The following is a 72,089-nucleotide window of genomic DNA, read 5'->3' as shown; positions in this document are numbered from 1 at the left end:
TTTTTATGAAAGAGGCTGCTTATACCTCTAGCTATTCTAAAAGTTGGCAGTTCTGTACTGATTTGTATGCAGCTTGGTATATACAAATAGTCTTATATTTACTTGTATATATATAACATGTTATAAAGCAAATTTAAGTGTACTGTCTTTCATGTACATGTGCCACTTAGTACATAAAAATAACATTTTAAGAACTATTAAATGCATGTAAAATAATGCAATATGTTTGTGAAATACTGATTGATTATAATATTGATTTTTGTAATTTTTTTATGTTCTAGGTACCGGTTTTCTAAGCAACAATGTTGGTAGGCGACAGTGGCCCACTGTCTCAGTTTTGCCACAGTCCAGGGTCAGCACCAAGCTACATGTATAGGACTCCTACCTAATTACTAAAATTATCTTTATGAAGAAAATTTACAAGACTTCTTGATGACTGGGAAGACATATTAAATCTGATTGAATTTACACACTTGATTGATTAGCTTTGTCAACACAATAGCCAAATATAAACTAGTATACTATTTTAGCATTATTTAACAAGTATAAGTCAGACAGTTTAGAATTTTATGATCCTATAGTAAAGGAAAAATTACAGTGTTTAGATATATTCAATTCATCTCAGTTGTTCTTAATGCATATGCATGTACATGTATAAATACATGTATATGACTTTTTTTAATAAAGTATACATATATAGCTGATGTAATGACATTGATATAATCAGAATTGATATGTGTATAGGTATTCTGTATTGCTTTATCTAGGTTGGATCTTGAAAGCATGTGTATGGTACACTGTATCATAAAGATGATTTTTTCATTCTTTGTTTACAGTTATTGTCATAAAGGGCATATGAACAGATTTTTTTTCTTTGACTCCTTTTACTTATATATATATATATATATATATATATATATATATATATATATATATATATATATATATATATATATATATATATATATATATATATATATATAACACTGTGCCGGATAATTATGCCAGTGCCAAGGTGGCATTTTTGCACCCGCTTAAGCTGCATATATCGAAAAATTCAAATATGCCATATGATAGACCATTGCTTAAAGAGTTAACAACCACCTTTGTTATCATTGTATCTCACCTGTCAGGTGAGATATTTACCTTTCAAAAATAAATTCCTATAGGAAAATAATTTTTCCTGTAGGAAAAACAACATTCCTATAGGTAATTTGAAATTTCCTATCGGAATACAAGAACTTCCTATAGGAATTTCAATTCCGATAGGATTTGATAAAATCCGATAGGAAAACTTAATATCCTATAGGAAAACTACATGTCTGAATGAAATTCCTACAGGAAATACCATTCTCCTACAGGAAATATAATTCCTATAGGACTTTTAAAAAATCCTATAGGATTGTCAATATTTCCTGTAGGAGAATCAATTCTACTATGGGAATTATCATTTTTCGATGGGATATTAATTTTTAAAGGTAAATATCTCACCTGTCAGGTGAAACACATTAAAAACAAAAGTGGTTATATACTCTCTAGACAATGGTGTATCATTTGGTATACATGGATTTTTCCGAAACTGCATCTTAAGCGGGTGCAAAAATGCCACCTTGGCACTGGCATAATTATCCGGCACAGTGTTATATATATATATATATATATATATATATATATATATATATATATATATATATTGTAGTCTCCTGGGGCCATAATACAAACACCTAGTAACAATATTGTTTGAATTATATATACCGTAGATGGGTTTTTGTGTGCACTGATTTACTTGTACTCATCCATGTACATGTACAAATACAATTGCATTTTGTATATGTTTGTGCATTTGCTGATAATTTCAAGCACCATAAAATCTGTTGTATTAATTCATTTTGTAAACTGCAGCATATTTTGACAGGTGGGGTATCGTTACATAATTATGTACTAGAAAAATGTATACGGTATATCCCATTTCATTTTCTTGAGCGGAAGGGGGGGGGGGGGGTCAGTGCCTATATGCACATAACTATTCTACGTTAATAAGTTTGCATTTTACACTTACCCTACAGACTACCACCCCTCTGTAATTATTTTTGTTCATGATCGAATATTAATTCATATACATGTACCAATTGATTCAATAAATGTAAATGATACTTGCTATCTTTGTTATTGCTATACATGTGTATATATAGGAGGTAGTTTGCTCTGTGGTCCTGGATACAAAGCAAAGGTTGAGAGGTGTACATGGAAGCATTTGAAAAAAAGAAGGAGGCACTAATCAAATAGTTTACAATGTTTTGCAAAAAGATACTAGTGGATTAACGATAAACTCTCTGAGTTTACATGGACTATAGTATAGGACAGATTTGATGTGAGAGACTGAGAGATGACACGAAGCAAATTTATAAAAAATTCAAGCTTCCTTTTATCGCAAAAAAACCCAGAACGGAATAGAGGGGGTGAAAATACTTAATATCGTAGACTCTTTTCGTTAAGAATTAAAAATCAAAGGGGATTCAACATTTCGCATTGAAAAATAGTTTGTATCTCCTCTCTTATAGGATATAAAAAATAGAAGGTTCTCGATATATCGCAAACATAATTTTTTCAAAAGACATTCTACAGCAGGAATTGAATCCTACATGTAAAACGGACATTTTTTTTAAATCTCAAAATTCAATATTTGATTTGATGGTTCAATATTTGAAGCGATATTACTGTTGGATTCATATGCAATGTATATGCCACTAGCATTGCGTTCCTTATGTGTAGGTCTCAAACGTACATGTACATATCCAGTGAAGGGGGCACATGTAGCGGTAAATATCACAACCTCTGAAACAAATCGGCAGTACATGTATCAAGGTTGCATATTGTTTGGAGCATTATCCTGTCTGAATATGTCCTGTTAAATATTAAGTAGGTGTATATGTTTCAGCTCTTGTATGTTGATGGAATTTCATAATGAGGACGGACTATTTTTAAAATTAAATTGAACTAGGAATTTTAATAAGCAATATTAATGGGCCCTTACATGTACATGTTTATCGGTTCCAAGAGGTATCAATTATCTTCCACATGATCTTTTTATAAAAGTAAAGATTACATGCAATTTTTTTTTTAGTTTTCTAGGTTTTCAAGGTATATCATACATACATACATACATACATACATACATACATACATACATACATACATACATACATACATACATACATACATACATGTACATGTATATACAATGTATCCTGGTGGTGTACTCTGTCAAATGACCAGACGAGACATCAAACACAACCGCATTAACACTGGTATGATTTCATCAAAAGACGGATTTAATTCCTCTGTATAACTTATCTGACCAAATTTGGAATGCGTATGCATCTTTGCGATTTTCTTTCGACGTGTTAATCTAGCGTTCAACAGTTATTTTACGAGTGGGGATCGCATCAGCTTTTTATTTTGCTTATGCAAATTAGTGTGTGGTTGAGAGAATGTATAGATGATCAGTTGAACGTGTGTAAAAGACTAGCATATTTGGGGTGTTTATGTAGCCGTTGAAGTCAAATTGAAAACAATAACAACATGATTTAACGGGTTTTACTCTTACGATGTTTTTTTAAAGGCTGAGTATCACATTTAATTTGAAATAAAATAACGATACTTCATGATATTTTGAAACAAGATATCGATGATCATGATATACATGATATACATGTATCAAGTTCTTATTACACTGTGTGTTAAGTTTCCCGTAACTTTCTTTTCATTTAAAAGGAGAAAATGTTTACTATAACAATAATATCCTTTGTAACATATCTAACTGTCTAGCTCATAGGAAAGCAAAAGCGTCGGAACCGAGGGGAGCCCCCCCCCCCCCCCCCACACACACTTTTTTTGCCAAGTTTGACATAACTATCAGGCACGTAGCATCAGGGAGGTGCTAAAGTATCACAAATCTGCTCTCCTCCCCCACAGTTTTGGTAGCATGTAAGGAATAGAGGTGAAAATAAGGAAATTAAGAGTGATATTGAAAATGGCTGTGATAGTTGAACTACCTCCCCCCCCCCCCCCCCATCCCCACATACACGGATTAGAAATTTAATGATTTGGGGATACTTTTAAATTTAACGTGTTAAAATATTTTTGCTTCTGATGAAAAGTAAAGTCCCCCTTTCAATTTGTTTCCGACGCCACTGGAAAATTGAAGCAAATCTAATTTATTTGTGTTATTTCTTATAAACGTTGTTGTTCAATGCTTTAAATATTCTGCTTAATCCTTATAACACTCGTGCTTAATACATACGGAAAATATCGAAGAAATCAAATAATAAATGTATCAATGTAAATAATCAACTCTGTTTGAATTACAATCCTTAAAACGCAATTACTCTCATATGTTTGATTTAGCTCACAATTCGCTCATCGTGCGAATTATTTGCCGTGCGCTCAAGCGCGTTCAACTTCCGCTTTTTGTGCTCTTTGCTTTAATTGCGCTCACATACACCTGGTGTTGAAATACATGTATATTTTAATAAGTAAAATGTCGTTAATGTACTACAAAAATAACATCGTCGTGGATTGAATAAAAAAGCTGGTAGCCCGTACAAGTCATTTCCTCATGCTTTTGTAAAGGTACCGACTGTCAACCACGCCTGTGAACACAGGTACACAGAACTGGACTATTGTATTTTTACCAAAAAAATTGGGAATTTTTTTCGTTGTTACATGTTACATTAAATTGTTTCTAATATATTTACATATACTTCATTGTTTATTCTAACCTATGAAACTTACATTGGACATAAAAAGCGATAATTGCATGCACTGGTGGAAATTGACCCCGACCAATACATGTATTACATCTGCGGCCCTATGCTCCCCAAGGAGCGAACAGGAATAAGTCAATAAGTCAAGTCAGTCAATACATGTATTTTGCATAATTAAGAATTACAATAAGGAAAATTATTTAGACCAGGAAAGCGTGTAATTTTATTAACTCTGTTTTAATTTTTATGCCTATATTTGCGGCTAATTTCCCCGACGCTATGGTATTTATTGTAATAATGATAGCACGTTTCTTAATCAATATAAAAAGGTTTGATATCTTAAGAAGGTATGGAAATAAGGCGAACACATTACCTACAGTGAATAAGATACTGTAAAACAAGAATATCAACGAACTGATAATTCTTTCAAATATTCGCATTTAAGTTTGCGCTTGCGTTTGCGCTCAGTTCGCCCTTCACCGTATTCCAACAATGTTTCAAGAGGTCTTTAACGGTATGGAAAATTATCAAATCTTTGAGTTGTTCATAAATCAGAGATCGTTAAACGATTTGTTATTGAAGTTTTAAGTTGTGTGTGGGTTTGAGAAATTGAATTGATGGTTGTGTTAATGGTGTTTAATTGAACGTGTGTAAAAGAAGGCTCATTTGAAAGTGTAACTTTATTTTCGAAATTTGCGCAGTCAGATGGATGTTCATGTACCTGACAATAGTATGACCGAAATTTTATTCATTAAATCTAAAGCTCATATTTTTGCTAAAATATGCAAATGAATGAAGACAACCCCAAAAGCTTTAACATGTATTATTGTCAATATACAAGATGGGGATAACTTCCGATTCCGAAATAGTCGGTACAAACCTGTCATCTTCAATTCAATATGCGTTCACGGTTCACTTTGCACTTGCGATTGCGCTCCATGCGCGGATCTAGAGGGGGCCGGGGGGGGGGGGGGGGTGTCTAGGTATACTACGCCTCCACCCCTCCTACAGATTAGGAATTTCATGATTTTGGGAATAAGTTTCTTTTTAGTTTTTTTTTTTTTGGCTTGATGAGTAGTGTAGCTCCCAAGTTTCAATTCGGACCCCCCCCTACCTGGAAAAAATTTCTGGATCCGCGCATGCGCTCAGTTCAGAGTCTGCATTCAATCGCCATTCATTATCAACGCTTTTCATATTCTGTTCAGTCATCGGTCACCGATCGCTCTGCATTCGCTCATCGATACTCACCGTTTGCTCAAAGTGCAAGTGGGAACGTGGAACATTTCACGGGATGTATACGGTACATAGGCGTCAGGACACCGAGGGAGGGGCTGGGGAGAGGGCTCCCCCCAACCATATTTTTGCAAGGTTATACCTAACCAGAACCAAAGACCATTTTGTTTGCTTGTCAAGATTTTTGTATAGGTCTATCCTCCTTTCAATTTGCTTACGACGCCACCGTGGTAGATGCATTGCTCTTTGGTTCGTAACACAAAGTGGATTCAAACAATTGTTTAGGTTAATCATCGATATTGTTTTTTAGCGTGAGATATTTCAAAATATGTCTTGTACTGGAATTGTGGGTTATTAGTGTTTAGTTGAAAGTGTGTAAAAGAGGTGCTCATTTGGAAGTGGTAATTTGTCTCATAATTTACCCAAAACAACTTGGAATATTTAGATTTTGCATGTACCGGTAAACAATTCACAGTCTGGTATAGACAATGAAATAGATAATCCAGATTATTACTTAAATTAAAGGCTTTTTAATAAGATTGCATGCATTTAAACGATGTTTGGCTGAACGTGTGTAAACGTGGTGCTTTTTTCATAATTTACCCAAGTCAAAGTCAAAATAGAAACATTTTGTATTTGCATTATATTCATATGTCTTAGATATGCTTTTTATAACGTGAGAAAATCTGAAAACGACTCACAGTCTAAAATGAGCAATCGATTGGATAAACCTGGATATGGCCGATTTTTTTTCATTAAAATCCAAAACCCATATTCTTGTTTAATTCCGTAAATAAAACAAAACACAACACAATGTTTTATCTCTTTTCTTGTTTTATTGCAGTCTTATAATAATACCGGAATTATTTAGAACAATTTCGCTTATCTTGCATTCTCTGTGCAATAAAGGATTACTTTGCCGTGCGTTTGCGCTTAGTTCACGGTCTGCCTTCGTTACCGTTTACCAACCGCTCATTAAATTCAGTTAAGCGTTTAAACATTGTGTGCTCACTGTAAGTTTAAAGTTTGTTCAATACTGCTTACAGCTCAAATGGGCAAGTACAAGCTCATTAAATGTTTATTTACGGAACGGCCTTCGATATTTGGTTCAAAACTGAGCATCTATCGTTTCATATTTGATTGATACATTTGTTTAATAAAATATCATCGATATTTAAAATGAAATATTATAATGGTAGGGAAATATTTTGGAACGTTAATTCGTTCAATTAAAGTAGCGAGTTTAGTTTTGCTCCCCAATATCTTCAAATCCCATGTATCTATCATCTATTAGTAATCAATAATTGCTTCATTTTTTCTTAAAGCAACAAACATCATTTGATAAAAGTAGCAAGTAGCGAAATGTTCTTATTATTTTGTTTTAAAGATATTCAATATTGGATGATACATCTATCAAATGAAAAGCAAGTGTGGCAAACAAAAATTGTCAATGATTTATTGGAGAGAATACTGACGCATTCTCATATGTAATATATGTAATGAGGCAGCGATATTTATCTGTTCACATGGTTACATGTGTTTGCATATAAAACGAATATTTTCAGGCATCTAATGAGTTTGTGTGGAGCTTAAAGCAGTGGATTATTTAGCTATATAATTTCTGTCATGCAATTTCAATGATTTCATTGATGATGAATAGGTTTGATGTTGAAGTGTTCAGTTGTGAGCGTGTACCTGAGGACTGTGTGTGAGGTGATCAGTTGAACGTGTGTAAAAGAGGTGCTCATTTGGAAGTGTAAATTTATTTTGTCATTTTCCCAAAGTTAATTGGGAACTTTGCATTATATTCACATGCAATGAGTATGGTTAAGTCGGTACACGATACCCAGTCTAATTTGAACAATTAATCCTGATTAATATTGAAGTCAGAAGTATTTTTATTACACTGCAAATGAATGGTGTTCAGTTGAACGTGCATAAAAGTGATGCCCATTTGAAAGTGTAACTTTGTTCACAATTCACTCAAGTCTGAGTCAAAATAGACACAGTTTGTATTAAATTTTGCATTACATCAATATGCCTCGAATATCCTTTTCCAACTTAAGAAAATCAATCTGCGAACGACGCAGTCTATATGAACATTCGAATGGATAAATTTGGGTTAGCCGAATTTCATTTATTAACTCAAAAACACACTTTCTCGTTTAATTCCGTAAATAAAACAAAACGAAACTTAAGTTTTATCTGTTTTCTTGATAAATAATTGTAATCTGGAAATAATTCCCGAATTATTATGAACAAATCACTCATCTTGTTTTATTCACTGTGCGTTAGAGGTTCACTTTGCGCTTACATGTACATTTGCGCTTAGTTCACAGTCTGCCTTCGGTCACCGTTTACCAACCGCTCATCAAATTCCGTTCATCGTTTAAGAATTGTGTGCTCATCGTAAGTTTAAAGTTTGCTCACTGCTGCTCACAGCTCAAATGGGCAAGTAAAATGTTTTAGGGACTGCACATGTCTACGACACGGCCATCGATGATTGGTTTTATACATCTTTAGTTTTATATTTGATTGATACAATTGTTTAGTAATATCATCGATATTTAAAATGAAATATTATAATGGTAGGAAAATGTTTTGTTACGTTAATTCGTTCAATTAAAGTAGCGAGTTTAGTATCTCTCCCCAGTATCTTTAAATTCTATCTGAATCAACTAATCAGGATTTGCTTTATCTTTTTCAAGGCAACAAACTTCATTTGATAAAAGTAGCGAAATGTTCTTAATATTTTGTTTTAAAGATATTCAATATTGGATGATACATCTATCAAATGAAAAAAACACCATACATGACAAAAACAAACATATGTCAATAATCTTTTTGAGGAATAACTCATTCCCATATGTAATGAGGCAGCGATATTAATCTGTTCACATGTTTACATGTGTTTGCATATAAAACGAATATTTTCGGGCATCTTATGAGTTTGTGTGGAGCTTAAAGCAGTGGATTATTTAGCTATATAATATATGTCATGCAATTTCAATGATTTCATTGATGATGAATAGGTTTGATGTTGAAGTGTTCAGTTGTGAGCGTGTACCTGAGGACTGTGTGTGAGGTGATCAGTTGAACGTGTGTAAAAGAGGTGCTCATTTGGAAGTGTAAATTTATTTTGTCATTTTCCCAAAGTTAATTGGGAATTTTGCATTATATTCACATGCAATGAGTATGGTTAAGTCGGTACACGATTCCTAGTCTAATTTGAAAATCTGAATGGATTATCCTTATAATCATAATAGTCAGAAGCATTTTAATTACACTGCAAATGAATAGTGTTCAGTTGAACGTGTGTAAAAGTGATGCCCATTTGAAAGTGTAACTTTGTTCACAATTCACTCAAGTCAAAGTCAACATAGGAATATTTTGTATTTGCATTACATCAATATATCATTACTGTAATGAAAAAACCCTGAGACTATAAAAAAAAACCTGAGGAAACCCTGAGTGGCACTGAGAAAACCCTGAGAGACCCTGAGGTCGGCACTGAGAATACTGCTGTAACCCTGAGAGACCCTGAGGTAGGCACTGAGGGTACTGAGGAAGAGCTGAGAGACCCTGAGGTCGGCACTGAGGGTACTGAGAAAACCCTGAGAAACCCTGAGGTCGGCACTTAATACGAAAATTTAAAAAATCCTTCATTATTCAACAATTGGCGTAATCATAGTTAAAAATAAATATAAACATTAGTAACATTGCATTCGTTTGGTATAATTTTTTTTTAAATGATGCAATTGCATATGATCAGACTTTCTCATTTAAAAAGCATCTTTAATTAATTGTAAACAGAAAGGATGAGTATGTATTCTGTACTAATTCTATGTACATTGTATACTGGTTAACATGCCAAAAGCAAGGGACCTCATGTTTTAATTAAATACTAGTAAATTTATCCTTTAAAAATTTAAAAAAGCCGCTTACATTTAAAGTATTCTTCCGAAATGAAATAGTAGTCGGCCGTAAAATGTAATGTTTTTAAAATAAAAAATCGTGTCCATTTTTATTCATTTTATTAACTATTTTAGTCGCCCTAACAGAACATAATTGACTAAAGAGCATTCATAGGTTCAATTACCGGTATTTCTAATTTGAAACAAGACAGCGTAGATGTATTTTGATATATATCATATTTAACATATTCTTGTACAGTATGGGGGAAAAATAGATCGGTAAACTATTTTAATGCTTAGACAGTAAAATGGTGTGAGGTGTTAAAAATAACTCTCTCTCTCTCTCTCTCTCTCTCTCTCTCTCTCTCTCTCTCTCTCTCTCTCTCTCTCTCTCTCTCGTAGGTAGGGAAAACGAAATAGAACTTCATTTACAAACCCGAATAAAATATGGAATGAACTGATTTTGATCGCTATTACAATACATATTTCCTAAATCCCGATTTTGAGCGATCACTTTATAAATGTAGTCCTTGTTCAAAATTCATATCCTTTACTATGATTTGATTTCCATGTAGACCCGGGCGAAATCACTTTTTATATTTACATAAAATCTCAAACTCCTTTGTTTTACGGTGTAATTCCGGTGAACCGTAATTCCCCGCCGTTTGCAGCTGTTTATTTTGATACTACAAGACATATACACAGGTGGCCAATATTCACACCTCGCCGCGGTCACTCTGTCGCGTGTATTGTCTAAGCCTTGTCTGTTATTTCCGAGGTTTTGTGTACTTATACACAAAGGAGACAATACATCGTATATCATACACAGTACTTTATATCATGGACTTCGTATCAGAGACAAGACAATCAATGATCAATAAAAATTGAAATACACGATTTTAAACACTGGCAATATTACCGCATGCTACATTTAGAAGTACTTAACATATATAAAGTATTTGTACAAGAGAGAGAGAGAGAGAGAGAGAGAGAGAGAGAGAGAGAGAGAGAGAGAGAGAGAGAGAGAGAGAGAGAGAGAGAGCGTTGTAAGGTACTTCGTATTGGGGCGGCGAATTATTTAGTCGAAGACCTGGGGGGGGGGGGGGGGGGGGGGGGCTTGGGTTAACCGGATTTGACTTGAAATGAAGAATTTTTACGATGTGTCTAATTTACTAATTCTTACAACACTCCCTTTCATTGTACAACACTTGCATATAGACGCAAGATATATCGCAAGATTCGATGCATTTATATCGCTCAACGGTCGCTCCGAATCGTTCGTATTTCATAGAGTACTTTTTCATATGCGATTAGTTTGGCTAACTATATCTATTTTTTGGGTCGCTTGAATATTTTGTCGCTTCAGCTCGTGCGCCAACTGTGAAAGGGGCTTTAATTTTGAAGGTTTAATTTTTTAGGGGCTTTACAGGTATACGGAATGGCCATCAATGTTCTATTCATTTTCTTTATTTTTCCATATTAGGTTGATACATTTGTTTAATGTTATCATTGATATTTAAATTGAGATATTAATTTGCAAATGTTTTTAAAAAGTTACATAATATAGTAAATGAAAGTGAATTCTATCATGTATCAAATTCTTTGTGAAAAGAGACAAATGTTTATATACAGATGTTGCTAATGAAAAACAAATACATTTTCTAAGACTACATGTATGTAGGGAGCATGAACGAGTACACATACATATAGTCAGCTCTTAATGTTGTTAATGCAATATTTGACTTTCCAAGAAGCGCAGTTGACAATGCACTTGCTTATCACCGCTGCGACCTGAGTTCGATCCCCATGATCGACAGTGTTTGGACGTGAAAGGGTATGGCGGTCGCCCGCTTGGACATGTGGGTTTTCTCTGGGCACTCCGGCTTCCTCCCACGTCAATTATCCACTCATGCTTACATCCGTGCCAACAGATAATGATATAAATTGTTTATCAATTGTTGTAAAATAAATAAAGTTCATTTTAATGCAATACTCTGGAATATATGTGATATAGAGATTTTGGACGAGTTTTAATGGGGTGTTCAATTGAATGGGTGTGTATGGATTTGTGGAGTTGTATTGAAAGTGTGTATAAAAGATGTTCACTTGAACGTGTGTTTAAGAGGTGTTCAATTGGATGTGTAAATCTAGTGTTTATTTAGCAGGCGCCAAGTCAAGGTAAAGAAAAGTAAAAATAGAAGAAATAGCAACCGATAATAACAATCCTGAAACAAAAATGAGTTCAATGGTGTTTTTCGTTTTTAATTTGAGTGAGTACAAATGATAGTGTCCATTTGGAGGGTGGGGAATGCAGGTGTTGGATTGGCACCGCTTACACGTATGTGTGTGTGTGTGTGTGTGTGTGTGTGAGAGAGAGAGAGAGAGAGAGAGAGAGAGAGAGAAAGAGAGAGAGAGAGAGAGAGAGAGAGAGAGAGAGAGAGAGAGAGAGGACAAGTTTACAGATCTGTATCATGATGGAGATTTTCCTTGGTAACTTTAAATATTTAATTTCTGGCACACTTGCATTTAAAAAGTAAAAAAGGTTTTAAAGTAAATCATTCATAGTACTACTCTTTTACCTCAATAGTTAATATAGTCTCGGGATATTCTAGAAAATTGACAGTATTGCCATTTTGAATTTCATTCATACCGAGGGAAAAAAAAATTGCTGTCACATTCCAGTAGAATATGGGATGCATATATCTCTAGAAAAACTTTTTGGTGATGTCCAAAATCATATTCATATTCATAGTTCTATTCACAAAGTTTATGTTTCTTTCGGACTAATTACCGAGTTTATTTCCAATGTATGATATGGCACCGGAACGTTCAGTATTCTCTTATTCTCAAATTTCTTACAACCATATGTTTATCTTAGATTTATTAGTTTTATGAAAACGCTATCATGAGATCTTATGACATATTTTGTGTCAGGCTGATACATGTATATTCATTGTCGCAATACTCTGTACACACTGCACAGGCCAAAATTACACAAAATCAACAACACTCTCTATTAGGGTGAATGTTTCTCATATTGTTCCCCTGACATATCTTAATTTTAACACTGACAAATATGCATAGTACATGTAACTACATTTTGTCATATTGCAAGCGTTTATTCATAAATAAACATGTTAAAAGGATAATCTGCACATAAATGTTATTGCATCATCAAAAATAACAGCCAGTCTCGCATTAGCTTTAATACTGACAGTGTGTCACCTATCTAGATTTGATTCGTTAACATAGCTTGAGTATTCGTACTGTGTAACGATTGCTCTTTTACACATTCGTGAAATATAATTTTTTTTAGTTTTTGGTGTATATGTGAATAAACGTTGATGCATTAAGTTTTAAAAACATTTGAAAACAGATTTGTGTGAAGTCAATGTTATTTGATGTGCCTATCAGACTTTGAAGTCTTCAATTGTCATTTATGAGAAGAGCCAGGATGATATTATACCATTATCTGCATTGCAAATAAATTGCGGCGGAGATGCAATATATTATTAGTCTCCTACCGGTTTCACCGGAGGGGACTATAGCTTTCGTCTAGCGTCCGTCAGTCCGTCCGTCCGTCCGTCCGTCCGTCCGTCCGTCTGTCAGTCCGTCCGTCCGTCTGTCTGTCTGTCCGTCCGTCCGTTTGTCTATCCCACTTCAGTTTTCCACACTTTCTTCTTTATGTGTTTGAGGAATAATATAAAATTTGCTGAACACCTTCAAATATCAAACTACAGTTTACACTTTTGTAGCATCTGGTTGACATATTTTCGAGAAAATTAATTTTTTATATTCCAATTTTTTAATGTTCGGGTTCGTTATCAGGTTAGGTGTGTATTGAATAAACGAGGAAAGTATGAAGTCAGTAATAATATCGTGCATGCATTACTTGTACAATTCCTTTTATTGTTTCTAACAAACAAATGACTTCTGTTGAATAGTGTCAAGCATTTTGTTATAAATTTAATCGACAGGGTTTTTTGTATTATTACAATCGGGTTCGTTATCGGGTTGTTCTGTTGATTCGGGGTACAGAACGGTAAGATATGATATTCTGCATAACAGTGCATTGTTTTCACAAATTTCTACCAGCAAATTCATAAAGGACTTGGCGAAATTACAAGAGATAAGATAAAGAGTACTGTATTATTTTACCCATTTTTTATTTAATTTCCACATCAACTATATAGTTTGAATGTCCCCTGTTCTTTTATCTCTGATTAAAGCATAACATTTCGTTTATAATAGTTTTGAAAAAGATGTATGCTTCGAAGTTCGAAGCTTTCATAGAAAAATTACAAACCGGTAGAGGACGCGTGTATTGCCTCTGCAATGCTCTCAGAATGCTGGTTTATTATATATCATTTGGGGGGGGGGGGGCATCTGTAGTGGAACAGCTGATGGACAAAATGGAGAGAGACAGACAGGCCGAAGCCAGACGGACCGACATTTAATTGCAGCTGCTATGAAATCATATCTCAGTTGACGCTTAGCAAATAAACATGTACATGTATCGTAAATTGCACCTGTAACGCTGACTATTAAAATTGGTAGAAGTACTCGTACAAAATTATGTTGCTTGTGCAAAGTTTACAAACGAGGATTGGCCTCTAATGACATTACTAGTATATTAATTGGAGCAATAAGATTCATACCAAAACTCTTCTATAGTTATTTAAAACTGAGTATGATATTTCAATCAGTGTACTACATAAGGAATAAAGAATCATTCTTTGAGTATTATGAGGTGATAATTTTGGTCGGGGCGTGATCAAATCCAATAAAGCCCGAAGTGCTTTATGATAGATTTGATCACGCCCCGACCGAAATTATCACCTCATAATATTCAAAGAATGATTCCTTATTACTTATATAATTTTAAGCCATCGTACAATTAAATCTTTAACTATAAATAAGCAAACCCCGCCGGCGCCTCAATTTGGCGTCATTTGTATTATGGGTTATATAGTGCAAAATCGATACGTAGTGTTATCACAAAGACACTGGATGATGTAAATATATGTATATAATATTGTATTCCATCGTTGTAAAACTGATTTCTGCATGAGCTCTCTTCGTCGCAGTAATATCCAATCATATTGTGACTTACTGATATTCATGTGTTTCCTCTAATTCGTTGTTGATACACATCACGCTGATACAGTTTTGCGCTACAATAACGCACGACTTCAAAAGTAGAACTTATTCTGAGTTCATCGTAGATTGAGTCGTATCTACTACTTTACCTCAATGCAGAAAATCGCCAAAAGCTGCGAGTTTCTGAGCAATCGTTGCTACAGTATGGCTTTTACATGTAATCATTCGTAGACAATCGCACTAAACTTGCATTGCACTCGTTCACATACATGTATTCGCAATACATCTTCTACATTCGCATCCGCACAATCTGATTAAAATCCGTTTTAATCAAATTGACATCGCAAGACTTCGTAGTACTAGAGTTTACATATATTACACCGAGTATCCTACAAGTTGCTAAGAGTGTTCATTGGGTATCTGTAATACATAGAGATGAAGCGAGATTTGATTCGATTACGATGGTGTGACCGAGTAATTAATAAATACAAGGTTTTTTGTTGGTGGAAAAAAGGAATCGGATGGCATGTGATTTGCTGCGTTTTTTTTCTATTGAATTTAATGTACAACTGGTAGTCATTTCAAATCTTCTAATATCATACACACACATAGCATTTTTACTTCCCTGTGTTCTGAAATGTATTCTTTATTAATTATCTTTTTCAGTAATTGAATTAAATATTACAGTTACATTTATTTCATGATGGTGATAATTATATTATTCAACAATAAAGATTATAACAATAAGACCCCCCCCCCCCCCTCCAAGAAAAAATTGTATTTCCCAAAGGGCATCGATGGAAAGAAATGAGATTTCTCAAGGAGAATTGATTTTTTTAAAACTTTGGAATGGAATGTCCAGAGGTCTTCAAAGCGGTGAAACATGTTACTAGTATTTATTCCGCGGGATATACGACCTTCTGCTGGTCACCCGTCAGATGACTTTCTAGGTTACCCAGATGACGCATTATATAGAAATATCACACGGGGGTATAATGATAATGCTTGTTTTATGACTGTCAAAACAAAACAACAATAAAACACATTATTCTGATATGCCTGCTCGTTATGAGAACAAAAGAGTACCACGCGGCAGTTAAATTATTAGAGCACTATAAGTCAAAATCCCCTGAGTAACATTTTTTTGGGGGGAAAATGATTATGATAACGGTTCGAGGAGGGCGAGTTGTTATTCATGGATAACACAGGACACCTTAATCCACAAATCAAATCTGCAAATTATTTGCATCCCTTAAAACGTCTTTAAATTTATATTTATGTCTTTTTTTCGATTATTTTATAAATATTATACCGATCACATTTTTAATCTGGTGTCGTTAAATTTCCTATTTCTTGGTCAGTAATTATAAATACAAATTTGCAATTACCACTAAATCAACTGTCATACTACATGTTTTAATATAATCGTTGGCCTGTTTGAATAATGTGTACTTTTCGTACAAAAATTCAATTAGTTTATGCTTTACTCAGGGCTTGAAAATAAAATTCATTCTGTTTCATATGCGTTACGTACGGGAGAGAGAGAGAGAGCGAGCGAGCGAGCGAGAGAGATCGATCGATCGAGAGAGAGAGAGAGAGACAGACAGACAGACAGACAGGCAGGCAGACAGTTAGAGAGAGAGAGAGTGAGAGAGAGAGAGAGACATTTAAAACACTTGCAATATTACCGCATACTCCTAGTTGTAAACGCGCATCATGAACTATTTGTACATGTGAGAGAGAGAGAGAGAGAGAGAGAGAGAGAGCCTTTTTTTCGAAATAAGAGATATATACTTATTTTCAAAACTGGCCATATTACTGCATGCTCGTAGTTCTAAACGCGCATAAAGTATTTGTACATTGGAGAGTAAGAATCTCTAACATGCTCGGAAAAGGGGGTAGGGGACTCCATATTAGAAACCCCCTTTTAAATATGTAAATTTTGGAAAAATGTTTTCAGCGAGAATATAGTGCTTGTGTGTAGGGGGGGGGGGGGGGGGGTCAGTTTGTAAAATTCAGTTTGGTTTCCTGTATTGTGATATACACAAGGCTTGTTCTTTAGTTACTTGTCAAACCAAAGGAGGGTATCTTAAAACCATTGATCTATAATTTTGTTTTTTTTTAATTGGTATACCTCTGTCAATTAAAAGAACTCCCCAATTGACATTCAACATCTTAATTTCAAAACAGAGATACTGATATAAGAAAATATCCAATACAAAGTCACCTAATCGCTAATCTACTTTTTGAAGCTAGATAATCGTAATCTAACAAAACATTGTAGCGAATTTACTTCGTTAAATTTGTGTTTTTATTGCATGTAACTTAATGCATGAAAATTTTTTTATCAACATGTCACGGTGTGAAATTCAATCTTTTGGACTATTTTTAATTATTTTGTAAATTAATTTTTCGGACTTTGTATTAATTGCTACTAAAACTTTTCATCTATTTCGACAACTGTTTTAAAGACGTTATAAATTCAGCGCAGCATTAATCCCACCTGAGGCACACTCAGTGATGGACAGCTCATCTTTTAATTGACTTCTGTTTATGTTTATCGAAACTTCTTTCATCTTATTATCCTTTAATGTACATGCTGCTAAAATGTCACGAATTACTCAAAAGCTGTTCTTTAATTGATTTTCTTACTTCTGTACATATTATGTTAATCCTTCAAAGTGTTATAACATTGTTCATTTGATTATAATAATTCTGAATTGTAAATTAAAGACAGTTGGAATCAGACCTTCAGTGCTGATGCATACCAAACTCACATAAAAGTATATTTCATGTAAAGTCTATATAAAAGTCTGAAAACTAAAGCGTGTTGGCTTGTTGGAGGTTTCATGAGGCTGGTTCCAACAACAAGAGAATAAGCTCAAGGTTGGCCCAGAATTTGTCATGTACGGGAAAGAACACCCCGTGATAAACATCTTATTTCAAAATTGTAAAATACTTCAAACATTGCTTCGGGTACCTGTCTCACTACATGTAACAACAAGTTGTGTTAAAATTTTTGATATTGTTTGTTACTTTCTACAATAAATTTTTACTTATTGATTTATTTAACGAACGTTTTCAGTTGAAGCAATTCGCGACAATTTCAGAACTGTAATATATTTTCAATATTGCCTCGGGTACCTGCTCATGGCATGCATCAAACTCATGTGTGTATATCTTGTATATAATCTGTGATAGTTCCAGTGTTTTTCTGATCGTTAGCAAATATAGTTGTCGTTTGTCTACCTACTCATATATAGCAAGATATCAGTGCGTAGAACGTAAATCGCCACGACTTCTCCTGTTATAAATATAGATCTTTCTTTCAAGATTTGAAAAACAAAACAGTGTCTAAGATTTATCGCAAGTTGGCCTGGCGAAAATTTCGACTTTAAACTTTTGTAATTTGTAAGAAATTGTAGTGTAAATCGGGACAATGTGACAGGGCCTAAGAATGGTTTTCGTAAAGGCAACAATTTATTCAAAGCATCGTAGGAGTCTTTGCAAAAATACACGTTTATAATTCTTTATATGCGTGATTTGTACCAATTTTAAAAATAATAATCAGCGACCAATGAAGAAAGACACAGATTTAGAATGTTATAATGTACATACATCTTAAAGAAGTTATACATTGTAGATGCCTTTAAGATTTCGAGTTAATGTGATTATACCTGACATGCGGTAAACGGCGCATCTTAATTATGTCATGATTTTTTAATTTCTTTCAAGTCACAAAGTTCTAATAGGTCAAAACCCATGGTCAGTCATGGTGTGTAACAGTAAATTTCAGTTTCATTCAGAACTTTGTACCCTGTTCATGCTTCTTTTTATAGGTATGTCTCTTTTGAATATAATTTAAGATGAAACACCTTTGACGAATACAAATGCATCCAATCCAAATATATAATATCCACATGTACACAATGGCATGCAGTTAAACACCCAACAGTATACAGTTCATTGGGGTTTTCACAACTTGGTTGCAAAACATGTAACATCGCAGCCATGTTTGGTATTAGATACCAGATTTAGTTGCAAAATATGTTTATGATATGGTTAATATGATAGGTTGTTTGTACATGTATCATAGAAAGATTATGTAGCTCGGAAAACAAACTGTATCACAAAATATTTCTATCTTTAGAATTGATATTGATAGCGATTGTCACAACCACTTTCAGTAATTCACTAATTTACATACTAGTATAGCAAAAAACATGTAGGACCCCCCTCCCGAAAAAATGATATTCTCAACGAATACTATTATTTTTTTACAGGGAGTATATAGGAGGCCGGTTACATTAATCAAATCACAAATTAGCTATTACTGTACATGATATATCGTCTTTAAATTTTGAATAAAGTTAATATATATTGCTGATGACGATTGTAGGGTCATTTCATATCCTGATGTTTTGTACATTGCATAGCGATACATCAGAAGTGCGAAGACAAGGACCGTGAATGAATCCCAAAATAAGTGAACGTCGTTGCAAGTTTTAGGAAAAGTTAATCTGTATTTTATCAATGCCATGCAGCATATAAATCAGACCCACCGCTGTGGGAATTATCTCTCATGAGAATAGTGATAAAATGCGATCTGCAAGCTTACAGAAAAGTCGGGCAAACTGTTTTGGAGGAAGTAAACAGTGAAGTGGAACAGCGATAAAGGTATCTGTTTAAAACTTTATGTTGTTCTTTCAGAATATCTCGCATACATGTAATAGAAAACATTTAAAACTTGAAATAAGGGAATCAACCCATTCATACATGTATATTTATATTTTATATTAAACTGCCATTATGCAATGTACATGAACTCGAGGGCTTGAATTTGTTTCAACAAAAACATGGCCCATTATTCCAAGTTTGAGAATTCAAATCCGTGTTTTCATTAATAAGTAATTATAAAGTAAATATTTAAAATATACTTATAATTTTTTAGATATACCAGTCCTTGTTAATCTAAGCAGTGACATTCAAAAACTACTTTTAAATTTATATTTGCACCGTGGTTATCCCACCAAAAGCACCCCTTCACCTCGGATAAGAATTTTGAGGATAAGCGAAAATGGGTTTTCAATTAATTCTAGACACACACTTGCACACATTCAATGTGAAAGTTGTAGATGTATTGATATGCACCGTGGGGAGGGGGATGGGGGTGCGTAGTATTCCTTTTACTTTCAGTTTCATTTTTTATATGTTATTGTTTTTAAAAATGTCTGCTGGGAGCCCATCCCCCTCCCCAACAGTGCCTTATTGAAACAAAAACACCGATGTTGCCTGATATTTGTGTACAATAAGCGAAACTGAATATTAACTAGAATACTTCTCACCCTTGTTCCCGCTTTAAGGTTATTACCATACATGTACATGCATGTGCGCACTTCTTAAAACAGCGGATGTTAAATTCGAAGGAATTTAAATTGAAACTCGAACTAAAACAAAACCGTTGGCAGTTTGTTAAAAGGTTGCAGGTAAATTATTTTAAAGCGCTCGTTAGAAAATATAATAAATCTTACATCATAACAAATCAGTATTTCTAAGCGTTGTTTACGCTTTCGGAATAACGCTTTATAAGATATAAACGGCTGCATAAATGTAACCGCTCCCCCACTTATTTTGTAAATGACGAACGGTATCTATTTATATATGTCTACCCTCTGTACCATTGATTTTATAGTATAGAGGGTAAATATACATAAATAGATATCACTCTTCATTTACAAAATTAGCTGGGGAGCGCCTATGCAGTCGTTTAGTTTTCAAAGCTGTAAAAATACTTCGATGTGGCAGCTATTTTCTTTAGCTTTCAAAAAACAAAGAATGAAGGATATTATTCTAGAAAAAAAACCTGTTAATATATTTATTATTTGAGATATGAGGGAAAAACTGGAGATAGTGTGTATTAATAACCCTTATATAATAAATGAAAAAAGACAAGTCCACCATGATATGAATAATTTTGAATAATTTTAAAATAAGATAATAAACAACTGGTCGCGGAAATTCAAATGGTGCTCCAAGGATCCATCATACACAACGCACATTAAGTTGTTGCAGTTTCAAATAAATAATTATGCTTAAAATTTCGAATAGTTATAATCAAATGATTCTTCGTATGTTTGTCAACTCGTATAGAGCCCCATCCAAACCCCCCCCCCCCCCTCCCATCCCCATATCGATTTGCCACAAATCTTTCAAAATAAGTGTTTTCAACAGAAAAAAAGTTAATAAGCAATTAAAAAATCAAGTCATTTGAAATTATTAATTCTTATATTCTGATTGTGTTCTAAAAGTAACTAAATCTAAAACAAAATATACAATATTTCTTTTCCTCAGATACAAGTACAAACTATCCACTATTATAGTCAATTTTTATCTTAATTATTCATCAGGTACATGTAGCTGAATAAAGTATGGATTGGTTTGAAATGGGGAACACATGTTTCTTCGGATAAAATGAGACCCAACCTTTGTGTATCAGGACCAGTTATAAAGACTATATGTTGGACACCTACATGTATACCAGACGTGGAATATTCATGAGATACTGACTGGATGTGTTGGAAGGATTTATTGGCAACAACTTTCGTGAAAACATATCAGCGCGTCAGGGTGGATATTTTTCGAGGAATTTTCAATAGGAAGACAATATAAGTTTATATAGGCATCTAGCGTTAGAAACCTTACTCTATACGCTATATATTTTCCCGAGTGTCGCAAAAAAGTACGATTGTGAAAGCTTAGCGTGTAGGTCTTTAAATCCTCCCAGGAACCAATGTACCCGAAATGCCAGAAATTACATAAAGGCTTCCTAGTTAAATTTTGATTAATAATGCGATCATCCCTCCGAATTATAGTTAAACAGAATATGTAGCTTTTTAGCGATTAAAGAAAATAAATAAATGCTACATTTATTCAAATTATAGTTAAAACATTCCAAAACAATGTTTGATAAGACGACCAGTGTAGATAAGTTGACTGTCCGCATTGTGTGGGACCGCATGAAAGAATTGCAGCACAGTCATTTTTTGTTTATTTTTAATGTTTCGACTTTGTGAAGATGTCGTCTTGTGTTGGGGGAAATTTACCCCCAAAGAATTGCAACACACACACACACACACACACACACACACACACACACACACACACACACACATTTTTTAGTTTATTATAAAGTCTTAAAAGTAAAAATGTCGTCTTGTATTGGGGGAAATTTACCCCCAAAGATATTGCAACACAATCATTCTTTGTTTTTTTTATCGCTTCGACTTTCTAAAGATGTCGTCTTGTGTTGGAGGAAATTAACTCCAAAGAATTGTAACACAGAAACTTTTTTAAGGCTTTGACTTTGTAAAGATGCGGTCTTGTGTTGGAGGAAATTTACTCCAAAAAATTGTAACACAGAAAATTTGTTTAAGGCTTTGACTTTGTAAAGATGCGTCTTGTGTTAGAGGAAATTTATTCCAAAGATTTGTAACACGGACATTTTTTTTAAGGCTCTGACATTGCAAAGATGCGGTCTTGTGTTGGAGGAAATTTACTCCAAAGAATTGAAACACTGTAATTTTTAGGGTTTTAATTTACGGCTTTGACTTTGTAAAGATACGGTCTTGTGTTGGAGGAAATTTACTCCAAAGAATTGAAACGCATACATTTTTTTGTAAGGCTTTGTCTCTGTAAAGAAGCGTCTTGTGTTGGAGGAAATTTACTCCAAAGAATTGTAACGCATACATTTTTTTTGTAAGGCTTTGTCTTTGTAAAGATGCGTCTTGTGTTGGAGGAAATTTAATCCAAGGAATTGTAACACAGTCATTTTTTTGTTTATCATTAAGTCTTCAAATTTGTAAAGTTGATGTCTTGTGTTGGAGGAAATTAACCCCAATGAATTTCAACACAGTTATTTTCTGTTTATTTTTAAAGCTTTGAGATCATATAGATGTCGTTTTGTGTTGTGGGAAATTTACCTCAAAGAATTGCAACACAATCATTTTGTGTATATTCATATCGCTACGATCCGAATTTATATAGATGTCCTCTTGTGTTGGAGGAAATTTACCCCAAAGATATTGCAACACAGTCAATTTCTGTATTTCTTTATCCCGTCGACTTTGTATTGATGTGGTTTTGTGCTGGGGAAGATTTACCCCAAAGAATTGCAACAGATATGCATACCTGTATAGATTTTGAGGTTGAAAATTTGTAAAGACGATGTTTCATCTTGGGGGTAAATTTACCCGAACAGTGTAACATATAATCCATTGTCTCAGATTAATCGCTTGCATAAAATGCATTGTATTTGGGGGTAAATTTACTCTGAAAAAAAACGATTCGATTTTTTTCTTGAAAATAACAATTTTTTGTAAATAGAATTTAAGTATATTCTGCATAATTTTTTGGATATGTCACAGCTTCACTTTCACAAGTAACTGTTTTTGCATTTGTCTTTTACTTGTTTATTCTCCTAACACCCCTAGGCCTCTTAAAAATTCTTAATTCCATATATACAGAGAAGCTTGGTTAGTTTTTGGGGGTAAATTTCTATTCTGAAGAGTTTCTTGATTTCTTGTTACGTGTTATGCTGTGTTATGCGGAAAATAAAGCTTAAACTGTCTTGATTTGCTTATATTTGTGCTTTTATGAGGTAAAACGTTCAAAACAGACAAAAAGATTTTCTGTTTTTATTTTGGAACGCGTTATATATAAAATAATATCTATTTTTTTTTCTTTTATTTCTTTGACAGGACAGTGCCCTGATACTGGTAAATATATTACCTTACATTATTTGACTGGAATAAGATTAGGTTTCTAAGTTCACACATACAGTAACTGTGTAAATTCATTTTCGAAACACTTTTTATGGATCATTAATTTATTTTAACAATCGGATTGAAAGTAAAGAATATTTTTATCATATAACGGCGTTGTCCGCTATCGTTTTTGTTTTTATAAAATAAAACCTCCTAAATATTTGACCGGGAATCATATTCCCCCAGCGGAGTTTCTCACTCCCAAACTCGTAACTAATGAATGGTTCTATTATTATAAAATCTAGCTGGTAGCACGCAAGTAACAAGCTGTGATGGGATAGAAAAGATTGGTTCATTTATTGAAATAGACTTCAATAAAATCAACCGCCCTTGTATCTGTATTGTGACACTGCTGTTTGAGGGAGTTCTGATCGGGACAACAAGGAAAGCACCAACATGGTGCCCTAACCCAGTATCAGTGAATACGACCACTGTTTTGGACTGCAATGGTGCATCTGACACAGCCGACGTCAAAATTAACGACACACTTGTAGTAAAAGCAGAATACCAACCAGGACAAACTTCAGTGGAGTTTTATCAATGCCTGGTACTTAGAGAAAATGGTAAATATAAATATTTATGTTGTATACTGAAGTGCACATGTAAAGTTACATTTACCATTTTCCTATGTTAACTTTAACCTTTAATTAAGATTTTTATCTCGTGAAATACATATGATCAACAATGTTTCTCATTTTTTTTTTAGTGTAAGTTAAAATGTATTCAAATATTTTATTTTATTTTTAAAAAAGAATTCTAGAAAGTACATTAAGCACACATTACTATAATAGACATTACATAAGCATAGCTGTAATGTAACATAAAATTTGACAGAATATGGACAGCACTTTCAGGTACTGCAAAGATTGCCTTATTGCATAAATCATTTTCAACTATTAAAAAAAAAAATAAAGGTTTGTCTAAATGACAATCAAAAGTGTCTGGAGAAAAGACATAAAAACAAAACTTTCTTATTTATTTTTTCGCTACCTTTCAGTTGACTAAATGTAACTTTTTTACCCTGCGCTTGTCTTTTGGTTACAGTTGGAGAATATTATCGAATATATAGTTTATAATAAATCAGAAAAGGACTGAAACGCTTTGATGAACATTTTATTCTCACTATGAACAGTTTTATTCAACAAAATTCTGCAAAAATATTATCTTTATATAATGATAGTCTTGCTTTATATACATGTACATGCTTAGATTACATTTGTATAAAAAAAAATCAACGAGTTTTTTATGTGCATAAACTAATCTAAGTAGTTCTCAACATTTATTATTTTGATTTATTGGTGTAAAAAAATATGCTCGATATCATTGTAGTCATATTTAATAAACAATCGCTGGTTTGTTAATAATTTCTGGTAAAAAGACAACTTGACTAAATGAAAAGTTGTTCATTTACATGTATTATTACAATGTATAATGACATATTACTTTTTGTGGGGTATTTAGGCGGAGTTGGCGGAAATTTGAGTGTTGTTTGCGGAAAGCAACAGGTAATTACATCAACTACAAAGACAAGTACTATGCTATCTGAAATAAGATCTTCACCTGAGGTTTCCTCGATAAAAACAACATCTACAACAAAGGATCAGTACACTTATTCTTTTACGACCCAGTCTACTTCAAGAGTGTCTGGAATAGACACTTCTGAAGTTTCCTCTATACAATCAACCTCTGCAAGAAACAAGAAGGAAACTTACACTATCGCGACTGTAACCACTAAATGGAATCCCGAAATAGAATCTTCGTCTGCAGTTTCGAATTCATTGATAAAATCAACATCTACGAGCTATGAAAGAGATACTGATTCTGTCACAGATTCAACTACTTTACCAGTTGTTCCGGATTCTTTGCTAGAGAATATACCATGTGGTAAAACACTTACGATATTTACCTATGATTGGTATCGACATGCGCGGATCTGGGGGAGGGCGGATTGGGTGAATCTTGAACCACTCCTGTTTAACACCTCAAGATCTGCACTTGGTCGATATTCTTAATTATCCCCTCGCGCAACTTGTTGCGAGGGGGTTATAGCATCGCTGCTGTGCGTGTTTGTGTATGTATGTGTGTGTGTGTGTCACTTGTCAGCTCTTTAGCAAAATTCCAAGAAAACCCTCTAATGAATATTCATCAAAATCCGTACACTTTTTTGGCATGGTAAAAGGACAAACCCTATTAATTTCCAAGTCAATTGATTCAAAATGTTTTAAATTATCGTTAAAAAAGCAAAATTAAAACATTAATTTTATGTACGACCTTAAGTAAATAGCTACCATATGCAGTTCAAATCATCAACTTGATGTTTTGGGATTTTACTTTAGTAAAGGTAACAAAAAAAACAAACTTTTTTTTTGTATTGGAGGGTAAGAAGATTGCCCTTAGGTAAAAGTTGAAGCGGTCAAGAAATTGAGGTCATCCGATCAACATCGACACAAGATGTCGACTTTTGGACTAATTTTCCCGTATTACTTACAATAGAACTGGTTCGAAATTCAGAAGAGACGTTAACAGATATCGCATATTTATCACGCGAAGATTGTTTCATATTAATAATAGCTGCATATCTACTACTATGGGTTGACATACCACAGGCAACTAGATTTGTCCATCAGAGCCGACTACAGATCGCTAGATCTTCAGCATTGTTTCATAATATATACGGATCGTTTATGTATGCTTATATAAAAATGAATGTCACTAAATTAACCTAAATTATTTAACTTTAAAGCATATCTGTACATGTGTTGAGTTTCTGCTAGGAATAGAAAAACTGCAACAGCGTACATGAAACACATCCCCCCCAATGTATACACCACAAAGCTTGGGGATTAGGATAAAATAGATATTATGAATTCAAAGTTGTTTTAGAAATACCTGTGTCATCTTTATTTTGATCTGATCAATTTTGATCTGAAAAATTTACATGTATTTTCCTAAATAATGCATTTTCCTCTACAACAAGTCATGTCGCGAGGGAATGCTTCGCTTTGCGGTGCCCTTGTTATCTTTAAAGCGTGTTTTTATGTATATATTCTTGTATATATTAAAAAATTGTGAAGTTAAAAGATAATTATACCTTTTCGGATTATAAAGTGAGTTCTACGCATACCTATACCTGTTGTTTTTTTTTATTTCAGGTTTACCTTTTCCATTTCTGATAGTCATTCTTGCTGTGATATCGTCTGGTTCAGTTTTCTTAAATATATGGTTTATCATTCAAATATGTTTAAGGTACTTAAAATACTTTGAATTTCAAGATTTTCTCGTAAGCACAAACAGACATATACACAAATTATCAACATTTCATATGAAAACACATGCTAAAACCACCTTTATAATACTTTTTGTTTTTACACATTTACACTAAAAAGACAGAATGTTTATCTTAAAAAAAGTCATAAGGTGCATTTTGTTTTTGTTTTCAACAGAAAAGCAAAGGAAACTCGACTGAAGAACGGAAACATAAAAATCAAATCTGAAAAGGAAACGTACATGGAACTTAATGAAAGAGTTAAAACTTGTCATGAGAACCAGTATGACTCGCTGACATATCCCAATAACTACATAGATATCAGTGCATTATGAATTGATTGATCTTTATATTATCAGCATCTTTTGATACGTGTTTGAATAATCGGCGATTTTCTGTTTATGGTCAACATCATTATCTGTCGAAATTAGGTAAAGGGAATTGCTTATATGTTTGAAATTGACTTATTTCTTCCTTTTGTTTCTAAAAGTACACCACAATGTATGTAGATAAGCCTAAAAGATGTTGTTATATGTACGTTACTGACCACAATTGTAGTAAAAGTAACCCTATTATCTTTCTTTTAAAAAAGGAGTACAATAAACTAAGGCCAGGAAGAAACTTTAACTTTAGAGGTCATAATCATATATTATCAGTCATAGAGACAATATTCCATATGCATTTAAAAAAGCATATATGAACCTTCCTAAAGCAATCCCATTCTCTGTGATATCAGAGAAATATTTAGCATGCATCGATAAAGATCAATAATTCGTTTGCATCTGTATCCAGTGTGCATTTTGCTACAGAGAATGCATAATCCATTGTCGGAGGTTTGTTATATATTTTCGTTGATATATATAGATGTCATAATATAAAAGTTATTGATCATTTCATGACTGCGTACGCATCAGCGTCAAACATTTTGAATGCAAAATGACAAATCGATAGACCCATAAAGTTACAAAGAATACACAATTCCCTAATATTGTTTTTAAAAAGTGTAGTAAAACAGGAAAATATTAATACTTTATCCAAAGATACCCTCGATCCATTTTGCTCACTTACATTTACTCGATATTTATGAATGCATGTACCTCAGGGTTCAAGCCATGTTCATTTAAAAGTATGAAATATTTCCAAAACTTTACGTCTGAAACAACCTTCTAGCTTCTTAGGTTTCAATACACCGCTAAAAATAAAAAAAAGTATACGGGGATTTTGCATTCCAATAGACCCATATGATAACGTCGTCTGAATGAAAATGATGTCAGGATTTCCCATTATAAAGCTCTCTAAATCCTCTTTAAAAATTGCTTTCGTTCCTGCGATTTTTACGAGTTAAAACAAATAATGTGTCAATGACGATATCTTGAATATTTTCCATTTCATCAATTTCAAATGAACTTCCTTCACAAGTTTGTGTATTTATGTTAAAAATCGTCCAAATGTGCTACAGAAGTATCTGTGAATAGACTTTAGTAACAACTGTTGCGAACTTATGGTCGTATATATTTTTGGGAGTTGATTTTTATCAACTCTCCAATGCAGTCACTCTGACAAACCGAAAGTGAAACAGTGTTTGGACCAAAGCACAAATTATCGCCGCTGACAAGAATTAGTTCTTGAGAATAATTGATAAATTTGAAACAATGTAACTATGCTAAAGCATTGTTTTTCAAGGAAACATATTTATCAATACCTTGAAAATAGTCAGATTTTAAATGGTACGAACAATTTGAATTTTTTTTGTAGTTGTATGTATTCTTACGCCAGAGTCCAATATAGTCTCGTTCAACTGGACGCTCGGCTGTCTCCGTAAATCTCCAAACAAGCAGAGAGTATATCTTGCTTGTCGGGAATTAACGGCGATAGCCGAGCGTTTGGTTGAACGAGACGAGAGTTCAATATTGCTTGGAACCATAAATTTTCCAGAAATATTTCTATCACTGATACATAGTTTGATTGAATTTATTATATCTTTAAATATTACTTAACATGATTCATATGGGGTTTTATTAACATTCTTGTGTCGAAAAAGTCCGAAAAGTCATGTTATAAAATGTGCGTAATTCAAATACAGATTAGAAACTACCTGTACTTGTCATGCAAAATAACATATCATTGATTTTAAAATAAATAAACATCGATAAAATCAACTCCCGTCGGTTCTTCGGTACTTTGATTTGCCTTTAGTTTATTGTAGTACATTATATGTTTTTTTTCTTCAGTTTTGGAGAAGTGTTTCTATCATAATTTCATGTTTATGGCTGTGTATCCTTTCCTTTCGTAGACCTTTTATTCTTTATTCTTGCACAACAGATTGCTTGCTAATGTGTAGTAAATTAATTTTATATTTACAATCTTTCCTGTATTTGAGATATGACATGTTTACATTTCAACGTGTGCAGATATCATGATGAAAAAAAATAATGTCTTTCATTTCCAGTTCCTAGTTTGCATCACATGTTATTATTTGTTTTAATTTTTCGGCAGATATATGATTTCTATAATGCATCTTTATAGTCACAGTTGAGTTAATGTGTGAATGTTAGACTATTACATTTATATATTTTGTGTTTTCATGTATGACAGGAATTGACATTTTGTCCTGTTATATCAATTATTTACTATCGTTCAAAGGGAATGAAACTATGCATATATAGTACAATAAATCAATATATTAACATTTATTGTTGTTGAAATCGTATTTAGAAACATGAAACAAATGAAATATCAAGAATTATCGATTCCTTATTTGAATTTACCGCCGCATTAAAATTGAACTCTATTATGTGGCTGACGTCACAAAATCCATTCCATATAGATCAGTATCAGCTTATTATGATATTCGCTCTAAACTCACACGTTCTGGAAAATATGGAACAATATCGAATTAAGGCCACTCTTTTGCCTTTGACTTTCCGCTAAAATACCAACAAATGAAAAAACAGAGCATGTTTGTTGAATTGAGAAATGCATACATGTATTTACACATGACATAATCTTAAAGCGGAAGGTTTGTCAGAGTTATCTTCGCGAACATGTAGTCAAGCGATATTGTCAACATATGCTAAGCAAATGCGAATTAAGAGAATTGTAAATGTATTTTAAAAATATCCCGATTACAATACAATGCAACAAAATTTGACAATTGTTGAATAAATAAAAAAGGAAATTAGTTTCTTAAATATCCACTTTTAGTTCTGATGGATAGAACTCATTCTCTTGAAAGCATGACCTCGGGTTGGAGAAAGGAATAGAACTTTTCAGAATGGGGTTACCCAATCGCAATTTGGAGACACGACGCGCTAAATATCAACTCATTGGATTGAAATAAACTTTTTAAAAATTGTTATTTTTTTTTTCTGTGACAGCTACAACAAAAAGAATTAATAGTAGGTACATGTACTTATTATCAATTTCAATTTAGTTTTATCATCCCTGCCCGCTTCTCCAAATATTCAGCCATGCAGTTGGCTTTTTATAAAATTTAAAAAAAATGCATTTAAGAAAAAGTTTGGAGTCATCTAGTATTCAAATAAAATAAGTTTATATTCTTCATAATATCCATTCCGTCAGACATCACGACGAATTTTTATCAAGGATATCAAGTTTCCTGCATTTGAGGTTCAGTTGTCGTGGTTGAGGTTTCCGCGCAGAAAAAGTTAGCTCCCGATTCCTTTTATCAATCATATAGAAGGATAGAGGACGTGTACTTCGAAACCTATACACGATAAAGATGATCCAGCAATCTTCACGGCTGAAGTCCTATAACTCTAATACCTTTAACTGAAATTTCGCTATGTTCTGTAAGTTGATTGTTCGTGAACGCTATGATGCATGTTTATTTTTTGTTTTCATTTTTATCTAGACATAGGACAGAATAAATGTATCTGATGAACAACGACCACTAAAACCAGGACGTATTAATTTCCCGATTTTATACGAATCTAATTTCTATTTATTTTTTTCTGTCGTTGTTTTTCACCAAATATACTACAAACGTTTTTTCCTAATTATTTTAGACATTCTATCACGGGCAAATGCATTTAATTACTTTATTTCTATTTACCCCCCCCCCCCCCCTACCGGAACAACATTATATATCAAGGATGAATGCCCAAGGGATTTCGGTGATCCTCTGTAACCCTTTTACTATCATTTAAATGGACTTAATAACAAAGTTATGGTATTTAACTCTTATCAACCGGCGACATAAGACAGATATAACGGCTGATTGCCCTGAGTTAGTTGCCGGATGGGGAATACATCTACACTAAAGCATTAATTATTAAAGATGCCGCACGTTAATTGGTAAATGAACCTTAACCTTTCTTTACATAAAATATTGCACTTTTTATTTAGCAAATCAGTACATTGTGTGTAATCGTATTTTCTATCTCCAATTGAATCGTTCCGCAATGAAGAGGGTAAATTTTATTACCAGAAAAGGAATACTTTAATGCAAAGTAGGATGACTGCACTTCTACTCCGGAAACTCCACTATTATAGTTCAGACGTTCTCTCCCTTGATAACCCACGCACTAGCATAACAAGAAAGTTCCTGCTCTTGAATTATTATCTAGCCTGGTGGTATCACTATCTTTTTCGCCAATAAAGTTGCACATAAACAATCTTTTCAAGGATGATTTTATGAAAAGGAACAAGAAAATTAAAATAGAGCCAAAGTGACTTTTATCTATTATTAACGGCAGTCTCTTGAAGGATTTTTTTCATACAATATCTCATGCAGTTTACCAATTTATCCACAAAGAACAGATAAAGAGTTGATGGAGGTTTGTATTATTTTTAAAATCCCGATTGTGTAGATTTCATCCTACCTCTTAGCGCACATAAAGATTAAAAGAGGGATTCAAATTTTTGTAAATTACGAAGTGGCTTGCCACAAGGGTGACATCATTTCGAGATTTATTTTAACTAGATTACAATGAAATTGAATACAAACTTTTTGTTTAAATTTTCACTCGCTATTTTGGTTAGCTTCGATTGTATTATTTTTTTCTTTCAACTTTTTTTTTCCGAGAGAAGTAAAAGAATTAGGTGCTAACAGAAAATGGCCTTGATTATTAGAAATCAACAGAAATTTCACCTATCATTTTTTTTTATTTTCCATAGTGTAAGGAAGACACGATACAGTAAGTAGTGTCCGCTTCTAGAGTAAAATATACCGAAATAGATTTGATACCAGTTTACCACCTACTACAAAGAATTGTCAAGCCTTTAACGCTGATATGGTTAATATACAAGTAAAAAGCAATAGGAAACTATAAATTAACAGCTAAAATCGCAGAAGCTATTAGCATGACTTTTACGTCAATATATATTTTAGTGTTTGTTAATAATAAATTTCTATAATTTAGATTTGTTTTTGTATAAATTCTTTCAACACAAGCAACAATTTAAAGTGATTTTTATAAGTGCAAATTCATATTGGGTTATACTCTGTCCCGAGTTTTTGCTTCCATCACTATTTGCTTGATATTTCGAAAATCATAAATACCTTTGTGCTCAAACTACGTTCATCCACTCTAGAGTATCTGTTTTGAAACACCCCCTCGACCGCTTCAGGTTTCAATACACATCCCAAAATAGAAAGTCTGCGGAGATTTTGCATTGCATCAGCCATTAATAAGCCCGGATGAAAATTGCGCGAGATATCCCGAGTACTTCCGAATAGAGAAAAGTTACAAACATTTCCCATTATAAATCTCCGTAAGAAATTTGTTTTCGTTCCTGTGAACTTTTATGAGTGAAAAATGATTATTGTTCAATAAAGATATCCTGGATATTTTCCCTTTCATCGATTTTAACTGTATTTCTTTCACATGTATGTGTATCTTTTTTAAAAATCGTCAAAACGTGATGGCAGCAATAACTTGGGACATACTATAGTGTACTTTTTATAATTCATATATTGCATGTTAAGTTTATTTGAGTTTTGACATAGGTTGAGAGAATTTAAACATAACTGCAGTTTTATGCATAGTAAACACAACGTATACAATGATTTGAAGAAGGCTTGATAATGTCTTTTAAAAAAGACGGCTCAGAGTTTACACGTATTTTGACTCAGTTTTCATATAATTAATATTTGACTTTATGAAAAGCAGTCCCAAATCTCAAAACAACATGAAGACTATTTTTTAAACTTGTGCGTGGATGTAATATCTTTTTTCCCTAATTAGTAAGTTAGAACTAGAGTAATATAGGATACCTTTTCCGCTTGTTTCTCGCATCTGCCTTCCTTTTATATGAAAGGCTGCCAAATGGAGGATACAGTAAAGAATCAATTAAGATGGTAAATGGTAATTGGAAAATGTAATCAAAACAGTTCTAAAAATATGATATGCATTTCAAACAAAACAGCCAATGACCTATCTCCCTCTAATCGAGCAATTACCCATCAAGAGGCAAAATGTATATTGAGGAACCAAAAATACGTGTTATTTTTTAGCGTGAACTAGTTTATCCAATAGCCAGATGTAACTCCGGAAGTTCTATTTTGGATAAGAAGTTTTCTCTTTGGATAAACCTCACAAGAGTCTATCAGGAAATGTTCTGCTCTTTATTATCGGAGGAAGTTATTTTAATAGCTTTATAGTTCACCAGTTTGCACAAAAACGTATTTTCAAAAATATGAAAAAGATAACCCATGTGTCTCTAATCTAACTTTATCAGCAGCTTCTTTATAATTGGTTTATAATCCGATGTAGTTCACCAATTTACACATAAAATCATAAAATACATGTAAAGAGCTCATCTACCTCTTTTTAATTGTTAAAAAAAATAATCAAACATTATAAAGCTCTTTAAGATTCTACGATATCTAAAGTGTGTGATTCCACAAAATTACTTTCCACAAGGGGTTTATCACTTAGAGTTTTATTTCTATAAGCTTTTAATAAAGTGAGATACCACATTTTTAAATCTTTGCTTAATATTGTGTTCAACATAAATTATTTTTCTTTCAACAATTTCTTTATTCAAAAAATAAATTTAGGGATGATATCTCCAAAGAATATGTATTCGCTTGTTAGCAATCGATTGAAAACACACACAATATAATTTAACAGCATAAATTATTTATTAAGCATACTTTAATAGATTAGATAACAGTTAAACAACTCTTATAAAGAAATGTCATAATATGCATTTAGTGTGAAAGCAATAAAAACCATATATCAACAGCTTGCTGAAGATTTCTGAAGCTATCAACATGACTTTTACATCGATAAATACATACAGAGCGTTCCACTTAATCTGATAGCGGTTAATACATGTACTTGAATTTTAAGCAAAAAATAAATTTTCAATTATTTTTTTTCTATTATTATTGTTACTTGATTCTGTATAGTTTCTAAACACAAAAGAACGAGTAATGTTAGTATGCCGACCAAGGGCTTGTATTGTTTTTGCTTAATGACAGTATTTAATATTGCCGGTCATTTCCTCTAAAGAGGTGTTAGGGAATATGATTAAAATGCACTTCTCTGGCATCAAAAAATATAATGCAATATATTTATGTGAATACCGGGAATAGCCAATATTTTATGCAAGTTATAGTGTTAGTGTACACATGACAACACTTATAATTATAACAGTTAAGTTTAATGCAGTATTGACATATATGAAGAGAATACAAGCTTAATTGCAATGTCAGGCATACAGAAAACACCGTTTGAAGAGGTTTAAATAATGTCTTCTGAAAGGCTATCATTTATTGAAGCAGCTAAGAGTTTATAAGTATTATGACTATGTTTTCGTATTTGATTCATTAAAATTAATCCTAAATATCAAAATAACTCGAGTCTATTTTTAAACTTGTATGTAAGGGTTATCATTTGTTTTTCTCTCTAGTTATTTTTTTAGAACTTGAGTAATAAGAAGAAAATGTTCTGCTGGTTACTGGCCTCTGTCTTCCTTGTCACTTCAAAAGGTTTGTTTCACTGTTCTGTTTAATTACAAAGTAATGAAACAATGCAGCAGCTGTTATTTCTAGTATACATTGAATTCAATTTGAAAATTTTTCTTATTTTCTAAAAACTGTAATCCGCATATTTTTATTTTCATCTTAAGTACAATCTATGTGTAGTTATTTTAAACAAACAATGTATTCAACCTGTCAATTTGGTAATTAAAATATCCCATTTAACATTTAATTATATGTATAATTATAGTATTTACTATATTGTATCATTATATAATGCATTGAGTTTTGTGTACATGTAATACAGAAGCTTCAATTTTGAGCATATTTCTGACGGGTGAAATGGTTATCGAAAATCAACTAAATTTTTTCAAAGCCGGTTTGTTGCACAATATTTTGGAGGAAATGAAGGAAGTTTCATTATGCCACTGCTATCATTTTTGGCAATGAAAAAAAAAACCAGGATATAATATTCTGAAATCAATGCTAAATTCAAAGCATTAGTTAGTGTTTTTAACTTGAAATGATATTTATTTTATTAATATTTCTACTTATTAAAATAATTGATATTATTATAAATTGTTGTTTAAATAATCCACAAAAGAAACAATATTTGCCATTATTTGGTGCTTTAGAATGAACTGTTACAATAAATGATAGGGTGATTGTTTGACTACTTTAATTAGCTTATTACTATATCCAATCTTGATCCAAAAATAATCGATCGGTATACCAAATTAAAATGCTTTAGTTACATGTAGATACATATAATTCTAAAATGTGTTGGCATTCTCCAAACAAGAATTATTCTCTTTTTAAAGTCTAGCCTGGTAGACTTATTCAGTCGCCTTTAATACATGTATTAATATTCGGAACCTTTCAGTGACACATCAATTATAAATTGAATAATTATCTGTTATGAATGTTTTATGCTAAATTATAGATTTTATTCAAAACGGCAGAGCAATATATTGTTCTCAAATATGACACTTGTTCATGTATTTTGTCTATATATTCTATACAGGAGATGGTTATTTGAATATTTATAGAAACGTTTTATGTGATTAAATTGACATATTAAATTTTGATACATCCATTTAATTATGTGTATCATTTCTTTTTGCATCATTTCTTTATTGCAGACTCATTTTATGAAAATATTTTTTGCTAAAAGACACATTCAAGAAGTTAAATTTTAATCATCTCTTTTTAGGACAATGTATACTAAATTGTGAGTACAACCTATTTGTTTCATTTATTTCATTATCCAACATTAATTGAATATTGAGTCCACGATTTAAGTTTTTTTTTCTTCTGTAGCACAAGATACCGGTGCATATGTATTTAGATGTAATCCATCAGTGTATAAAGCTCTAGTAATACATATAGACTTCTATGAAATCAACAATCCATGTACCTGCACTGTGACCCCAAAATTTACTGGGAACCTCTTTGTGTTGTCGAAGAAATCAACTGCAGAGAAATGCAATACACAAGTCAAAATTAACGATGACTTTATGTTCAACTGCACAGCCTCGGCAGGATCTAACCATACGTTACACGTCCAAAGGAATCAGATAGTGCATGTACAAGCAGAATACATAAAACCTTCCAAACAGGGAATGTTTCATCAGTGTCTTCAGATTCGTCAGTACGGTAAAATACGTTTATTTCTCTCTTCTCCTGTAACATTCAAATAAGTAGTAGCTATAGTTTGAAGATTTAAAGCCTAAGTCAGAACTGGTCGGACGTGTTTGGGGATTGTGCGTGTGCTACGGATTTTGTCAGTCGTGGTTCCTGTGGCTGATCGTTAAATATCGTGTTGATTTGATTGAGAATGCAACGTTAAACAAACGAAAGTTTAATAATCGAGTCATAGGTGTCACGGACAATTTTGTTTAAAAACGAGTTTGCATGCACTCGAAACGTGCGGTGCACGAGTGCAGTGTACTTTTGTCTTACAATTTGTGTGCACCAGACGTACGTTTGCCTTGTGAAAGGCAGTAAGAACATCCGCGTCGTAAGTTACCTACAAGTAAATCGTACCGACGTCTTTCTGTGCCCTACGACGCACTGACAGTTATTAATTTACACATTAACAAAAAGAACATTGTTTTTCTCTTTTCTATGGAAATTCATTGATATCCATCTATTGTAAGCAAGTAGATGGTGTACATATTGAAACGTCAAAAACACTCTTACATTGTAGAAAAAGAAGACCATTTTTATGCTATTGCTGCTTTGATGATTAAACTGGAGTGGAATTTATATTTCAATTTTAAAATCATAAAGTATTAAAAACTTCTCTGAAATATAGAACAAAGTCTGCGCAAAAATCAATCTTATTTCAGCGAATAAATTATCAACTGATAATTTTCCTGACCAATGTCATATTTTAAAATGATTTTACAGTTGTATGTCGGTTTATATCCCATATATAAAAAACTGTTGAGGATCTTTTTGAGAACTGCAATACTCAACATGTGATATGACTATAAAATCATCCTGTTAGAAAATGAACTAATGTTTATAAACATAAGAATATTCAGGGGGGGGGTGGACTTTATTAAACAGGATCTACATGTATCATTGTACATTGTCCAGATAGTTTGTATTATAACTCCATTAAGCTGATTTTATACCTATTGTTCCCCATGTGAGCGATGTGGCCCATAGGCCTCCTGTTATTAAATCAATTTGATTTTAAAGAAATTGGTTGGTCTTAACCTCTTTTTTATGGTTGTTTCATCCACTGTATAAAATTAAAGCTTACCGGGCATGTATTTTTGTATTTTAAATCCTACAAAGAAGGTGTTGCAGTTCCTGTGCTTTTTTCCATTAAGCTGTTGCAGATATCATTATTATAAGACCATCTTATAAGCGGATCCAGAAATTATTTCGGGGGGGGGGGGTCTGATGAATACTGAGTTTGCCGAAGGGAAGGAAGGCGATGGGTCCGAGGCAAATTTTAAATTTGTGGTTAATTTATGAAAATTTAAGAAATTTGAATTTTCCTGGGGTAGGGTCCTCCCCACGACACCCCCCCCCCCATTCTAGACCCTAATGCAGTAAACAAATTGTAAAATGGTTACACTGAAAATGTGACTGGTTTCATGGCTTGGTATTTTTTAAATTAATTTTTAATCGCATGAAAAGGTAATACCCGTTTCATAAGTTCGGGGTAAATAAGTTTCAAAACGTTTGTCATTGTAATATCTTACATGTGTGCTGATTTTTTTCAACGTTACCGACTTTGTTTACATTATAAACATGAATTGTAAACATCTGCTGCTGAACGAGGGATTTTAAAACAAAGTAACCCATCAATCGATAAAGTTAATGTAATTTTTTTTTGTAAAATATGTCGTTTTCAAAAATATATGTACACATTGTTCGACTTTGTTCAAAGCAAGCCGTGCAATAATGTATGAACCAGCGATGTACGGATAGGTTTGTTCCAAGCGCCACGGTTTATATGGATGCTATTAAAATGATTTTAAAGAGCAAAGTAACTCAGTATAAACGTTTTTGAAGAGACAGAATTAGATTTTCTAAATAAGCTCCGAAGAATTACATGTATATTTAAAACACGCTAGCAAGTAGAAATCAAATTCTTCTATGTTAACATCAAGATACACTGTGATCTACCTAACTGTATGCGCGGGTCTAGAGGGGGTATTAATTTCTACAAAGTACAATTATTTTTTGAAATTTATTTTACTTTAAAAATTAAACGCGTACTCTACTAAAAATCCATTCGATTTATCACACATCTATGTATCAAGAACAGAGAATCTCTCTCTCTCTCTCTCTCTCTCTCTCTCTCTCTCTCTCTCTCGTGAATTCAAAACATTAAAACTTTAAAAAGTTACGACTGCATATAAAGAAGTTACCACTCCATATAATGAAATGATCACATCATCTAAAGAACTGACTACATCATATGACTCATAAATAGAATTGCCGCATCATATAAAGGATTTACAATTGCATGTAAAGCTTTCACCACAATACATACAGGTTTAACCACCATATAAATGTACATAATGATTTTAACACGCCATAACATGATGCATGTTAGTACTGCATATAATAAACTTATCACCTATTGTCAAGAAGATGCACTGCATAAAAGGATTTTGCAACTGCACATGAAGAGTGTACTACATAACATCACGATTGAACAGTAGTTCATTATGAGTTTATCTCTGTATGAAATGAGTTTATCATATCATATAAAGATTTATTCATAGCATTTAATGAATAAACCACTGCACATAATGATCTTACGTCATAACGTAATGATGTTACCACTTCATGTAAAGATTTTACACCTGGATATAATGGTGAAATTACCGCATATAATGATATTACAACTGCATATATTGATATTAATATTGCATATAAAAGATATACCAATTCATATAATATAAAATTGACCTTAAGGCAGCTATGGCGTTCCATATGTTCTACTACATTAGTTTTTTATCTCTTCAGGTGGCACCGATGGAGATTTGAGTGTTAGATGCACAGCATTAACAGCATCAACAGCGAGATCAACAACAACAACAAAAACTTTAAAAACAACAGCAACGACATCAACAACAACAAAAAATTTAAAATCAATACTGACAACAACAACCCCGTCAATCCACTCAAGGTCAACCTCTTTCGTTGAGCCATCGACAGAAGCCACTGTTACAAATAATATGAATACAGATGTCATCACAAATTCAAAGGAAACGGCTAGTGTCAGTTTTAGTTCTCCGACCATGAAAACAACACCAGATGATTCACAAAAAATGATATGTAAGTGTTGATTTTAAAGATTTAAACAATGAACTTTAGTCGAAAAAAAGGAAATGTTACTTTGATTATGTAAAATTTTATAACCTCCTAAAAACATTTATATAATTTAACTGACATCTTTAGTTGTTACATTTTATTTGCAAATTTGATATGGAACTCTGCAAATGCATATTTGTTTACTCATATACATGTAATATGGTTACTGATAAAACTAATTTTTAAAATATATTTTTTAGAGAGAATTTCAAATTTCTGTCATACATTTTCTAAACAGAAATTGAATTTAGGATGAAAACTTTTTTTTTCTTTTTGACCAATCCAACATTGAAATTAACTTTGATTATACCCGGTAAAGCATGCCATTTTTAGATTTTTAGAATTGCATGATTCTACATGAATAAATGTACATACTAACTGTCATGAACACTCATTTCATTAAAAATATACTGTAATGTTTAATATTTTGTTGTGTGTGTGTTGCTGTCAGTTTAAAATTTACTATCAATCAAAAACAATCAGTTTTTAGACGTTTTGAGTCTACGCGTAAAAAAAGTGCAGAAACTTTTCATGCATTTCAGTAAATATATATCATAAAAACACGCATTAAATCGTTTTAAGTCCTCTATGTATCAAGCAAATTCTATAAAGAAAATAATCAAATAGCTTTATTGATCAGTCTATTCTTGCTCGGGTTCAACAGTTGTAGTGATTTGTGGAATGAGTTGCGTAACTGCATGCACATTGCCATCGACGAATCAGTTGGTGGACGAGCTCATTTATCAATGAAAGAGGATGAAGGTTGTATCGAAAGTAAAGTTCCGAAACGCAATGTACCATTTTTGAAAAGTTGTGAATTTTATTTTCACAATCTATCACCTGAAACTTCATGCGCGAGCCGATATTAAAATCTGGACGGGTTATACACAGATGATTTACATTAGATAGGTGTTTCATTGGTTTCTAGTCTACTTGCGGCATGACTGCTGTTCATCTCTAAATTTTGTACATAGAAAGTAAAAACAAGTCTGAATTTGCCTTCTTGTTCATTGACTCTTAAGTTAATTAAACTGAATTTTAATTTTGAACAATGCATTGTAAGCAAAATTTATATAAATCAAATAATCTTATCGATTGAAAAACCATGTTAAATGTTAATGTTCATGTTGTCCGGCTTAGTTGGAATATATAATCATGTATTTCTTTAATGTTATGAGACATAAGTTTATACTTTATAACGGACAAAACCAGTCATATTCATGATATAAAAGAATTCTTCATCAATATCTTAATGTCTCTCATCAGAAACCCAGCCGATCTTTCTCCCATCGGTAAATATCTCGCACTATTATTAGATCTATGAATTCAGAGATAATGCATGGTTGTTATGTTTTAATTTTTTGTTTCTTACCGTGTGGTAGTACATGTAAATAAATAGTACTTATCTCAATTTTAAAAAGATAAAAACTACAAGTTTTTTATCGTAGTTTTAAAATCTGATTTACAAATCCTTTACTGTAGTTCTTCGAAAAAATGAAATGAAATAGCTTTTGTTCAGTTCATCAGTTCATTTTTTCCAAGACACGCATGAAAATGTGCAATTATTATAAGAGGGTATATTGAAAGGATACAGATCCCTGAAATGGCAATGTCCTACAACATACATAATACAGGATTTTGCTGTTAAAACGTTACCTTTGCATATTTAAGGAATTTTAAAATCAAATAATTCTGAATTAATAGCAAACGTTAACAGTTTACAATTATCATACAATAATTTTTGCTTTAGCAATTGTCAGTAAAACATGTTACCGCAATGTGAATATTTTTCCTACACATGAAACCAGCTCTCCTTCATTAGCACTAAGTAACTGATCTGTACATCTTCCTTACTTTTTTTTTCCAACCAGTCCTTTAACTGACTTATCTCTGTAAATTTATCAATTAATGTCTTTATTATGTTGTTGTTTTAGTTTTAACGACATATTTAACAGCCAATCAGGAAAGGTCTACCCCAAAACATGACGTGATTCATTACTTTTGGTCTCCACTTTCTAGTTTTATCGATTTGAAAAGCAGTTGACTGAATTCGGAGTATGATTTTTAATGAAAGGAACAGTTGTATCGTAAAAGTAGTAAGTGGCGAACGAATTTATTTTTACCTATTAATTTTATATCAATCGCTGCAAGAAAATCGTGACAGATAAGTCGGTCTAAAATATCAAAATGGCTACCGTGACGAACCTTCTTTTTGTTATAGTAATTGGTATAATCTTATTGTAAAAATAAATATTTCTAACGTCAGGTGCCTGCGTTTGTTATCGGTATGCAAATGTTAACTTCGTTCGGTAATTCAGCAGTTTGAGAGTTTTCGGAGTTTTCATAAACCTTGTATAACAGATACGTCCGACTTGTGGATTTTCCCTTGGATCACAAAATAAATAAATCTAATAATTCAAATTATCTACCTAAATATAATTGACGTTTTGATTTCCCCGGTTAGTTGTAGTTTTTAAATTTTTTCCTTGGGGTCTTATTTTACATGAAATACCATTGTGTGAATTGTCTACAATTATGAAGAACAGTCCCGGCCGGGATTTAGTAAAATTTATACAAAGTATCAGGCAATTGCAAAAAGGCGAATTTTAACGTACTAGTTTGAAACAACAAATTTAAACTCATAGTTTTTTTTAACATATTCAAGGAAAATGTGGACAATTATAAATTAAAACTTTCAAGACTCCGTCTTTCAGTACTCTCAGTACTTTGATTAACCTTATGAGATTTAAAAGCATGCTGACCTTGACGGTCTGTACTGAAAGCGTCTGGTACTTCTCCTAATGTGGTCGTCTTCGAAAACTTGACTGGACATATAGAACAAAAACTTATACATCGTTTGTAATACGAATAATGTCATGAGAGCCAACTGTATTTTTCTACAATATGCGCCGATAGATGTCCCTACCTCTCTTACATGTATAATCATATCTTCGGCAATTTAAAACACAGTACACAAGCAATTTAAAAATGACATATTATTAGATTTTGAGGACATGCACATTTTGATACATTTGTTAATTTATAACTGAAAAATTCCATTTACCACTAAAAACTCGTTTTCAGGCTAAACGTTGTTACGTCAAAACCTTATACCTGTATTACGAGAGTACAAAAGACATATTAGAATTCCTTAGATTTACTTAACATCTAATTTTCATTTTAAGATAAAAAAAATAGAGAATTTGTTGTTTTAGATATCATCGCCGGTTTTGCGCTTAGGGTTGTTTTAATACTTATTGGACTAATAACTTGTGTCTTAGCCCTGACGAAAAGGTCTGTATAATTGTTTGTTTATACATGTGTAACATAAGAAAAATAACATTTAGTAATCTATTACACTTTATCGAATCAATTATGTTAAAAGTGAATATGTAACTTGTTACATACAAGATGGTATCTAAATGTAGTTACACATCTCATTAAATGAATCAGTTTATATGTCAGGTACAAGCCATTATGATACAGCATGGAGTTCTCTAATATCCTTTAAGTTGTTCATCTTTTGATTTTGTTTTTCTCATTTCTGAAGAGGAAAAATTGAAAGAACGAAAGATATATCTACGGAAGAGGACAGTGTACCTACAAATAAAAATGCTGATTCAAGCAATGCCTTAAGAGGAAACCCCCTTTACGTCTCTTCTGACGAGGTCGAAGATATTAAGTGCACAGAAGAAGAAGACAAACAGCAAGCTGAAGGTTATTCATCTGCAACAAATCTGGAATGTAGCCGAGATAAATCTACGGAAGAGGACAGTGCACCTACAAAGGAAAATGCTGATTCAAACACTGCCTTGAGAGGAAACCCCCTATACGTCTCTTCTGACGAGGTCGAAGATATTACGTGCACAGAAGAGGAAGAAGAAGACAAACAGCAAGGTGATGGTTATTCATCCGTAGCAGATCTGGAAAGTAACCGAGATCATGACGACGGACCTTCTATTAATCAACCTGTAGATTCAGTACCTGTCTTTCCAGATCTAAATAATAGCAATATAGGTCACTCTAGACGAGATGTCTATGCGCAGGTGTATAAACAAAACAAAAGTTATGCAACTGTCCATGACAGTGTGCAAACACAAAACCAAAAAAGCTTCTTTTACATTGGTGTTGAATAAGAGCTGACTGATGAAAAATTAAAAAAAAAGGAAGATGACATGCTTTTTAATATCAGTCTTCAATTTTCTGTTAAACATTTTAGGTACATTATTCCTAGTGTTGTTTTACATACATGCAAACAAGGAACGTTGAAGGAAGAATTGGGGGATATGTGTGAAAAGGGGTGGAAATATTTTACTTGATTTAAATAAAAAAAAAATTATCATTAAAATACCTCTAAACTTGTTATAAGTATGTAAACAATTATAATGAATATTAAAAGCGAAACTGGCCCTTCCCAAAACGAATTAGATGTTTTATGATTTAGGGAATTATTTCAGATAGTTTTTTTTAAAACTTTTGCTGGTCTTCCTTTCCCTTCCGCCTCTATGGATTATGAATTTTGATTTTCATGATTTTGGCAAGTTGTTTTTTTTTTTCTGAGGATCAGTCTGCCCCCGTCCAACTTTCAAAAACGATGTTATGTGCCTGATATGCAAGTCAAGTAAATTGTGTTTAAACATTTCTATATTATTATTATCATCATTATAATCTTTTTTGGTATTCAAATAATTGCAATTCTAGCAAACTGTAATCCTATTGAGGGTTTTAAATCTTCATTTGCATGGTTATCATATAATTGATGTTTACAGACATATTTTATATTAGTTTTTGTACAATAAAAAGTCAATTGTTAAACAATTTCTGTACTACAAATTTACTGTGAATTGCATCTGAATAAAATACATCAGAACTTTTAACTTTAAACACTGGAGTCAAATGCACCCGTCTGCATTTATTTAAAACACGTTATTGATACCTGAAAATGTATCTACATACTGGAAACGGATTACATTTCGCTGTGTATTCTACTTGGCGTTTTAGGCAGAAACACGGAGTCCGCGAAATCAAGTACATCGCCAAATGTGAAATATATAAGTTCACTGTAGTTTAATACTATGTAAACATTAGGTACACTAGGTACACGCGCCATATCAAATCGACACTAACTTGTTGAAAAATCATATTCCGCCGAACAGCGTACACGCTAAATTCAGTACGTTTACGGTATACACCATAATGTAAGATCAGTTCGCGCATGAAGTACATCAACTTTGACTCTATAAGGGAAAACATCTAATTACTAGTATTTCAAACAACAGATCGAAAAGGTCCCTAATTATTTAACTGCTTTTCAATTAAGTAGTACTTGTATTAACAAGTACTCTTTAAAAAGAAGTAATGTTACCCCAATTGGAAAATGCCATACTTAGTCAGCTTGCTTTTATCTTGTTCTGTAGAATGGGTCTCAATGTAATAGAAAATTCACCGAAGTGTAAAAAAACACAATATTCTGTTCTTTTTAAAGGCATAATGTTTTACAGTAATAACTTATTCTTTCACAAAATGATATTCTCCAATTAGTTTGATTCGTAGCACTGTCAATGTCTACTTTGTTGTCGCACTGACCAAAAAGTACCGGGAATATTATCTGTGACAAAACGAAACAAAAAAGTCATCAAAAATGCTCAAAAATGAATTATCTCCGACTGGGTACGAGCACATTATATTACATTAAAAATTATCTCTGTGTGCATCTTTGTATTAAAATAATTTCAACAAGGTTGAATATTATACATCTTTTACATGGCTTCGAGGGCGAAATACCAGAATTTTTGTCCCGATGTCAATAGGAACTGTTTCATACTTTTCAGTATTTTCAGTACTTTATTTTTTAAGCCTCGTTAGGTTAATATGAAGTCATCAAATCCTTCCTGGTTAGTTTAGTCATACATGTCATACATGTCATACATGTACAATGAAGGATCTTCTATGTGTGTTAATGGCTTTTGCCTTCCTAATGACAACAAATGGTGAGTTTTATTAGTTCGTAAGTATACAGACAACGTTTAACATTAAAAGACAGTTTTGTAATTCTTCTGCTTTCTTAAACGTATTCTATTTATTTATACAACATTACTAATATGCATTTTTTTTCTGAAACATACTTTTTTCATAAAAATGATCTATCTGTATACATGTATTCACAGTCCATGTTAGTCATTGGGGGAAGCACGTTAGGAATTTCCGTTTGGTAGTAAAAAAAAAATCGTTTACATTGCCATTTATTGTTTGTGTTATATGATATTGTATTTTTTATTATGTATTATGAAACATAAATACTGTTAAGTAGTTTCATATTTGGTATGCAATATAAAATTTATATTACATATGAACAAAACGGTTACTCGGTGGCTTTCCATAGAGTGTGACAATAATTTTCAGTTTTTACATAATACACGCGCTGTATACTCAATTCATCGTGTTTTATGTCGCTTGTGCAAGTACGCATACTTATGATATTATGATATAATTGCTCGGTAACATCACTCATTGGCCTGGGGATGTTGATTTGTTCGGTTAAAGTAGCCCACAAAACTAATTATGATATTATAAGAGCAAATTTTAATGCTTGATAGCAACTGGTTTTTATTCCAATTTACTTTAATTTCTCACTCAATTGTTAATACAAATATAAATAACAAATATTTAAAATTTAACGTCTAATTCTCTTTTTCAGGACAATGTCCATCGAATGGTGAGTACAACTCCAAAATATTATTTTATGAAGAATTCAAACAGTGTTTAACAGTTGTTTATTTTTATTTTATTTAATATGTGTTTGTCAATTACTATAATTGTAGTTGGAAATATATCAATAACTACCTGTAGCAGAGTATTTAAATCGGGACCACGGATCTACGTGGACTTTAACAAAATTAACCAACCATGCGAATGTACTGTGGCCCTCCTTGGATTTGCTGGGGATTTACTTGTGACAGCGGAACCATTAACAATAATATCATGTAATACGAAAGTGGTAGTAAATGGAAGTCATACATTTGGCTGTCCAATTCCACAGGGATCGTCAGTTACGTTTACATTGTCATTACACCAATCTATAAATGTAGAAGCAGAATACTCACCAACATTTTCCCCAGGAACCTTTTATCAATGTCTAGGATTTTAAAGGTAACGGTAATAGATTTATTATTATCAAAGGCGATGGGATTTTGATTTGTTAACTTAGATAGTAGCGCAACAAATGATATTCTTAATATACAAATTTAATGAGCTATTCTTTACAACATCGAAAGCCATCAGAACGACGCTTTTTTATAACTAATGTTAACAAATTAAAAATGTATTTACCAAAAGCCTCCTTGAATAAACAAGCATTCTGAGAGTATTGTATAAGCAATACACGTCCCCATTTGGTTTGTAGAAATTTGTGAAAATAATGCACTGTTATGCAGAATATCATTCCTTACCGTCTTCTGCACCCCGAATCAACAGTTTAACCCGATAACGAACCCGATTGTAAAAATACAAAATACCCTCTGGATTAAATTTACAACACAATGCTTGACACTATTTTACAGAACTTATTTGTTTGTTAGAAACAATAGAAGGAATGGTCCAATTAATGCACGATAATATTACTGACTACATACCTTCCTCGTTCATTCAATACACACCGAACCCGGTCATTGAAATATTGGAATATAAAAAATTAATTTTCTCGAAAATATGTCAACCAGACGCCACAAAAGTGTAAACTTGATCTGTAGTGTGACATTTTGAAGCTTTTCAGCAAAGAACAAGTGCACTTAAGCTATAGAGAATGGGGCCTTTTTCAGTGCCGTTTTTATGTAGGGAATATCAACAGATTGCTTTTTTCTCGTAATAGTTAAGCACTGATGGATACTTAAGATTTATATGCACGCTTAAATTTACCAAAATTAGCATACAGTTTAAAAAATTGAGGATTTTTAAATGCCTATAAACAATCTAAATCCATAAAAATCGAACCGAACCTACTTGAATTGTGTCTATTTTAATCAGAGGGAGGAGAAATTGAAATCAACATTGTTCTGTTGGTGGATCGATTGGCACATTTGAAAAACGTCTACCTGGATAGAACCCACGTGATTGTTTGAAATAATTTATTCCATGCGTGGGTTCAAACATGGGTCACGCATGTAATAGCTTTCGCTTGCTATAGGAAAAACCTTGAAATTTTCATACGTTTTTCATTTTTTAGGTACCAGCCTAATGTAGTACAAACTTCTTATTTTCACAGGAGTTTCCTAAATGTATAATGCGTATTTTGTCTTTTCCACAAGTTTGTACTCGGTTAGGCTGACAGTAAACAAAGGCTTTGAAATGAATGCCCGTCCTCCATCTACTATACAAAGTCACGAATGTGGGCTGACCCCTACTTATATAATAGTGTTGTGTTGTGCATGTACTATGCCTAAATAGTAGTCAGGGTTTGATACATAGTGCACGAGCCGGAGTGTTGAATATACTGACTTGCTTTGCTATAAGTTGCTGTGACGTTCGAGTGTTGACAAGTTCTTAAAAAAATCACCGGAAAAGCAAGAGTTTGTAAGGGTTTTTTTTAAAATTAATCAATTGATTGTTTATTTAATCAACAAGTTGTTGTACAATAAAAAGTCAACAAAGGTTTATGTTCTTTTTCAAGAAATGAGAGACGTTTGGCCCTACCGAGAAAACTCGAAATGTTTAGCAGACGAAATCTCATTGAATTTTTTTTCTTGTACATTCTTTATCAAGCGTTATTTAAAAAAGCGTTTTTGTGATTCTCATGTAGAATTTCTTTGAAAAATGTTCAATCAATTTCTTCAAAAGTTTATAAGAAACTTTAACTTTAAAATTACCGTCAATAATGAAGTGTTTTTGGAAAAATGAATAATTTTAATTGCTTGATGTCAGTCTATATATCTACGTTTTATATATATAAATACCGATGACTATTATAACTGCTAATGTAGCGTAGCGGTAACTCGTTGGGCTTCATGCTAGAATGGTTTTAGCGTCGTGAATTCGAATCCCGCTGTTGGCGCTGGAAATATTTTCGTTGAAAACATTCGCCGTGCTCTATTTCGGCATAGTATGCTTACGCTATATAAATCCTTTGATACTATGCTAAAATAGATGGGTATTGAATATATAGTGTCAAACTGACAGAAGGCATAATAATATGCTGTTACGCTTCGTGCTTTTTATATACAATAAATTCAGCGCTAAAACTTGTTAGTTCTTATGGATTAGATATCAATAAGTGATTTTAGGGGGGGGGGGGGAATATTCTTAATTTGAATCTTCATTCTTTCACTTTTTATCGGGACCGATAAGTGCACTCGTCCTTTCATATTATTCCTCAAACGCATAAAGGAAAAAAGTGTGGAAAACTGGAGTGGGACAGACAGACAGACAGACGGACGAACGGACAGACACGGAAAGACGGATAGCCGGACAGCAGACGACAACAAGATGTGATCAAAGAGCTCAGAGCTAAAAAGTATATAAGCTACCCCCAGTATTGGCTTACCATTCATTGTAATTGTGTCATTTATTTTTCTGCTTTTCACAGTTGAGTTAACCTTTATTTAATGCTTCTTAGTTTGACAATGAATGTCATCAATGCATTTATGTGAAAATGTTGTTGTTAAAATTATTGCAAGTAATATTTTTTTTACTTTTCTGTAATATCAACATTTTTCAATACTTTTTTTATAGGCCTGTATTAAGACATGCAATCTTTCTTTTTTATATTGGTTTTCGTCAAGGTGGAGACCTTGGTGTTTTTTGTGACCGTAAACTTGAAGGAAAACCATCCATGGCAATATCTACTACATCCGCTTCGTCCACTACACGGCTATCCAGTCCATCTTTTGTGGTTTCATTTACGGAACTTATAGCTACATCTGCAATCAACAAGAAAAAATCGTCAGAGGAACTGAAATGTGATCACTGTAGAGGTATCTTCTTATCAATATATGATAAGGAAATGATAATAATAGTTAGCTTCACAAGAAGATTTTCATAGTCTCTTCTACTTATATTTGAATTCTAGTTTGGAACTGCACAATATTGTCGATATTTTTTTCAGTAGCATATTCTTGCTACATACCTGTTAATAACATTCCCAGCAACAAATACAGAGATTTTGGATATGCGATGCACCTTATTGTACTAAAACTGTTACGTTGTCTCCAAATCAGATACGGATCTTTCACAGTTGATATCGATATGATATCGATATGAACACTGATTGGATACGTATCACACCCCTTCCAGAACACCGACAATTTTTCCACTTCTATATTAGGAAAAGACTATGTTTTCTAATTTCAGCCGAGTCGTTGTTGTCTTTACAAATCCCACTGGCTATATTCGTGGTGATTTCAACACTTTCAACAATACTGAATATATACTTTTATATTAACATCAAATCGAGGTATGTATAATAAAGTTTGCTTTCAATTTTAAATTTAGTTTTATTTTTGTAAACTGTTTTACACACAAATTAAACGAGCTTTGACGAATTATTAGAAAATACACATAATGCTCAATTAAACCAAATACCATCAGATATAAATAAGGTTTTTAAGTAAACAAATGAAAATTTAAAAGAAATGTGAAAAAATCCATTTTGAGGTCATTGCAGTGTGATATTTAAGGAATAAGAAATCATTTTTTTTAGTATTATGAAGGGATCAAATATGGCCCGATGTGATAAAGTAAATCATAATTCCCAACGGGCTTTATTTGACTTAATCATCCCGACAGTATTTGGACACCTCATGATATTCCATAAATGACCCCTTACTACTAATATTTATATAATTTTAAGCAATTGTACTGTTTTAAGAATAAGGAATCATTCTATTAGTAAGAGGAGGCGATCAAATAATGTTGGGGGTGAGCAAATCCAATAAAGACCGAAGGACTTAATGCTAGATTTGATTGGTCCCGACATTAGTTGATCATCTCATAATATTCAAACAATGATTCCTTCACTCTTTAACCCCCAGAACCTTTCCCAATTTACCAAAATAAAGTTATATAATAAAAAATTGAATTTAACTTAATACTGGTTATTTTTTTACTCAAATAACTATATATGGAATGAAAGACATTTTTTTAGCAGATTTTAAATTTGATTTAAAAAAGTCAAATATGCGGTTGCCATGGCAACGTTTTGGGCTTAAATCATAAAATAATGTTTTTTCATAGATTTTTCATTGAATAGTGGAATATTTTGATACCATATTGAACGATAAAGTAATATACAGAATATTCTACAGAAAAATACATTGTAAAGTATTATTGAACAGCTGGAGTTCTAATCGAAACAATTTGAAACAACTTTTTTATGTTGCTTGCGCAACATTTGGCATTTTCTGATCAAAATAAAAGTAACAACAAACAATTGTAATAAAGTTTCAAAGTGTGTCTTTAGTGACCCAAAAAAGGCAATAACAGTCTGCAATGTGGTATATAATATTACCGACGATATATTTTTTTCCTAATTATACATCCTTGAAAACACAGAAACAATAGTTACCATAGCAACAAGACCACAAGCTTATCAAGGTATCTCAATAAAAATATTTCATTATGAATACAACAAAATTCAAATGGAAAGAAACCAAGAAGCTGTATCAATTTTTCAAGAAAATCAATGAATAAAGAATTCAGCTTTGGTATACAATAGAAATATTAAATACATGTACAGAAATTAAAAATGGTTGTCATGGCAACAGTTACCAGCACTCAGTGATGAATAGTTTATTTTTTTTAATAACATATTTAGATTATTTTTTAGATTTAGGTTTTGAAAATACATGGTACACGACAAAATCACCTTTGAAAAAATGCAAACCATTTGAATGGATTAGATAAGTGCTTGGAGCCATCAAATAAAGTAGACGCATATTATTTGAACAAAACATGCAATTATAAACAGACATTACATGATATATTAACCTATTCCATAAGCAAGTGATGATAAGTGTGATAGGCCTGAAAACAAGCTCCTCTACACAGATGTACATTACAAATGCTACAACCAAAAAATGTGTCACTTCTTCTGCCATTCTTCTTGCACTGTTTGCATCTTCCTCGCGGTCTTGTCAACTTTGTGCTGATGTGCCGGTTGATGTTAGCAACACTTATACCTGCAACTCCCCTTCCACATGAAGGTGCCCGCTTTCTGCTAGAGAAATCTCCAATAAGTTTCTCTGCGATAGACAAGTTGCAGTCAACCATAGAGAAATGTTTTGTTGGTTTTCTTGTTCCTGGGGTTTTAAACCAAAGAAGGAATGTGTTGATCAGAGAAATTTCAAAAATATAGTTGACCAGATACTTCCAAAACTTTTTGGATGGACGGCCAACTGGACACTTGGATCTGTATTGTTGTGTTCTGTCTACACCATAGTAGTGTTGTTGGTAGTGCTCAACTGCAGGGGGGGGGGGGGGGGGCGCTGAATGATGATAACACCACCACCCCGAACCCTTCTTTGAGCTGGCCCATCTCCGAGAGGGTCAGATGTTGTAGATGCAATGTGAACCTGAGATAAAATTCATATGAAAAATTAAATAAACCTGTCTTTTGGAATCATTTGAAAACATGTTTATTCTCGCAAATATCCATTGGTTTTTTTTTTACGTAAAACAGATAAGCACTGAACCTAGACTTTTACAAATACAACACCTATTTTACCACATAAAAACTACGTACAGGTTTAGCATCATTCCATACGGTGGCAACAAGATTATTATGTTGCATCTGTTCAGCATCTCCTCTCTCGGGAAGGTGTGGGTTCTTCAGCTGTGAGGGAAACCCTTTCCTGTTTGCCATTATAGTCCCACAACCATATACACCGTAGGATTCAAGAGTTTGGAGAAGGGGAATAGAAGTGAAATATCTGAAGGAAAAGAAAACCAACAATATAATGAACTTAAGGTGGTATGGGACATCTGTAAATATTAATGTGGATTAAAATACATTATAATTGACATACTTTGAACGGTTTAAAATTTTCAAATTTTACAATATTTTACCAAATAATAGCTTTTAAAAATATTCTATCTGAGAGGTAAAAATTGTAAAATCCCCAGCAGTATTCGACCTCAGGACTTTCATATTCATAGCAATCCCTCCAACTCACTATGCTAAGCTGTTAGGTGACAATATTGGGAAAGAAACTAGCTACTTATATAATTACACTTGGTTTTATTGTTTATTTCGATAAACAATACGTCACAACATGGAAGTGTTCCATACCACCTTAATTTCACAATTTTAATAAAATAAGATTAAGAAAAAGTCATATTACTGATGGACTGATTCTGATTTTTTTTAAAGTCGTTAAAATATGACTGCATGCGCGAGACACGTAATTGTATGTTCCTTTTATAAATTTAGTCATTTTAAAATGAGACATCAAACTTAAATTAATAATCAGGGACAATATTTTACCCATTCCCATTTCAGTCTCGAGCAACTATGACAGGATAGAATGTAAACATATGTAAATAATCCCCTAAAATGGAGTAGTATGAACACGGTCAAGATTGTAATTCAAAACTTTTGGCATTGGTTTACATATTTGTCAATATAGGAGAGACATACTAGTAGAAATATAGTAGAAGTATACAAAAGTTTTCTATTTCACAAGAACATAAATGTGTCACATTTCCTGCAAATAAATGAAGTAGCACTCAAGCATTTCATGCATCTCTAGAAAAAGTCCCCCCCCCCCCATCCCCCAAAAATAAAAATTAGATAAAACACACAACTGATAAAACCTATTCTGTGTCACACCAAATTTATGGTGCATAAACTCTGAAATTCTTCTAACCTTTGTTCATAAAAAGTCATTAAACAGGCAGACATTCTGACAATAATTAATTTACCTATCGAAGAACACATGATGACCTTTCCACTTCAGTGGCTTGCATAAATGTTTAACGACTCGTTCCCCTAGTGATGGGCCACACATTGAATCATGTTTACCAAGATACACTCTGTAATCATTGGTGTAGCCACTTGGTTCACATCTCATCCATATCTTCATGAAAATAAAGTTTCCATGTCATAACATTTATGATATTTAACGTTTCAATATTTTTTTCAATTTCACATAAAAAGTGTCAGTAAACTTTCTGGGGTTTTTAAAAATAAAACTTTAAAAATATATTTTTAAAAATAATGATCACTTCGGGAATCCAAGGTGTTGATAAGATATGAAGATTACAAAAGTTATAAATATTGAAATACCTTTAGACCGCGCTTTATTGGTTTTCCTGGCGTGTACTGCTGTGCATAATGGTGTCCCTTGTACCTTTAAGAATATGAGAATTGAATCATAATACAGGCAAATCTATACATACTGGATAAAGTAATGTAGTAGGAAAGGAAGAATGAACATATAAATATAATGAAAATATATGGCTTGACTGGAAATCAAGGCCAGGACCCAAGCAGCTCTCACTAGCATAATGCTAACAAGTTGCGTTTAGAAAGTGGATAGAAAAAGAGCAAGGATGAAATGCCATGACATGTACCTTATCATTCCTTCATCTATACTCTGACATTTCCCTGGTTTGTAAAACTTCTGGAAATTTCCTCTTGTCATGTCGATAAGTGGTCTGATTTTATGAAGTCTGAAATGTAATAAAACATGTATTTGGGGAGGGGAGGGGGTGGTGGTGGAGGATTTCAACTGCAAGCCCACACCCCCTTTGAAAAATTCAAAGATATATAGTTCACATAGTAAAGTACCGTAAATAGATCTTGGAACCCACCACCCCTTCCCTGGCAAACAGAATGTCTGCATTCGTATATACATGTAATATACTTGTTCACTGAATTAGTAGTTTTGTATTCTAGTTTTGATATTTCGGTTTTAGTCAAATCTCCAAACCATGGTCCAAAGCTTGACATGCCAAGACTCTACTAATACTGAACCACTGATTGTGACTTAGGACATGTCATTTACATCTGGTTGTTCATGTTATTTTCTAAGTAAAATGGTATGTGAATAGAAGTAAGCTATGAAAATCAAAACCAAATACAATTTATATTACTTTCAAACAACTTGAAGATAAAATGATCCAGTTTATATTTCATCAGGGTTTATTTTTTACTTTTCTCCCTGTGCAATGCACGTGTCGGTTGGAATCACTCATACTGGGGGAGTAAGTTTTATTACCAAAGGAACTGAATGATATAAAAAATTGTTTCAAGTATTTGTTCAATGTGAATATTTTAGCACACGCTTTTCTGTTTGCTAATTTTTTTAAATTTTTTTTTTTACAAATGTGTCTTTACAATCTTTACATAAAATTAATAATAGCAAACAAAAATATATCAAATTCCCTCACAAAAAAAAATTAGTTTTGTATAAACCAAAGCAAAACCACATATGATACCTGTCATAATTCGGTGATCCAGCAGGTGCTTGAGCCTGGTTGTCATTTATGTGCAGATACTGCAGCAATTTTTCAAACCTTGTCCTTGTCATGCATTTCTTGAAGCCTTCATTTCCTGGGAGAATGAAAACCAGAAATATTAATTCTTAGGGGGTATATTATTTAAATTTTCTCTTTCTGTGTGGCAGGTTGTTTTTGTTCTTCTATTTTTTTTTAAAATATAATTTTGTGTATTTTATATCGTACCAGCGGCTTAGCTTAGTGAATTTCTTGCAATATATGCAATGCAAATCATATATTTTACTTACCAATAAATGGGTTTTCCGACCAGTACATATCGATGCGAGGTAACTGATTTATTCCCATGATGATATTCAGTCCAAAGAAAGCTTTCATTTCTGGGCTAGTTGTGGGGTACCAAATCGAATGGCGGGAACCTTTGCGAGTCATTTCCTGTTCTGCATATCTGTTCGTCTCCTGAGCCGCGGTTTCAAAGAAATCTTCGTTTATCATGAGATAAAAAAACTTCAACAAGTCATCGTCAGGCAGTAAAGTATGATCTGGGCCTACTTGTTCAGTAAATGGTGCTATGTCCACTGGGTGGAGATCGTAAGACCAGAAGTCATCATCAGTTGCTTCTGTTTGTTGGCTGTCAGGCTCCATTGATGACTCTGTCTGCTGTGTATCATCGTCACTGTCTGTGTCCGATGAAAATTCATGTTCACTAAATAGCTGGAGATCTGAACCCTCAGACAAGGTATCGCTATCGTCATCCGATGAACTGTTCTCCATTTCTATTGTCAAACTCGAAATCCCGCGCTTGTTCAATGTTTACATTGTAGCGTAGTAACGGAAAAGGGAGATAAATTCAGCTTGTTGTGATCTCGGCAAAAGACTTCGTATTTTATAAAATGTTGACAAAATATATATGATTATAAGAAGCAGTTACTAGCTTGGTCCATTTAAGTTTTATATACAAATATAAATACGTAATGCAATTGATACTAGCCGATACCGCGTGGATGAAAACTAAAAAATATATGTACAACAACGTAATACTATTGAACCCTGCATGTTTATAATTTTGTTCTTCTAAAAAATCACATGAAACATGTATAACAAATATCAAGGATGTTATAAAAAGTGGTGTATTACTTGTTTACTTAATAATTACGAAGATTTTTTTTATTTAAATCGGTGCTAACGAGCTGTAAAAGCCACCCTTGTCCGACAATGCGCATTCAAAATGAAGAGCTAAAAATCATTTTAAATTTTAACTATGATATATTTTTTAAATTATTAATCATTCTTATTTAATTACTCCTGTTCTCCCGAGGATTTGTATTTTCTTTTGATATCTAGTTCTTTATCATACGATATAAAATAAGCGAGTAATTAAACTTTTAATAATGTATTATCAAAGTGCGTCCAAATGCGTCAATGGGGGTTAAAGGGTTAAGCCCCTTTCACAATTGGTGCACGAGAACATTACAACCCTTTGCGAATGGAATTTTTTGGATTCGCACTAGCTCTTCCATACGTTGCACGAGCTCTCGCATACGTTGCACGAGCTCTCGCATTCGTTGCATACATTTTAGTGCTCGCATCAAGTCTCCACAAAATAGTGGACATGCACACAATTCAGACGCGACCAAATGCGATCCGAATCATCGCAGAGCAATGCACAAACAATAGTAAGAACGTTTTACAACGTTTTGTGTACTCGCAAGAGTGATGCACGATTTTTAAAGGTCGTAAAATGAATCGCTGCTGTATATGCGTGTGTTTTGCGACCATGAGACTGTTGCTCAACATGTCTCATGTAATATTGCAACATTTGACTATCATTGCACTACTTATCAGCCTCTGTATGCCACTAGTATATATACCCTGTATTAACATCTCTGTTTTAGACCATAATTGACAATAAACATTTATTGCATGATTGTGAGGGAAATATGAAGTTTTATTACTCCAGGAAAAATCATATTTACTGAGGGCTTCGCCATTATGCAATAAACGTTTTTTTTTTAACCAGCAACATATGTTTAAACTTTGATTTCTAAAAATTGTCTGACTTTTCAATAGCAATAACGTCATGATTGTTTGATTTCGTATGTTATTGTCTCACTTTTCTTTCATAATTTCGAATCATAGAAAGTTGGTTTCGTGATATAAAGAAAATCATGTTAATAATATGCTGCTGCGTCTCTGTTTCTTCTTGGGCGGCATGTTTTCTCGCTTCTAACTATTTCTACTGAAGAGCGTCGACAATTTCCGGTATATACCCCCTCTGCCTCGCACGAGCATTCGTACCATGGAACGTATGATCGCACGTCCAATCGCATTGGTGCACGTTCAATCGTCCGATCACCTGGTCTCTCGCGCGATCCTATTGCATTATCTTTTAACAGTCACTTTCATTGTACAACAGCCGCACAAAGACGCAATATATATCGCAAGATTTAATGCGTTTACATCACACAACGCTCGCTTAGATCGTGTGAATTTTGTACGAATACCTTTTAAAATGCGATTAACTCGGCAACAGTTTAAGATTCATGTCTAATGTTTTCGGTTGCACGAATATTTTGTCGCTTCTGATCGTGCGCCAATTGTGAAAGGGGCTTTAGTACTTATATTTATAAGATGTTCAGCAGTTAAACGATTAAAAAATAAAACAAATCATCGACTTTCGATACAAAATCAATTCGTACTGTTGTCACAGACAAGGGCCAAAGGGTTTTATAGCGCCGACCGAAATTATCACCTCAAAATAGTTAAAGAAAGATTCCTTATTACTTATATTTATGTTATTTTAAGCCATCGTATGTTTAAATATTTGAATAAATAAGCAAACCCCACTGGCGCCTCAATTTGGCGTCATTTGAAGTTATGGGTTATATAGTACAAAATTGATACATAGTGTTATCACAGGCAAAGACACTGGAAAATGTAAAAATTTAGCGACCAGTAAAAAGATATATCAGATAACCTTAACAATTAATGATGTTTTATAGCTAGTACAGTGGCCGCCACACTGTCTGGCGCATGCGCACTAAAAACAAACAAGATCATGCGAAAAAGCTTGGGCGAAAACGATACCTGAATAAAATTGTATGTAATTGACCGAAATAGAGAAAGAAAGGCGAAGACGAAAATGCGAAGGTGTGAATGCGAAAGAGCGATATTAATATCATTCCTTCGTCTTCGCATCTTTGCACTTCGCCATTCTGTCTTCTCACTTCTCGTTTGCCTTCGCAACTTTGCATTTTCGCCATTGCACCTTTGCATCTTCGTCCCTAAGGTAAAAATGTAAAGATGCGAGTGACCCAAACAAAACACCATAGGACACAGCAATTGGACAGCAGATAGACATGGATTTGCTGTCTTTGGCAGAAAATCCGTTACTGGGATACTGTCATTCTTTTCCTTAGTCTTTCCTCAAGAAAATGACTACAAGGAGAACAGGCAGTTCAATACTTTAAAAGCCTCTCTAAAATGAGGACAACTTCGGTTTATAAAGACATTGTATGCCCTTTTAAATATAGCTAAACCCACAATACTATTTATTGTATTTGTTGGGAATCAACTGGCAAAATGTCGAATGACGAGATGTCAGAGCTGGTTAAGTCCTGCTTTGCTCAAAAATATGTAGCGGAGCCTGAAGACCATAAACTTTGGGAAAAATCTTAAATGTAAATGGATATATACGATCATAATCATAATCAAAGACGCAATATATATCGCAAGATTTAATGCGTTTACATCACACAACGCTCGCTTAGATCGTGTGAATTTTGTACGAATACCTTTTAAAATGCGATTAACTCGGCAACAGTTTAAGATTCATGTCTAATGTTTTCGGTTGCACGAATATTTTGTCGCTTCTGATCGTGCGCCAATTGTGAAAGGGGCTTTAGTACTTATATTTATAAGATGTTCAGCAGTTAAACGATTAAAAAATAAAACAAATCATCGACTTTCGATACAAAATCAATTCGTACTGTTGTCACAGACAAGGGCCAAAGGGCTTTATAGCGCCGACCGAAATTATCACCTCAAAATAGTAAAAGAAAGATTCCTTATTACTTATATTTATGTTATTTTAAGCCATCGTATGTTTAAATATTTGAATAAATAAGCAAACCCCACTGGCGCCTCAATTTGGCGTCATTTGAAGTTATGGGTTATATAGTACAAAATTGATACATAGTGTTATCACAGGCAAAGACACTGGAAAATGTAAAAATTTATAAATATTACGAAGAAATCGTACGCATTTAGCCCACATTAATAAAAAGTTTACCTTTTCCATATTTTAGAAACAAGTCTAAGAAGGATAAAACTAACTCAAACGTTATAATGAGCAATCGAGGGGGAAGTGAACCGAATGCTGAAACCTACACAGAACTAGGAAAAACGGCAGCAAGAGAATCTGAAAACCAGTACGAATCGATCACACGCCAGGAAAACAACATGAACACTAATGCTTTATAAACTTTTCTAAAATTTGAAATTCACCTTGCCTGAAATTGGACTTAATACATGTATAAGAAGTAGTATTACACTTTTGTGGTTGATATTATATATTCATGAAAACTGCTGAGTATTTATGTAATAAATGTAACATTGGAATGCAAAGAAAACCACACAAATTGGAAAATAAATGTTATTATAGTATATTGATAATAACTGGAAATCAAAAAGTTTGAAAATTGTACTAGTTTTTTAAGCTAAAAATACGAGTTTAACACGGAATACTCGAACAAACATCAGTGCATATACATGTACATGTATGTGTATATTTTGTATTATGTAATTCATATAATGAATGTATTATGCATGTAAATGTTGACAATGACGTACGGACTGTTGTTTGTTTCACCGTAAAGAGCTCCAACAATTTTACAATACAGAATGCTTGTGTTATAGCCATTTAACTTTTAGAAATATTTGCTTTTGATATAGGTTTCAGTGCAAACGATTGATTACTATTTTTCACCTTACTTTGTGTATTGTACATAATGATTGTATTCCACCTTCTCTTATTATTTAATTGGTGGTACACAGAAATAAGCGCAGTTATTGTGTGTATACGTGTTTGCGTATCTGGGTGTTTTTTAGTTCTAAACAAATCAAGAATTTGACAGTATTTTGTACGTGTATATAGAGGAGGTTTTTTAAACTGTTCGCTTTTAGAATAAACATGACTGCAGTATTGTAATTTGTATCATATATGCTATCAAATGCATATTTTGCAGTTGGGACCACTCCCATCCTTGCACGCTCGCTTTGTATAATGAAATTCAAATGTTACTGTGTTTAAAAACCCATAATATTGAATCAGGGTAAGCAGACTGGTGTAAGTGGCAGAAATCTGGAAAAACATACACACTGTTGTATGCAGTACATTTTATATGGAGTACATGATGATTAGGCTTAGCGACCAGTAAAAAGATATAACAGATAACCTTAACAATTAATGATGTTTTATAGCTAGTACAGTGGCCGCCACACTGTCTGGCGCATGCGCACTAAAAACAAACAAGATCATGCGAAAAAGCTTGGGCGAAAACGATACCTGAATAAAATTGTATGTAATTGACCGAAATAGAGAAAGAAAGGCGAAGACGAAAATGCGAAGGTGTGAATGCGAAAGAGCGATATTAATATCATTCCTTCGTCTTCGCATCTTTGCACTTCGCCATTCTGTCTTCTCACTTCTCGTTTGCCTTCGCAACTTTGCATTTTCGCCATTGCACCTTTGCATCTTCGTCCCTAAGGTAAAAATGTAAAGATGCGAGTGACCCAAACAAAACACCATAGGACACAGCAATTGGACAGCAGATAGACATGGATTTGCTGTCTTTGGCAGAAAATCCGTTACTGGGATACTGTCATTCTTTTCCTTAGTCTTTCCTCAAGAAAATGACTACAAGGAGAACAGGCAGTTCAATACTTTAAAAGCCTCTCTAAAATGAGGACAACTTCGGTTTATAAAGACATTGTATGCCCTTTTAAATATAGCTAAACCCACAATACTATTTATTGTATTTGTTGGGAATCAACTGGCAAAATGTCGAATGACGAGATGTCAGAGCTGGTTAAGTCCTGCTTTGCTCAAAAATATGTAGCGGAGCCTGAAGACCATAAACTTTGGGAAAAATCTTAAATGTAAATGGATATATACGATCATAATCATGATTTCAATAAATCTTAAAAGTTATAATTGTAAAATGTTTCTTGTTTTTTTGTTGGACAAACATTTTTTTTAAGTCTGGCAAGTGAAGGGACTATATTTGATATGGTCATTTATCTGCCACCAATTTTAACCAATTTCTAAATGGTATCGTATCAAAATTAAAACTTTATTAAACTTTATACAGAGGGTGGCTGCCACATAATCTTGATATTAGTCAACATTGTCCAATAGCTGTTTATCTATGACGTCACCAAAACGGGCTAATTCCCGCAATTTTGCAAACAAATGAAAATATTGTCATTCTTTCTTAATATTGTGCCTTTGGTAGTAAAGAGCGCAGGTCTGCTTAAGTACAATTTTAACATTTTTTTTTGTTCAAATAATTAGACATATCGTTAAAAATAGTACTTAAGCAAGCATGCGCGCGATGTTTCCCAGTCGAAAAACCGTCCGAAAACACCCATTGTTTGCTTCAAATCATCAATTTATTAAAAAAAAAAAAAATGACAACTTTTAGAACGCCATTTCTAAATTTTGACGTCAATGTTGTGATAACCTCTACAATAATTACTTTTAGTGATTTTAACTCTCTTTAACCTTATTTTTAAAGCTCTTTATTAAACTTTAATTTTGGGGGCGAGAAATATGTAATACCGCATATAGTCCTTTGTTGTATCACTTGCCCTTTGACATGTGAGTTATAAAACAATTACAGACCCCTGGTTTGTCTTAAATTATGACGAAAAGTTGAAAGAGGAAATATTTCCCATACTCACTAAAATTAATATGTTTAACCATATGAACAGAATTTTTGAGAAAGTGGGTATAAATACCATCCAGACAAGGGAGTTCTCTTCCTTGACCTTTGCATATAAAGTCTAATGGAAAAATCTTTTTAACAAAAAGAAGTTGCAGGAAGGGCATGGTTGTGGCAACACTTACTTGTAGTACGCTCAGTGCATTTATGTGATTAACAAAAGCTATCTACGTTATAAACTAGATGGCCATGCCCAAAAAGAGATGATCGTTATCGTAAATTTAAAGGATTGCCATGTTGTGGGCGTATTTGAGCGAATAAATCAGGCACTACAAAAGAATGACATGGCTTGATAAACTCAAAGCAGAACATAAATGATCTTTCACCTTTGTGTGTGCATCAACTGACTGTGCTAGTGTCATAGAGGGAAACATTCAGGGGTTATTGCAATGATATGGAATGGAATATTTCAAGAAGTACCCAATCACTATGCTGCGTCAAAACTTGAACTCGATGTACCCAATGCTGTAAAATGCATACCTTTTATAAAATATATTTCAGTACCGTAAGAGGGTTGTTTATACTGTACAGAGCATAATTCATGTAGTTGAAAAACCTCAAAAGTGAAGCTGATTCTCTTGAATTATATGTTATGAGTTTTACAGACGCGGTTGCCTTGATGTGTTATGTTCAAACAACTTCTTAAAAACCATGTTCATCATGCTCGACTTTCTTCTTAACATTACTGGTGTATCACAGGTATGTGTATGCATTATTGAATTATTGCGTACGAGTAAAATATATAACCTTTAGTTTTCCAACACTTTTTGTAAGCATTTACTTTTATATTAGACATGCTAGCACAAGGATACATGTACCTAACACTTGAAGTCCAAGACTAGTGGAGGGGTTAATTATGGATTGAACTCTCTTAAGACAACACCTGACAAGCAGATGCGTAAATTTGTAGAGCACTTCAAGGTACAGGAACCCAAATTTAATGATATTCAATTGAAAGGTCGGGTCAAGGGTGTAAAGGAGGAAAAAATGATAAACCTTGTCTAAAAGTTAAAAGTGCTTCTAATAGTTGTAACAAGATTTCAATGTCAGAGTATGTTTTGTGTTGGAATGTTGATTTTTCTTTGTTCTAGGAGACATTCTTCAAGGCAGTTTTTGAAAGGCTCCAGATGTCCTGCCAGCCACCAACTGAATTTCCTTACTATTTTTCCACAGTTGGAAGTGTTGATGTATGCGCTCATTGCACATTACCCGCAGAAAATCTCCAGAGATGTTGAAGAAGTACAAGGTTGCACTTGCATTTTGTGCACAGTGTCTCATATCGGGCAAGGGAATTCCAAACTAAAATCCAGTGAAATAATGTTAACATGTATTTTCTATCTGTTATTGTCATGGACTTTTATTACATTAAACACTTTATATCCAGTCAGAAAACTGACTTCAGTTATACTTTTTTTTCGTCCAAAATGTATTTAAATTTGGGTAAAACTACCAAGATTGAGAATTTTTGCCGGAATAGAAAAGTTAATATCTGAAAGTGTAGCAAAATGAATTTTCCTTAATTGTGGTAAGCTTAAAATCGTCTATAATACCCGCGCTACCTTTATGGTTACAAAAGTTCAAAACTTAAACTTAATGAAATATTATTGCCAAAAAATATGTTTTATGTCATCATTGTATCGCTAATTCTATTTTTAGCAATTCTTATTTAAGTTTAGGTTTTTTATGGTTATTTTTAGCTAATTCATCCACCCTGTATCTATTTATCAATGCCTGTGTTTGTATCATGTCATTAGCCAATGAAATGAGAGTATTTTGTTCACGTGGATATCACTTTTGTTTTTACTCCAGTGTGAAATAGACGTGTTTTCGTAAACTAAGATATTGGTCGCTTTGTAAAGTTTAATTCCCGACCATGTACTTCCCGATAGTGTGAGAAGTATTGGACGCGGGAAGGTTTGCTTTGGAACTTTGTTATTTTGTTAAAAGAAAGTGTTAAAATAAGTGTGCGGTAAGGTTTTACCATCGGCGCCCGGGTATGTACTGACATTTTGTAAACAGTCAAAATGGCGGATCGAACATCAGTGTGCATTATTGGACATTCCTATGTAAAACAATTGGAACGATTTATTTTACGAAACCCTGTGTATGAGAGCTTGGTTCTCGATGAGGAAAAACTTAGTGTGTTTTCGGGGCCAAGGGGGTTTGTCTATTTACGGACTTGCTAACTCGTCCAGATTGCGTGCGTTTTCGGCAGTTCCTACTGTGTTCTTGAGATAGGGGGTAACGATGCGTCGACTTGACCAGCACATGTGATTGCACAAGACATTTTTTCATTTGCGAACTATTTGATACATGGATATGGTGTAAAATCCGTGATCATTGGTCAACTGTTGCGCCGCAACCCTCGGAAATCACCGGTTGGATATAACGAAGAGGTCATCAGTATAAACTAACACTTGGAACAGTTGACAAGTAGTGAGGAGCATGCCGTTTCCTTGAATTATAGAGGACTTTGGACTTATTTGGCATACGTGGGCGCGATGGAGTTTACCGTGGGGTAGAGTCGAATGGATGTTATCCAGCACCCATGGTCAAATACTAGATGATCATAAAATATGCAGTGCATAACAGAGTTCAAAAATTTAAGGCTAGTAAATTAAAAAAAGTTTGTCAAAGAAAAATTTTAAAAGATTGTTAAGAAAAATTCTAACAACTTCAATTATTTGATTTCAAAGTAAATGAGTATGCATACCTAACATGGTAAAGCTTTGTTTAATAAGCATAAGGAATAAAATTTTGTAAATATTCTTTTAAAAATTTTGAGAATAATTGAGTCTATCAGTATGTACACTTTTCTATGGTGGCATATCCATGTCGACTTGTCAGATCTTGATGTCGACTTGTCAGATAATTATGTTGACTTGTCAGATCTTTATGTCGACTTGTCACTTATTCACGTGTTGGAAAAAGTCAACACTAAAACGTTTCCACGCCCAATTTGTGCCATCCAGTTGACATACATTTTCTGACAAGTCTACATAAAGATCTGACAAGTCGACATAATCATCTGACAAGTCGACATCATTATTTGACAAGTCGACATAATTTATGACAAGTCGAAATTATTATTTGACAAGTCGACATAATATCTGACAAGTCAACATAATTATCTGACAAGTCAACATAAAATATAAATGAAAATTTTCTTCATTTTATTTTTTCTGTCAAATAATTATGTTAACTTGTCAGATCATTATGTCGACTTTTCAGATAATTATGTTAAATTATCAGATCTTTTTATCGACTTGTTAGATAATTATGATGACAAGTTTATGACAGTTAGTGGCAATAACACGCTTTGACAACAAATTATTGAGTTTGTACGCAATACGATAATTTTCTGACAAGTCAACAAAAAGATCTGACAAGTTGACATAAATATCTGACAAGTCGACATAATCATCTGACAAGTCAATATAATTATCTGACAAGTGGTGGCAGAAACATGCCACCATACAATACGATAATTTTCTGACAAGTCAACAAAAAGATCTGAGAAGTTGACATAAATATCTGACAAGTTGACATAATCATCTGACAACTCAATATAATTATCTGACAAGTGGTGGCAGATCCATGCCACCATACTTTTCAGTTTATGTACAGTACTGTAATCATGTTTCAATGTAATCTAGGGTGGTAAGATATTAAAGATTGATACATAAATAATTGCAAGAGTGGCCAATAATTTTAATTAATGTTCTATTATACCAACCTTTATCTAAGCTGAGGCATGATTGGACTGGCTATATCTAAGTATGCCATCATCTGTATTTATTTATATGTATGTAATTGAAGAAATAAGAATATATTAAAGGATATAACTTCTGCTTATTAAGAGTTGTCAGAATTCTAAGTTATATTCTGATTAAAGCTTTTTCTAAGTTGAGGCATGAACAGATTGGCTGTATCTAAGTAAGCCATCATCTGTTTAATGTATGTGTAAATATATTATAGATTATATCAAAAGAAATAAGAAAACATATACAAAGTCTAAGATTTCTAAGTTACTACTTGGATACACAGGTGTATCGCAGAAGTCGAGTCATGCAAGTTTTAAGATAAAACCATCCTGATTCCATGAATCCATGTCAATTAGTCCTTAAATGCTAATACTCTGGTAGTTAAGCATGTTTGTTAATAAGTATAAAAATTTTACTTCAGATAAACCATGCCTAAGCGGGCTTTAGAGGGGCGGTCAACAAAAAAGTATCACGAAATGATGACGTAGGTCTTCAAGCAGAACCCGTGTCTGATGAACCAGTTACTCAAGCAGAACCAGTGTCGAGTGATGCTATTAATTATGACTTATTAGCTGCAGCAATCTTAAGACAATCACAAACTATGTCATCAAACCAGACAAATTCGAGTGATGACATTCTGGAAGTTCTGCAGCCATGTGTTCAAAACCGACGCCCACGCTCATTCAATGGCAAGACAGCAAACAACAACAGCTAGTGACAACCAGCCTCAGCAAAATATTGCAGACTTAGTTAGTGCGTTGTTACAACAAGAAGGTCAAGGTGAGCCAGCAACTACTAATCTTAAAAATGTTATTGATTTATCTGATGGGATTCCTCTTGGGGCTGCAACATCTCATCGATTAAAAGCTACGATCTGGGCAAACTAATTTATTGATTTATGTTTGCTGTTGCAGTGCAGGGAGGATCTTATTTCATTAAACATAATTATGTTCTGGGTCCCTTATTGTCCAGCAAGGGTCATCAAAGCCCAAATTACGAATGGCAATTCAGCAATGGACTGATACTTTGTTTTATTTTTATGGGAATTTTTATTGAAAAATACCCAGAACAGGCTCCCCATCTCCTAAAGTACTGCTATTTTATAAGAGAAATGAACAAAATGTTAGGAGATAAGACCTGGAGAATATATGATGAGAATTTTCGGATGTTGAAAGAGACTGTTGAATTACCATGGCAAAAGCTAGTTGAGGAATTTAGAATTTAAGCAGTTTCTAGCAATTATCAATTTCAGCAGCCCTTTCGAGCAAACACAGGCAGTAAGTTTATTCGATTCTGCTATGCCTTTAACAATGGGGAACAATGCACTCATAACCCCTGCTCATTTACCAACAGGTGTCAATCATGCTTAGGATCACATACAAGAGCCAATTGTAGTTTTCGTAAACAAAAACAAACAAATACTATTACTATCACCAAGTCCTCAACAATCACCCAGCCAACTACCTTCTCCAGTCAACCCACAAAGTTTAATTGAATTTTTAGTTGATTATGACAGTGATTAGGATTCTTATTTGATAAATGGCTTTACTCATGGTTTTAGATTAGGTTGTACTTCTGCTTCTTCACCATGTGCACCTCAAAACCATAAATACACATTAGATCACCCAGACATTACAGAAGAATACATACAAACAGGGTTAAACAAAAGAAGAATTGCAGGTCAATTTTCAAGCAAACCTTTTGAACATTTTGTGGTATCCCCATTAGGTTTAGTGCGAAAAGGCAGTACAGGAAAATTTAAAGTAATTCATGATCTTTCATTCCCTAAAAATCAATCGGTAAATTCCAATATCCCAAAAGAATATTCAGCTGTTCAGTACGATTCCATAGATCAGGTGGTTGATTTAGTTCAAAGGTTTGGGCGAGAATGTTTATGGCAAAGACTGACATTGAAGATGCTTTCCGTATCATATCTATTTATCCAGCTGATTACTACTTGCTAGGATTTACTTTGGAAGGTCAATACTATTTTAACAAATGTCTCCCTATGGAGCGAGTAGTAGCTGTCAAATCTTTGAATCATTTAGCTCTGCTCTCCAAACGGTCATGGAAAATGTCTTCAGTGCCTCGGGTATGTCCCATATTTTAGATGATTTTTCTTTGTGGGACTCCCAAAATCGATAACCTGTAGAAACGATCTTGCTAGTTTTTTTTTTTATTTCTATGTAAAAAAAATTGGAGAGCCAATAAAAATGGAAAAAAAACTCGGGCACCTACGACCAACATTGTCATTTATGGTATAGAAGTCGATTAAGTGAAAATGGAGTGTCGTCACTCGGCTTCCAGCTGTAGATAAGATCCAAAAAATAAATGACAAACTTAACTTATTCAAAAGGTGTAAAAAGGTCACTTTAAAAGAAATGCAGTCAATCATAGGCCTTTTGAATTTTGCCTGCTTTGTGGTTGTCCCAGGTCGAACATTTCTTCGTCGTTTGATCAACCTAACATGTGGTTTGTCTAACCCAAAATTCTACATACGATTGAATAACGACTCAAGTGATGATTTAGAAACTTGGGCTACTTTTATTGACCATTTCAATAGTTATATTGATTATTCAGTTTTTCTGGATAAAATTTGTGTGTCATCATACCACCTGAGTTTATACACAGATGCTTCTGGCTCGATGGGGATTTCAGCTGTTTTAGGGTCTGATTGGTTTGCAAGTGAATGGCCATTTGAATAAGAAGATTATCAAATTTGTACTAAAGAATTGTTTCCAATTGTCCTTGCATTGGAAATATGGTCATGTCATTTAAAAAAAAAAAGGTATTATTCCTATCAGACAATATGGCTCTTGTTGAGGGTATCAATAAAAATCATGTCGAGATAAAGCTCTCATGAAATGGTTACGTCGTCTTGTTTTAGTGTCCTTACGTTTTAATATTCATTTCCATGCAAAGCATATACCTTAAATGTGAATGTAACAGCTGACAGGTTATCCCTTTTTAGATTTCAGGACGCTTTTCAAGAAACACCTTATTTACATAGACAACAAACAAAAATCCCAGTGTATCTTCTTTACATTTGACAAACTCTGCAAAAAGACTTCTTCAGGCTTCATTAGCCTCTGCAACAAGAAAAGTATATCTTAATTCATTGCATATTTTCCTTGAATGGGTAAGCGCCATATCCTTTCCTGTACATTACATTGCAATATGTAATTTTATAGGTCATTTATTCAAAATTGCTTATTCACCAAGCTCAATAGCATCCCAAATTTCGGCTTTAACATAATATTCATAAGATGTTAAAATTGCCAGATCTTGCTCAGTGTTTCTTAGTTCAAAAGCTGCTAAGAGGTTGTTACAAATTAGGTCCATCGGTTGATACCCGTCTTCCGATTACAGGTAAAATTTTGAAAAAAATTGTGAACTCGCTAGATCAAACATTTTCAACTCGGGCACATTCATTGTTACTTAAGGCATTGTTTTTGATGGCATTTCATGGGTTTTTCAGGTTAGGTGAATTGGTTATAAAATCAAAGACTTAGTCAGATAAGCACACATGTTAACCTACAGTGATGAAAAATAGGTAGATTTTAAACCGAAAAGCGGTAGCATCGCGCACGGCCTTTTTCGCGTATATTTCAAAGCACATATTTGTATGTACTACATATGTAGTAAAGGTTTCTGATTAGTAATTAACAATATCAACTAAAATATAAAAGACTTTTGAAACTTGGTAATATTAACACTAGCAATAAAAATGTTCGTATGCATTTACCATGATTATAATGATTACCGGTAAGCTATTTTTAAGGAAAAATGTTTGAGTGCAGAGCCCTTTAGTTAACAATTACCTTTGTTCAGAAAAATAGGTTAAGTTGCCAAAATTGATGATATAAGAGAAGTAAGAACTAGTAGGAATTCATATGTTCTTTTTCAATATCAAAACGATGTTTACATGCTTATTTATTACAAATGCAGCATTCAATAAATTGCAAGTCAAGTTTACTGTTATGGCCAAGTTAAAAGATATATTCAATCCTCGTTAAAGCCACGTGTGGAATTGCAAAGCTTCTTTTTCCATTGCGAGGATAATATCGACATGTCTTGTAACTAATGTAATCACGGGAAGTGGCTTCTTTCATCGTTCAATGTAAAACGCATGCTTGAAAACTTGTCATCCAAGCGTCTAAATAAAGCCTTTGTGTGCCTCCGATTCAAAGTCACGCGCTAATTTCAAACCCGACGAGAGTTTTTGACCACAATGGCTTCCAAGATGGCTATCTATCAAAACAAGGAACGTATTTTAAAGAAAAGCGGTAGGCGGGAGACGGAGCTTAAAAGCGGTAGACTTCCGCGTAAATCGGTAGAGTTAACATGTATGCAGATAAGGTCATTTAGAGATCAGATGTTCATTCTGAGACAGCTCATGGAAAGCTAAAGCAGGAGCAAGTGGTTTTGAAAAATTTTAAAACAGTTATGGACAGCCTAAGATAATTACATTAGAAGCATAAAAAAACATTCACTCATGTCCAGAACATGCATTGTTTTACTATCTAAAACATTATCGTCATTCTGGTAGCCCTCTTTTCCAGTTTTAGATGGTTGTCCGGTGTCTTTTTCCTTTGTGTCAAAAAAGTTAAATGAAGTGATCAAAAATATTGGGTTGGATCCAAAACAATATAAGGGTCAAAGCTTCAGAATTGATGCTGCCACTCATGCATCTAAGGTTGGTTTCTCCGAAAATGCTATTCAGAATATGGGTAGATGGAAGTCTGATGCTGTTAAACGATACATTCGGTTGGGTTCATTTAATGTTGCACTTGACTAAGAAAATTAATCTATATCATTCCTGGGTTTAAGTTAATATCAGCAAGATAACATTATATAACTAGTTTAGATGAAGTCTGCTATCTGCTCTGTTGATTGCCTGTGAGTGGTTTTTATTACAACCCTTTTGAACTGGTAGGATTGTTTGGAGTTCAGATCAAGTCTGCTACCATAATTATGATGCGTACAACTACATTGATAGTAGTTTAGATAAGGTCTGCTACTATGTCTGTCATCTTGGAATAAGATCACGGCTTTTACTTTTCCCACCTGTTTTCATTGTTTTAGATCAGATATGTTAGTGTACCCCCCCCCCTTTTTTTGGCATGTAGTTCAGATAAGGTCTGCTACCACCCTGTCCTTAGAAAACATAGTTTTGATTTTTAATATTGTATATTAAGTGTTTGTATTAATAGGGTATGTTGCTGTTCATCTGTCAAAATCAGTTAATCATATTTGATATATATTCTGTTATATCAAAAACTGTTACTTTAATTATTGTAATTACATCTCAGTATGCCATACTATTACAATTTTTTCCAAGTTTTTTTAAAAGTTGTATAATACAGTTGTTAAAGTCTCCAGTTCCATCTATTTCCTTTGCAATTGGGTGGCGGGAATCCAATAGGTATTGGATTTATGACAGAATTGTGTATATGCCACCTTAAATTTTTACATGTTTATATTAAGGGAGATCACCCTGCCATTATTGGTTACTATTTTTTGTTAATATTTTACATGGTGGTCTTAATATTTGTTCAGGTGTTTTTAACTAATAAGGGAGATCCCACAGTACCTGTTACATTAGTCATTTTAATAAGTTTAGGTATTGACTTTGTCAGGGATCTCCTTGTTTGTGATGTGGTTTATTTGTACAAGTTTTTGATTTGTCATTAATGAATTATATTATTTCGTCAATGACTACTAAGTTGTTTTTCAAGGTAAAAAAAATTAACAACCTGCAGTTCATAGATGGAACGAAAGATTTAAGTCTATAAATGGAATAGGCTTTATTGGTAATTGTTAAAATCAATGTATGGGCATCAATTTCTTTGTTAAGCTATAAATACTTTTATAATTCATATTGAATAACCGTATGGAACGACAATCAAAGTGCTTAGGATTGAAGGTAACACACAAAAAATGAATGGCGCGAGAATTAAATATCCCTCTCTAAATACTCA

The 72,089-nt window shown here is 33.2% G+C and overlaps 2 protein-coding genes, 4 long non-coding RNA genes and 2 pseudogenes across 7 annotated transcripts in view; 7 read left to right on the top strand and 1 right to left on the bottom strand.

Moving 5' to 3' along the window:
• LOC128183854 (uncharacterized) overlaps positions 1 to 756 on the top strand; it is a 12,832-nt gene extending 12,076 nt beyond the window's left edge. For both annotated transcript variants that reach the window (XR_008243658.1, XR_008243659.1), the window contains exon 3: positions 282 to 756. This is a non-coding gene — a long non-coding RNA (uncharacterized LOC128183854). The remainder of the gene's footprint in view (positions 1 to 281) is intronic.
• An 18,142-nt stretch (positions 757 to 18,898) lies between these two features.
• LOC128183856 (uncharacterized) lies at positions 18,899 to 23,639 on the top strand. The gene is made up of 2 exons (XR_008243661.1): positions 18,899 to 19,690; positions 21,421 to 23,639. It is a non-coding gene; the product is annotated as an uncharacterized LOC128183856 (long non-coding RNA).
• A 126-nt stretch (positions 23,640 to 23,765) lies between these two features.
• Positions 23,766 to 29,771, top strand: LOC128185345 (uncharacterized; the record flags this gene model as incomplete). Its single annotated transcript, XM_052854963.1, has 5 exons — positions 23,766 to 23,787; positions 24,081 to 24,398; positions 25,297 to 25,719; positions 26,988 to 27,081; positions 27,279 to 29,771. Coding segments are annotated over 5 exons (1,014 nt in total), but the record flags the coding sequence as incomplete, so codon positions are not given.
• Positions 29,772 to 35,014: 5,243 nt separating this feature from the next.
• On the top strand, positions 35,015 to 44,258 carry LOC128183853 (uncharacterized). The gene is made up of 7 exons (XM_052853028.1): positions 35,015 to 35,060; positions 36,265 to 36,282; positions 36,372 to 36,707; positions 39,549 to 39,860; positions 43,112 to 43,190; positions 43,447 to 43,564; positions 43,745 to 44,258. Exons 1-7 carry the CDS (start codon positions 35,015 to 35,017, stop codon positions 44,030 to 44,032), a joined length of 1,197 nt encoding a protein of 398 aa, XP_052708988.1. The 3' UTR covers positions 44,033 to 44,258.
• A 1,547-nt stretch (positions 44,259 to 45,805) lies between these two features.
• On the top strand, positions 45,806 to 48,249 carry LOC128183852 (uncharacterized). The gene is made up of 3 exons (XR_008243657.1): positions 45,806 to 45,886; positions 46,594 to 46,611; positions 46,718 to 48,249. It is a non-coding gene; the product is annotated as an uncharacterized LOC128183852 (long non-coding RNA).
• A 933-nt stretch (positions 48,250 to 49,182) lies between these two features.
• Positions 49,183 to 61,572, top strand: LOC128183851 (uncharacterized). Its single transcript, XR_008243656.1, has 3 exons — positions 49,183 to 49,846; positions 50,238 to 50,340; positions 59,648 to 61,572. It is a non-coding gene; the product is annotated as an uncharacterized LOC128183851 (long non-coding RNA).
• LOC128183850 (piggyBac transposable element-derived protein 4-like) lies at positions 51,042 to 56,372 on the bottom strand (annotated as a pseudogene).
• A 2,956-nt stretch (positions 61,573 to 64,528) lies between the features above and the next one.
• Positions 64,529 to 67,603, top strand: LOC128185344 (uncharacterized; annotated as a pseudogene).
• Positions 67,604 to 72,089: the final 4,486 nt, after the last annotated feature.

Source organism: Crassostrea angulata, chromosome 5 (assembly GCF_025612915.1).
Source record: "Crassostrea angulata isolate pt1a10 chromosome 5, ASM2561291v2, whole genome shotgun sequence".
NCBI classification, from domain to species: domain Eukaryota; kingdom Metazoa; phylum Mollusca; class Bivalvia; order Ostreida; family Ostreidae; genus Magallana; species Magallana angulata.
Note: the sequence above shows the minus strand (reverse complement) of the source record. Positions and strands in the feature narration are given on the sequence as shown.

Excerpts from the sequence above, each read along its gene's own strand:
- LOC128183853 (XM_052853028.1), top strand. The coding sequence starts at position 35,015 with ATGTTCTGCTGGTTACTGGCCTCTGTCTTCCTTGTCACTTCAAAAG. Across the intron at positions 36,708-39,548 it reads TCTTCAGATTCGTCAGTACG|GTGGCACCGATGGAGATTTG; the intron begins GTAAAATACGTT and ends TTATCTCTTCAG. Across the intron at positions 43,191-43,446 it reads GTCTTAGCCCTGACGAAAAG|AGGAAAAATTGAAAGAACGA; the intron begins GTCTGTATAATT and ends TCATTTCTGAAG.